Source organism: Anoplophora glabripennis, unplaced genomic scaffold (assembly GCF_000390285.2).
Source record: "Anoplophora glabripennis isolate ALB-LARVAE unplaced genomic scaffold, Agla_2.0 scaffold66, whole genome shotgun sequence".
Classification (NCBI taxonomy): domain Eukaryota; kingdom Metazoa; phylum Arthropoda; class Insecta; order Coleoptera; family Cerambycidae; genus Anoplophora; species Anoplophora glabripennis.
Genome location: NW_019416742.1, coordinates 51404 through 123492, shown reverse-complemented (window position 1 = coordinate 123492; position 72089 = coordinate 51404). Strand labels below are relative to the sequence as shown.

General features: G+C 31.0%; 3 protein-coding genes across 3 annotated transcripts; 1 reads left to right on the top strand and 2 right to left on the bottom strand.

Annotated features, from left to right (window-relative positions):
• Positions 1–54398: 54398 nt before the first annotated feature.
• Positions 54399–56596, bottom strand: LOC108917953. Its single transcript, XM_023455380.1, has 7 exons — positions 56131–56596; positions 55890–56072; positions 55492–55575; positions 55302–55367; positions 55018–55247; positions 54595–54754; positions 54399–54539 (listed from the first exon to the last, which is right to left on the bottom strand). The coding sequence occupies exons 1-7, from the start codon at positions 56330–56332 to the stop codon at positions 54424–54426; spliced, it is 1041 nt and encodes a 346-aa protein (XP_023311148.1). The 5' UTR covers positions 56333–56596; the 3' UTR covers positions 54399–54423.
• Positions 56597–56677: 81 nt separating this feature from the next.
• Positions 56678–59340, bottom strand: LOC108917951. The gene is made up of 2 exons (XM_023455379.1): positions 59226–59340; positions 56678–58882 (listed from the first exon to the last, which is right to left on the bottom strand). The coding sequence occupies exon 2, from the start codon at positions 58723–58725 to the stop codon at positions 56698–56700; it is 2028 nt and encodes a 675-aa protein (XP_023311147.1). The 5' UTR covers positions 58726–58882; positions 59226–59340; the 3' UTR covers positions 56678–56697.
• LOC108917954 (signal peptide peptidase-like 3) lies at positions 58830–69383 on the top strand. The gene is made up of 6 exons (XM_018724778.2): positions 58830–58842; positions 62056–62226; positions 62612–62784; positions 62923–63070; positions 63188–63429; positions 68777–69383. The coding sequence occupies exons 1-6, from the start codon at positions 58830–58832 to the stop codon at positions 68846–68848; spliced, it is 819 nt and encodes a 272-aa protein (XP_018580294.2). The 3' UTR covers positions 68849–69383.
• The last annotated feature ends 2706 nt before the right edge of the window (positions 69384–72089 follow it).

The following is a 72089-nucleotide window of genomic DNA, read 5'->3' as shown; positions in this document are numbered from 1 at the left end:
TGTTTGATAAAAAATGAAAGTTTGCCAATGGTTCCATGTTTTTCTAGCTTCCCGAAAGTCAAATCGGGTTCCATTCATTTTTACGATCACGAAAAATATTCTATATATCCGTTGATATAAACAAATGTGATGTTAATGATAATAAATGTTTTCTTAAGATAATAGCAGGGACTATTTCTTTCCATGATTACATGAATTAAAATAGATCCGGTTAAATTTATGTCATATTTCCACAATTTTAACTTAAATGTATGCTCAGTTACAATAAAATTGTATAAAATATTCATTTTCCTGTTTTAAAGATTCATTTTTATGGAGTCGTTGAAACGATCTATATGGCGATTGTTCAAATATTATTGTAATTTCGATACCATAAATAAAAAAATGATATTTTCCGATTGCCACATAAACTTAAATTTTCGTTCTATATTACTGCGAAGTGCTAATTAAGTAAATTTATTTAACATCCTCATTTATTACACATGTGAATTAGAATCAACTATAACAATTCTCTTACTCAGGAAATGTATATAATCTAATCATTTGTCTGGTGATCAGTAGCTAAAAGCTGTTCTCTGAAGTTATTGACAATCATATATGTATAATAAAACCTTGCAATATATCGGGTATGACTTTAATCAATATAATAATTCTATAAAAGTATGTGGAAATATGTGCAAATATTGGTCTCCTAGCTCCACCTTTTTTGCCAAAATCATTTTATAAGTAAGCCAAATATTTAAATTTATAAGTCACATTTATTGAAATTTGAAACATTCTTACTTTCACAAATTACACAACCACACAAAAAAATCTGTATTAGAAACATGAGTGCATAGATCTTGTGTATTTTTTGACGTTGAATCCGCAAATGCTAAAACTTCTCCAAAATAGCGTGAAATAGTGAGAGAAAACATTCTACAATAATATTTTCAACATTGGAAAGTTGTTACTGCAAAACAATGTGAAAAATCATACCCTTGTATTTTATACTACCAAATATGTAGGTATATAAATGTATGTTGATAGACATCATACCAAAAAAAAAATAATATAATTTATCACTCAAAGGGTTGGAAACCACCTGCAGACCCAGATTCCCACGTAACCCTTTATGTCACACATTTTCCTATTCATTATGCCTGAATTTTGTTTCCGCGGGTTTTTGCGGTCGCTGATTACGATTCTGAAGTCCGAATCCGAAAATTCCTCTTATTCGTGGAATTAATCCCCTCAAAAAACTATTTTAAAACGTCTTCAAAGTATTTACAAATTGTTGCTGTTACCCTATATTCACTATTTCACCCTCACCCTATTCTAGGGGATATTTTATCGTCTTACTAAAAAATAACCTGGTACATCGGTTTTTAGGCTGCGGATTCGAATTCAGTATCAAAAAATACACTCGTGTGTCAATTCAAGGCAAAAATAAAATTCGTGGTTACACTATTCTGATGGGCATTGCAGTTAGAGGATTGTGTCGGAAAAGTACAATAATTAGGTACAAACACGACGATCACTTCCTAATATTCTATCTATTTTTGTAAAAGCTAATATATTCAGTAGATAGTCGAAAACTTTGATATTACATAGAAATAACTGATTCTGAACATCTAACCTATACAATAGGATTATAAGAGAATTTTTTTACATAATCAGAACAATAATTACACAGCCCCACAAAAAAAAAACAAAGATGCAGGTCCGAAAGACAAGACCATGGTATCCATATGGTTTTGGGGTCGCTGAATCCGAATCCGGTGTCCGTTTGACGCGATTAGCTCTGGTTTAAAGTCAGTTCAAGGTCAAATGTAGAAAATCAATTGTCAACAAACTAAACCTACGTATCTATACGTTTTTGAAGTCGCCAAATCCGAATCCGGTGTCCATTTGACTTGATCAAATCTGGTTTAAGTTCAGTTCAACGTCAAATGTAGAGCCATTTATGTTCGTATTTGATCCTATGTAAGACTATCCTCAAATTACGGCACTCTTGTTTCAATGTGCGTTCGATTTATAACATCCATGATTGAAGTGATTCATCCAACAATATCATTGTAGTAACCTAAGGCAAATTCTTCATCGTTAGAAAAATATTTCTTATTTCTGTACTGATAGTAAAAAGTTTTCACTTTTCCGGCTTGCATAGTATTTTTTTAGGCATGATATTAGGACTCTGCTCCATTCTCTGCCAGGCCTAAATCTTGAACATCATTTACTTTTTTTTGTGATATTGTTCCTGTCTTTTTCACAACGTGATGTGTATCACTAGTATCACTAGCAATATCAGTGATAGTTTCATTGCCACCCAAATGTCTTCTTTAATATCTTGGTGAAACCTGCTTAAACTCAATCAAATTTTTCACTTAGGTTTAAAACCAAAATATTTGTATATGCATCTTTCGTATGTTGATTGATCTTTTTCTATTAGAAAGTATTTAATATACCTGATCGCTTCAAACTGACATCAGATTCGAATTCAACAACCACAAAAACGTATAGATATGTAAGTTTACTTTGTTTTCAATTGATTCTCTACATTTGACCTTGAACTGACCTCAATCCAGATCTGATTCAGTCAAACGGACATCAGATTCGGATTCGACGACCCCAAAAACTTATAGATATATACCTAGATTTACTTTGTTGGCAATTGATTCTCTACATTTGACCTAGAACTGAACTTAAACCAGATCTGATCGAGTCAAACGGACACCGGATTCGGATTCGGCGTCTCTAAAAGCGTATAGATACGTAGGTTTAGTTTGTTGACAACTGATTTTCTACATTTGACTTTGAACTGACCTTAAACCAGAGCCAATCGTGTCAGACGGACACCGGATTCAGATTCAGCGACCGCAAAACCATATGGATACCATGGTCTTGTCTTTCGGACCTGCCACTTTTTTTTGTATAAAAAATATATTTTTTTGTTTGCCGTTACTCCAAATAATATTTCTATGTACATCTCCTGCTGAAGTGTTGTTTAATGATCTCCGCTTCCCTTCACTTGCAATCAGTTAATATGGAATTTCGGATTTCAACATTTCGCCATTTGACAGACGTTTAGTTCCTGAGGTCATAATAGTGAACAGTGAAATCGGGGACACCACCTGAATATAATACCATTGATTTTTTAAGCAACGCTATCATAACACAGGTTGTTTACAAACTTGTGGAGGATATTTGAAAATTTCATCGACAGCACCGTCTTTGCTTACAAGTGTTCGACCCTCTTCAATTCAGAATAACTCTATTTATAGCTCAATTTACTATGTTTATTCACAATTATTGAAACACACACTAAAGCACAGATCATAATCCAGAAAAATAAATATCATTTGTTCATTTATGCAGTAATAACTTTGCTTAAAACTTGGACAATAAATTACGCTTGTTTCCGTACTGAATAAAGTAAAACTGATGATAACCTACAATTTAACTAACAATTCTTCCGTTTGATAAAAAAAGCGGAATAGAGAAGCGAGTAGAATTCACCCTTTTTATGTAGATCACAAGTTATTCCAAAGGTTTACAATAAGCTAATTTATTCATAATTTTAAGCGCCGCCCGGTTTGTAGTTTGACTAATTTTGATTATTGGATATTCTTGAATTAAAAAATCCTTTTCAAGTTTGTAAACATCTTGTATAAGAATACACCTAGAGAGCGAAACTACATTTTGTTTTATATACTTTGGCCTCTCGTTAAAATAATAACAATTCTTTGGTCTTCAGCCGTTTGTATGGACTACTACTTAGTTTCGGAAAAAAACTGGTTTCTAAATTTTCAAACAATATATCCGTCACAAATCGCACACAAATTCTAATTGTAGAGGATTCGCAAATATTACATTACATTGTTTCCATACATTTCTGTTTTGAGTTATGAAGTATAATATTAAACTCATGAGTTACAACCATTTTTTTTTCGGTTCAGGCCACTCGCTTTACGAGCTCGATATCTATCTGCATTTTCTCATTCTCTGTCATAATGTGCACGTGTGTATATAACAAGTCACTACATCCAGTGTTCATTCACAGGTTGTAGATATTTAATATCATAATTTCGTTAACAGTATAATTAAAACAAATATTTTCCAGCTCCATTTATTTATATTTTTATTTAATTTGTTTAACCCAAACAATACACTGCGAATGTCAACGGGCTCCTTGTTGTACACTGAAAACTATGTAATTTTTATGGCAGTATAAAAGCCAAGGCGTAAAGGTGACAGTGTTATCAACCAAATAAACAGCAGTAGCTGAAATTTAAAATGTAAGTAATAGTAAAATAATTTAATATATACAATTTTTTATGGATAATAAGGATACCAGAATTAATTAAAAATTTTTTCTTTAAACACACGCAAATTTTTATTGTAATTTGGCAGGTTAAGGCATTTGGCATTACATAGAAAAATTAGAATGCCAGAGTTTTTTTAATTCTAGCTAATTTCCGAGTAATATTGCGAAAATAAATAGAATTTTATCACTAGAAAATAAATGAAGATTAGCAAGGATTCTGAATTTCCATTTCAATTTATCTAGATTTTTCCCTAACTCTGGTACTTACTAAAGTAGGTACTTTGAATTCCTAACGAAAATGGACTACTCTGTATGCTGGGTGAACCACAATTATCTTTCTACTGCAATGTACTTCTTTGCTATTAAGATACTTGAATATGTTGTATGGGCTATATGTAGAAAATCTTACATACCTAATCGAAATATCAACCAAATAATCAAGTTCGTTTTCTTTAATAATACATTTTAAACATATTCTCAATTGTTTTTGTAATTGTATACTCTATTTTATGATTGTGTATGTATACATTTTCAACCACATCCAAATTTGTAAATTATGTTTTAAGGATATCTTGTTATATTAATCGCTAGATTAAACCATATAAAGCAAAATGATAAAAAAAAGGAATATACAGATAGACCCTGACCCTATATAACAATATATTGAAAGGTGCTGAAGTTGACAGAACACGTGGTATTCTCACATGACACATCAAAGTAAATGTTGCCACTTCCTTCATTAACACATAAGCGAACTCATAGAAATAAAAGAACCACAAATATTTACAAAAATGTCCTGATGTTTTCTAATAGTCTGCGACGCACTTTCCATATGTGTAGTATTAGATCGGAGCGTCCTCAGTCTGGCAATTATGCCACAAGGGGACCTTTTTGCCTACACCTATCCACTGATCTAAAGTCTGCCGCGGACCCTCCTCGAACCTACCTGACGCCCCGATGAACGCCAGGATTTTGATCCATCGTAGGTCTTTGGCCTCATCTCCTTGCAACTCTTCGGGACCAAAGACTATACCTTAACCTCCCGAAGGCTGTGCAATGTCCTAGAAAATGGATAGAGGTATATTCCCCTTCTCCAAATTTAAAGGATCCTCCTCTATTCGTATTAAGCTTAAGAGCCTCCTAAGTCTGGAATGGTTTGTCAGGACTCCCAATACTTGGTTTAGGGCTTTTCGACCAAACCTCAGCAGCCATCTCGTCTTAGGTTTGTTAGGCCCATATATAAAACTATGGGCCTGCCAACATCTTCTATTCATCCTCCAGTTATGACCTAAGGCCAATTGGTTAAGGGCCCCATTCATGTTACTTCGTGTGCTTCCGAGGATTAGTTAAGGTCCAGGTCCTATATCCAAGGCAAGCCAGTTGGTCAGTCCTCTCGTTGCCAGGGATACCCCTGTGGCACGGAACCCAAACCAATTCTACCTCTCTTCATCTGGCCAGTAACTCCAGGGCATCTCCACACTCCTAAACAAGAACAGACCTTATCCTCGGGGAGCTAACCGTCCTAGACTATCGGAGCAGATAAAAATCCTCATCTCTACATAGTTCCTTCCCTCCTCTTTACTTGCCACCATCAAAATTGCGANGTTTCTCAGGTCGGGCAAATCAAGTCCGTTTACACCCACTAAAAAAGCATTTCCCTATTCCCTACCAAGTGCAAAAGACAGAGATAAAATATAGATCGACGTTCAGTGTAACTCAGTCTATACACGATTATAGATTCTACCGATGTGCATGGCGAGCGGCACAAAGATAAATAATATTGAACCGTATAGAAATCATTTTGTATTTTATACCCATTATGGTAATAGTGTTTTTATATTATGTATTAGTCACTCTTTATAATTTCGGCCGCCGAGTATAGTGATGGCTAAATGACCGACCACTGGATGATTTTTTTTACTAGTAACCCTAATTTTATGTGTACTTTTTTGAGGGGCATGCAGTTATGCATCACTGCTAAATTTAAAATATTTATACAAATTTTTTTTAATGAATATGTTACGTTTAAAAAAATTACAAGAATAGTAAAAGAATAATCTTTAACTTGCTGTATCTTGGCAACGACTAGAAATAAATATTTGAAATTGGTGGCGATGTACATACCCTTTAAAATAACTCGGAAAAACTAAGACTGCCATTTAAAAAATCTTGGATTACGTTATCTTCTAGTTAGAACACTGTATATATAAACATATTTAAAAAAATTAGTTTTCAGCGTCAATTCGGATAACATAAAAAATTAAAAACTCATATTTGGCAGACTACTATTTTCAGTTGAAGGAATGTTTTCAATAAGCACCAGTTTTTGACTGAACAGTATTACTGTTATACAGCGTGTTAATTAAGTATGTGCACAAACTTTAAAGAATGAAATTGATTTTAAATCAAAAATGTTAATATTGCTATAAATACGGGTCGAGAACGGCTCTGTTTCTCAGATACAGGGTGTTAAATTTTGAAAAAAAATTGAAGATGCTTTTGTACCTATATATTCTGAATAGTAAGAGCTACTTGATTAAAACTTAGTACATCGTAACAGTGCATGTTGCAAGTATTGGATTATTGTTAGTTCAACCATGAGCGTAGATATGAGATTTTTTAAGAAAACAATTGCAAAATTTGATGGTTTGGTCTATTAAAGCAAGTAAAAATACACAAGAAATTTTTTCGACAAAATGCTTCTGAACGAATTTAAGTGAAAGTTCAAGTTGTTCACAAGTTAACAAAAATTATTATGAGATAGGCCTTATGAAAATAAATTAAAAGAATATATGTATTTAAATATGCGTTGGGTAGCTTTTAATTTGCGAGATACAGGGTACTGAAATAACCATAAAATCATTTTTAATAATAAAATCAAATTTCAACAAATAAAAACTATAACATTTCTTAATATTTTGTAATAACAGAAACTGGGTACTAAACAGTAACATGTTCATTTTCGATCTCACCGCAACCATTTATTCGTTTTATTAATAAATTGCGAACTTTCTCGAAAACACCTTATTTTTAATTTCCTAACACATATTCATGTAGTTTTTTAAATTTATTTCGACCTATGTCGCATGTCTTAATAATTTATGTTGTTTTGTGGCCGTGGACAATTTCAGTTTCCATTTAAAATTATAAATAAATAAATTAAAAATATCATAAAAACTGAATTAGGAAATTTTGTTGAAAAATGTTCATAATATCAAATATTAGCAAAAAGCTATTTTTGTCTATTTTTACTTGCATTAACTGCCTAAGATATCAAATATTAAAAGAATCAGTGGTGTGTTATTTTTATATTCAAAAAGGGGGTCGTTAATTATGTAGCTTTTAATGTTCCTAAAATAAATTTGTATTTACATTAAAAAAATTAATACCTATGTATTTAAATTTTAACACCCTATATTGTCATTATTTTTATTTGCTTTCTTTGAAGATACCTAGTTATATGTTAATACGACTTAACTTGTCGTGGTTTTCCACGACACTAAGTTTGACGAGTATACTCACTCATAAATCAGGCTGTCACTTTTCTGCTTTGAGTCTACAACAACCAGCACGAACTTCAAGCCTTACCTTGGCACCTGGTAAATTAATTTATGACCAAGTATGTTCCTCAAACCTTTGTCTTGGAAAGGCTCCTATATTGCTTCATGTTACAAAATGATTTTCTGCTGTATTTTATCATATATCTAGGTTTATATAGCAACTTCAATAATCGTCTAATCATAGAAAACAAAACACAGACTTTTCTTAGCAAGGACCGTGTTCATCTGCCGGTCTCGAAATAGAAAAGGAAGTGCTTCACTTTGACACAAACATGTTAAAACTGTAGTCCGTTGGCGAGATACTTTTTTATACTAATATCCAAACCGTATCAATGTTTTCTGTGATTTAACAATTGTTATGGAAAAAATACCTTCTATATTGAAACTAAAGTTTAAAATAATTAAAAATTTTGTTAGCTGATACCCTACGTAAACATTTTCTTGACTGTTGATGTAAGGCTTTTTAAAAAAATAGCATCTATCACAAAACTATACAATAATAATAATAATAATAGTTAAGCTACATTTAGATGAAACAAGTGTTTCTGGGAACAACTAACGGTCACTCCAATAGATTGAAAGGTTTAGTATTTCATTATAGAGGATGAGTATCAAAGAGTTGTTCATAAAGTAATAGAAAAATTACAAAACTTGCTACACCTTCTTTTTTAACTACTAATAATATGTTAAATATACTGGAAGTACGAAGTAAATTCACATTATATTTACAGTACAATAAGTTGGGGCTAGAGAAGATTTTTAAATAAAGCAACCATTTATTAATTAAACACCCTGTGTTTCATTAATACTCAAAAGGATAATTATTGATCCAATATATGAAGATTTAATTTAAATCACCTATATCTTACTGCTGTACGGAGTCTTTTTGTTTCAACTTTTTTAAATTATTTTTGCGCATTATTTTGGTAGTGTTTAATATTTTCTTATCATACTTCACAGAATGTTTAGGTACTTAGGAAGAGTTAAACTATGGTAAAATATAGTTTTTCACTATTACAAGAAACACACGGCAGGGACAAAGGGGTACTATCTCCCCTGTAAATTCTACGCCTTTGGTGGAATCCTCATTTTAGTATGAGTTTTTAATCTTAAAACATTTTTTATGAAAACGTAGTCTTATTTCATAACGATAATTATTTTTAGAGTCAATTAAAGTTGATGACAAGACTGCACAATATCCTGATTGTAATATTGATCAAATTCGTGTTGATCATTTAGAATCTTTACTTGAAACTATATTCAATCTTACTTTTTTTTTGTAAAACGTTTTCACTAATCCCATTTCAAGTATCCTCTTACTAGCACTACTACTACTACTACTACTACTACTACTACTACTACTACTACTACTACTACTACTATTACTAGGCACTTTACTAATTGTAAGTAATATTTTATTCCCTTAGACTTACCTACCCCTTTATTTAGAGTAGATAAAATTGTAATCCCTAAATTACTACAAGCATGCTGATATTTTTCTAGCAAAATTCTTAGATTAAGTAACTTATATATAAAAAAGTTTTGCTTTATTCACTTTACAAATTATGAGCCCAAGATACATAAATCATAAAAATATAAAGGAAATTGTTTATTTTATTTTTCCTTATTATATGTATAGTGTGAAGACTATGAGTTTTTAATTTATTTCTGACACTATTAATCTTAAAAAGACGATGTCTAAATACCCGCCTACACATTTTTGCCATAAGGTAAAAGATATATAAATGCGCACACTTACCCACTTTACTCCAACAAAATATTTACGAGTTCTGTGATTATGTTTTCCGAAAAAATTGAGTATAATTTAATATAGGCAATAGCTGAAAAAAAAAAATAGTCATCAACACATAAGCTTAATTACCTTACGTTTGTAGACGATTGCGTTTTGTTATATCAACGGCGACAAATAAGTCTCATATAAAGTACTTCAAAACAGTTTATATTTTGAGAGGAATAAAGTTTACAAAAATTAAAAATTAAATAACTTTGTTGTAAACAACTATTCAGGTACTATTTCATCGTGTTTGATAAAAAATGAAAGTTTGCCAATGGTTCCATGTTTTTCTAGCTTCCCGAAAGTCAAATCGGGTTCCATTCATTTTTACGATCACGAAAAATATTCTATATATCCGTTGATATAAACAAATGTGATGTTAATGATAATAAATGTTTTCTTAAGATAATAGCAGGGACTATTTCTTTCCATGATTACATGAATTAAAATAGATCCGGTTAAATTTATGTCATATTTCCACAATTTTAACTTAAATGTATGCTCAGTTACAATAAAATTGTATAAAATATTCATTTTCCTGTTTTAAAGATTCATTTTTATGGAGTCGTTGAAACGATCTATATGGCGATTGTTCAAATATTATTGTAATTTCGATACCATAAATAAAAAAATGATATTTTCCGATTGCCACATAAACTTAAATTTTCGTTCTATATTACTGCGAAGTGCTAATTAAGTAAATTTATTTAACATCCTCATTTATTACACATGTGAATTAGAATCAACTATAACAATTCTCTTACTCAGGAAATGTATATAATCTAATCATTTGTCTGGTGATCAGTAGCTAAAAGCTGTTCTCTGAAGTTATTGACAATCATATATGTATAATAAAACCTTGCAATATATCGGGTATGACTTTAATCAATATAATAATTCTATAAAAGTATGTGGAAATATGTGCAAATATTGGTCTCCTAGCTCCACCTTTTTTGCCAAAATCATTTTATAAGTAAGCCAAATATTTAAATTTATAAGTCACATTTATTGAAATTTGAAACATTCTTACTTTCACAAATTACACAACCACACAAAAAAATCTGTATTAGAAACATGAGTGCATAGATCTTGTGTATTTTTTGACGTTGAATCCGCAAATGCTAAAACTTCTCCAAAATAGCGTGAAATAGTGAGAGAAAACATTCTACAATAATATTTTCAACATTGGAAAGTTGTTACTGCAAAACAATGTGAAAAATCATACCCTTGTATTTTATACTACCAAATATGTAGGTATATAAATGTATGTTGATAGACATCATACCAAAAAAAAAATAATATAATTTATCACTCAAAGGGTTGGAAACCACCTGCAGACCCAGATTCCCACGTAACCCTTTATGTCACACATTTTCCTATTCATTATGCCTGAATTTTGTTTCCGCGGGTTTTTGCGGTCGCTGATTACGATTCTGAAGTCCGAATCCGAAAATTCCTCTTATTCGTGGAATTAATCCCCTCAAAAAACTATTTTAAAACGTCTTCAAAGTATTTACAAATTGTTGCTGTTACCCTATATTCACTATTTCACCCTCACCCTATTCTAGGGGATATTTTATCGTCTTACTAAAAAATAACCTGGTACATCGGTTTTTAGGCTGCGGATTCGAATTCAGTATCAAAAAATACACTCGTGTGTCAATTCAAGGCAAAAATAAAATTCGTGGTTACACTATTCTGATGGGCATTGCAGTTAGAGGATTGTGTCGGAAAAGTACAATAATTAGGTACAAACACGACGATCACTTCCTAATATTCTATCTATTTTTGTAAAAGCTAATATATTCAGTAGATAGTCGAAAACTTTGATATTACATAGAAATAACTGATTCTGAACATCTAACCTATACAATAGGATTATAAGAGAATTTTTTTACATAATCAGAACAATAATTACACAGCCCCACAAAAAAAAAACAAAGATGCAGGTCCGAAAGACAAGACCATGGTATCCATATGGTTTTGGGGTCGCTGAATCCAAATCCGGTGTCCGTTTGACGCGATTAGCTCTGGTTTAAAGTCAGTTCAAGGTCAAATGTAGAAAATCAATTGTCAACAAACTAAACCTACGTATCTATACGTTTTTGGAGTCGCCGAATCCGATTCCGGTGTCCATTTGACTAGATCAAATCTGGTTTAAGTTCAGTTCAAGATCAAATGTAGAGCCATTTATGTTGTTCGTATTTGATCCTATGTAAGACTATCCTCAAATTACGACACTCTTGTTTCAATGTGCGTTAGATTTATAACATCCATGTTTGAAGTGATTCATCCAACAATGTCATTGTAGTAACCTAAGGAAAATTCTTCATCGTTAGAAAAATATTCCTTATTTCTGTACTGATAGTAAAAAGTTTTCACTTTTCCGGCTTGCTTAGTATTTTTTTAGACATGATATTAGGAACTCTGCTCCATTCTCTGCCAGGCCTAAATCTTGAACATCATTTACTTTTTTTTGTGATATTGTTCCTGTCTTTTTCACAACGTGCTATGGAATATATTCGTCATCACTAGTATCACTAGCAATATCAGTGATAGTTTCATTGCCACCCAAATGTCCTCCTTCTTTAATATCTTGGTGAAACCTGCTTAAACCCAATCAAATTTTTCACTTAGGTTTAAAACCAAAATATTTGTATATGCATCTTTCGTATGTTGATTGATCTTTTTCTATTAGAAAGTATTTAATAGACCTGATCGCTTCAAACGTACATCAGATTCGGATTCAACGACCCCAAAAACGTATAGATATGTAAGCTTACTTTGTTTTCTATTGATTCTCTACATTTGACCTTGAACTGACCTCAATTCAGATCTGATTCAGTCAAACGGACATCGGATTCGGATTCGACGACCCCAAAAACTTATAGATACGTAGGTTTAGTTTGTTGACAACTGATTTTCTACATTTGACCTCGAACTGACCTTAAACCAGAGCTAATCGCATCAAACGGAACCGGATTCGGATTCGGCGACTCCAAAAACGTATAGATACATAGGTTTAGTTTGTTGACAATTGATTTTCTACATTTGACCTTGAACTGACCTTAAACCAGAGCTAATCGTGTCAGACGGACACCGGATTCGGATTCAGCGACCCCAAAACCATGGACCTGCCACTTTTTTTTGTGGGGCTGTGTTATCTGTATAAAAAATATATTTTTTTGTTTGCCGTGATGAGATAAGTAACACATAGGACGGCTGACTTAAGTTACTCCAAATCATATTTCTATGTACATCTCCTGCTGAAGTGTTGTTTAATGATCTCCGCTTCCCTTCACTTGCAATCAGTTAATATGGAATTTCGGATTTCAACATTTCGCCATTTGACAGACGTTTAGTTCCTGAGGTCATAATAGTGAACAGTGAAATCGGGGACACCACCTGAATATAATACCATTGATTTTTTAAGCAACGCTATCATAACACAGGTTGTTTACAAACTTGTGGAGGATATTTGAAAATTTCATCGACAGCACCGTCTTTGCTTACAAGTGTTCGACCCTCTTCAATTCAGAATAACTCTATTTATAGCTCAATTTACTATGTTTATTCACAATTATTGAAACACACACTAAAGCACAGATCATAATCCAGAAAAATAAATATCATTTCTTCATTTATGCAGTAATAACTTTGCTTAAAACTTGGACAATAAATTACGCTTGTTTCCGTACTGAATAAAGTAAAACTGATGATAACCTACAATTTAACTAACAATTCTTCCGTTTGATAAAAAAAGCGGAATAGAGAAGCGAGTAGAATTCACCCTTTTTATGTAGATCACAAGTTATTCCAAAGGTTTACAATAAGCTAATTTATTCATAATTTTAAGCGCCGCCCGGTTTGTAGTTTGACTAATTTTGATTATTGGATATTCTTGAATTAAAAAATCCTTTTCAAGTTTGTAAACATCTTGTATAAGAATACACCTAGAGAGCGAAACTACATTTTGTTTTATATACTTTGGCCTCTCGTTAAAATAATAACAATTCTTTGGTCTTCAGCCGTTTGTATGGACTACTACTTAGTTTCGGAAAAAAACTGGTTTCTAAATTTTCAAACAATATATCCGTCACAAATCGCACACAAATTCTAATTGTAGAGGATTCGCAAATATTACATTACATTGTTTCCATACATTTCTGTTTTGAGTTATGAAGTATAATATTAAACTCATGAGTTACAACCATTTTTTTTCGGTTCAGGCCACTCGCTTTACGAGCTCGATATCTATCTGCATTTTCTCATTCTCTGTCATAATGTGCACGTGTGTATATAACAAGTCACTACATCCAGTGTTCATTCACAGGTTGTAGATATTTAATATCATAATTTCGTTAACAGTATAATTAAAACAAATATTTTCCAGCTCCATTTATTTATATTTTTATTTAATTTGTTTAACCCAAACAATACACTGCGAATGTCAACGGGCTCCTTGTTGTACACTGAAAACTATGTAATTTTTATGGCAGTATAAAAGCCAAGGCGTAAAGGTGACAGTGTTATCAACCAAATAAACAGCAGTAGCTGAAATTTAAAATGTAAGTAATAGTAAAATAATTTAATATATACAATTTTTTATGGATAATAAGGATACCAGAATTAATTAAAAATTTTTTCTTTAAACACACGCAAATTTTTATTGTAATTTGGCAGGTTAAGGCATTTGGCATTACATAGAAAAATTAGAATGCCAGAGTTTTTTTAATTCTAGCTAATTTCCGAGTAATATTGCGAAAATAAATAGAATTTTATCACTAGAAAATAAATGAAGATTAGCAAGGATTCTGAATTTCCATTTCAATTTATCTAGATTTTTCCCTAACTCTGGTACTTACTAAAGTAGGTACTTTGAATTCCTAACGAAAATGGACTACTCTGTATGCTGGGTGAACCACAATTATCTTTCTACTGCAATGTACTTCTTTGCTATTAAGATACTTGAATATGTTGTATGGGCTATATGTAGAAAATCTTACATACCTAATCGAAATATCAACCAAATAATCAAGTTCGTTTTCTTTAATAATACATTTTAAACATATTCTCAATTGTTTTTGTAATTGTATACTCTATTTTATGATTGTGTATGTATACATTTTCATCCACATCCAAATTTGTAAATTATGTTTTAAGGATATCTTGTTATATTAATCGCTAGATTAAACCATATAAAGCAAAATGATAAAAAAAAGGAATATACAGATAGACCCTGACCCTATATAACAATATATTGAAAGGTGCTGAAGTTGACAGAACACGTGGTATTCTCACATGACACATCACAGTAAATGTTGCCACTTCCTTCATTAACACATAAGCGAACTCATCGAAATAAAAGAGCCACAAATATTTACAAAAATGTCCTGATGTTTTCTAATAGTCTGCGACGCACTTTCCATATGTGTAGTATTAGATCGGAGCGTCCTCAGTCTGGCAATTATGCCACAAGGGGACCTTTTTGCCTACACCTATCCACTGATCTAAAGTCTGCCGCGGACCCTCCTCGAACCTACCTGACGCCCCGATGAACGCCAGGATTTTGATCCATCGTAGGTCTTTGGCCTCATCTCCTTGCAACTCTTCGGGACCAAAGACTATACCTTAACCTCCCGAAGGCTGTGCAATGTCCTAGAAAATGGATAGAGGTATATTCCCCTTCTCCAAATTTAAAGGATCCTCCTCTATTCGTATTAAGCTTAAGAGCCTCCTAAGTCTGGAATGGTTTGTCAGGACTCCCAATACTTGGTTTAGGGCTTTTCGACCAAACCTCAGCAGCCATCTCGTCTTAGGTTTGTTAGGCCCATATATAAAACTATGGGCCTGCCAACATCTTCTATTCATCCTCCAGTTATGACCTAAGGCCAATTGGTTAAGGGCCCCGTTCATGTTAAACAGCTGTGCTTCCGAGGATTAGTTAAGGTCCAGGTCCTATATCCAAGGCAAGCCAGTTGGTCAGTCCTCTCGTTGCCAGGGATACCCCTGTGGCACGGAACCCAAACCAATTCTACCTCTCTTCATCTGGCCAGTAACTCCAGGGCATCTCCACACTCCTAAACAAGGACGGACCTTATCCTCGGGGAGCTAACCGTCCTAGACTATCGGAGCAGATAAAACTCCTCATCTCTACATAGTTCCTTCCCTCCTCTTTACTTGCCACCATCAAAATTGCGAAAACCTCTGCTTGAAAGACTGTGGTATACATATCCAGTGAAAAAATTTTCCTGACCTTCAGTATTCACGTATGTTGTATCTACGGAACTTACTAAAGCCTTCATAGTCTAATCATAACATGTTATTGTTCAAATTGCATTCTATTGGTTTATGATGATTAAGGCTATCTTTCTCATCAGATTTACATAACAGAAATCGATTGTTATGAAGGCACTGAATCGACAGGTTTTTTTTTGGCAGGATCTAGTGTACCACAAAGCTCAGATTTAGGGTCACTACTTTTTTAGTTTTCATTAATGGCTTGCCAATATCATTAGAATATCTCATGTATGTTGATAATTTAAAACTATTCAAACAAATTAATAATACCGTTTACTATTACAACATGCTCTTGATGACAACTGGTCTGTACTTGTCACAAATAAATATTCATTGTTCACTGTTCACTGTTTTCGTCCTAGGTAAATAATATTTAGTACTAAATTTATAGACCTTGTAATATGTAGATATGAAACTTTTAATAAACAGAGAAGTATAATGTGTACCTATGTCATCTTCAATACTGTATTGGCAAAATTTTAACAAAGAAACACGTAATTATGTTTTTTGTCGCCTGTTTGTTTCTTGTCTAAAATAAAATGCAATTTTTAGGAATTGAATTTTTTTTAACAAGACATTGAAATGAAATTTCCAAATTCTTGAACACTATATTTATATTAATAGCAAAGTTGTAAATCGCACATAACAGAGAATTTTGGATTATCCTGTACCCATGTATGCTCATAATAACAAACTAGTACGTTTATCAATAATAAACAAATGTATTAATGGGCTGAGGTACTGTCCACTCAAAAAATAAATATATTCGATGACCACGTATATACGTTCCCTTTGTTTACATATTAGGAGTAAAAAATAAATTATTTTTTATACCAGGTAATTGTGAATGAATGTTCCAAAAACATTTAACTGTGGTAGATGTTTGACAGAGCTTAATGTAAACAGTACACATTATTATACTCAACCCATGTTTATATGTTATTTTAACTAGAAAGTTTACATTTTCCCTGAAATTATGACACCAGTAACTAATCTTGCGATGTTAATGCGGAGAATCCCAAATTGATTCAACCACTTTTTTCTAATAATGTATTTGTTTAAAAATTCTAATTTTAGACATACATATTTATAAACGGAAATGGGTTATTTATCTAATCTGTTTCCCGATAATATATTTTGAGGGCGTAGTTCTACTGTGTTAATAACTTTATACATATTTGTGCAATTTGGCGTAATAATATGTATACAATTTGGAACTTAAATTAGTAAAATGTTGTTTGTTCGTATATATGGCTCTGCTATTTGATTTATAATGGTATCATATACCGTTGATACTATAAACTGATGATCACCAACATATAGAATTTATACATGATAAGTCTCTTTCTTTTATTGAACACCTTGTATATTATTATTACTTATTTGGGCAGAGAGTAGGTAGATACAGTGGTATGGCTTTATTTTCAACAATAAGCGAGCTGTGACAAAAAAAAAGATGACATAAATGTTTAAATATTTCTTGAATCATTTTTTGTTTTTCACTGTAATAGGTCTTTCAGAAAGTAACCAAACTTTATTTTTTAAATTTTATTATTAATTCTGTACTACACTCCCATATTTACACACTTTTCCCGGCGGTGTTCACATTTCGCGGAGCTGTCCCGGATAGGTTCTTTTGAAATGGCCTTTAAAGTATGTGACGAATGTGCTTTGATTTCATCAATCTGAAAACGGCGTCCTTTAAGCACTGATTTTAATTTTGGAAAAATGAAAACATCGCAAGGAGCCAGGTCTGCCGCGTAAGGAGGTTGAGGGAGGACAGTAATCTGAGTTTTGGCACAAAACTGACGAATTGACAGCTCAGTGTGCGGGCGTGTTATCATGGTGCAAGAACCGTGAGATATCTCTTTTTGCAGATTTTTTCACGTAACCATTGTAACACGCCTTGATGGTATACCCGGTTCACTGTTTCACCTTGAGGCAAGAATTCAAAATGCACAAATCCATTAAAGTAGAAAAAACAGTGAGCTTGACTTTGACATTGGATCGAGACTGACGTGCATTCTTGGGACGTGGAGATCCTTTGCCAATATATTGTGTTTCAGTGTCGTACCCGTTATGATCCTTTGAATGAACGTTTCATTGTCATTGGATTGATCAAGGAGTTGCCGACAAACGTCCACACGTTTTTCTTTCTTTGTTCGGTCATCAAACGAGAAACAAATTTTGCTGCAACTCGGTGCATGTTCAATTTTTCAGAAAAAATTTCATGGCATGATCCAATTCCTCGCAAAATTTTGCGTAATTCAAAAAGTTCGATTATTTTCTGAACAAATGATTTTTAAATAACCCTTATTATGTTGTTGGAATGAGAATTTAAAATCGTGTGTTTAAAATATACTAGGTATTCCATTATACAGAACAAAAATTTATTGGCATTTGTCCAAAAATATAAATTAAGAAAAAACTTAAATGCTGTATTTGGTAAAAACTGAATAGGAACCGTTTAAATATTCGTTTATATTTCTTATAATAATTAAGATAAAGGCCAATAAAAATCATATTGGAAAAACCTTCGTATATCGAGAATAAATTAGTTTATACTGTCAAACCATGCTAAAAAAAGGATGAGACATTAATTATTTTTGTGTCTCACTGTATGTCCTATACTCTGCAATTCCACAAGGAAAACAAAACATTGTGTGAAAATTTGGCATTTACATTGTGTTTATTTTTAAAGTTGTGAAATTGTTAACAAGTTGTAAATTTACTGAAATTTTGGAATAATATTGTATAGATGTCCCCATTTTACGAACAGTTAAGTACAAAATTATTTGGGATCATACCTAATTGAAGTGTCAAACGTACGTACCTGCTAGTTATTTAATTTAACAAACAGTTGTATTTTAGAAATGTTCAGTTTAATTTTAGAAAGCATCATTTCAATTTCATTTTGGTAAACTTAACTTCAAGAGGCATTATTTATATTTGTAGTAGTTGTTTCTTGCAATATCATCAATAATCTTGTCTAAGAGGTTAGATAGATATCTTTCGTATACCTAGAGTTTTGGTATCGAGGAACATTGTTTGACATCGTTTGATAGGATCTTTAGAGAAAATTATTTGCGAGAGCTTAATACGTTTGAAATAAAATAAAAATACTAGCGCTATTAATAAAATATTTTTCAAAAACGACATTATTTAATTTGATTAGTTCAAATTCGAAATATGTTAATTTCATTTTTGAATTTATAAATTCATTTATGGAAAACTTTTGACGAATTTATACTTAATGAAATGTACATTTTCAAAATTAAGGCGGATTATTCTGAAATATGTACTGGTTACACTTTCTGAAATACATCTGAAAAAAGGCAGTAAAATTTTAAAGAAAAATCGAAAAAGATTGCTCAACTTCTATTTCGTTTGAAGTTATTGTAAGTCCGTTCTTACATTGACAACAGTAGCTACGAATGGCTTCTGGACCTGCCTTGTCTAAATCTATAAGAATATACAGAAAATATCATTCCTTGTGGGAGTCGCTCTTCCCTTATAGTGCGCATGCCTTTTCCTCTCTATTACTGAAACCGCTCAATTTACAACAAAACAAAGGNTGATGTATTATAAAATAATAGTGTCTTTACAGGGTGTCCCAGTAATGATAAGACAAAATAAAATGGTGGATCCTTGTTCAACTTTGGAGAAAAAAGTTCCCATGAACTTATGTTGTAAAGGCTTTCAGATGAACAAGGTGTTATCTCCAAATTTATTTAACGTAGATTTATGAAACTTGGGCTGGCGATGTAACCTAGTAAATGTAAAAATTCACTGAATTGGCATGCAATTATTTCAATCAGTTGCGTAAATATCGAGAGATAACATAATACACCAGATTTTGAACACCATTGAGTCTTTTGGAAATTTTCAATAAGATTATTTGTAGTACTTCAAAGAAAAAGTATATCTTTCATTTTATTTCCAAGACAAGTTATTTCGAAGTATTTTTTTTATCTATAATACGAGCCCAATGCGAGCGGCATGACGACAGAGTGATAAAAACGGACAAAAACTTTCGCAAGAAAAGACAAATTTTATATTAGCATTATCAGCAAATTGAACTGCTTTAGCCGTTATTGTTATTATTAATTAATAAAATTAATTTATGGTTTTAAATAATAAAATAATTTGACATACCTCATGTAACAACAACTGTTCAAAATTTTATCCACCGACGTGTAAACACAAATGTTGTCTTGCTTCACCATAACACAAATGCTTCACCATAATAAAAATGTTGTCTTGCTTCATCAAAAATTAAAACGATACCCATTAACTCCGAGTTACTACACACGCAAGCTATTTTTGACACTAACTACTAAAAAACTATTGTAAACACCATCACAGTAAACACTATCGCAACGACGACGCGAAATGTTTGTAAAATCGAATTTCAGTATTCGGAGTCGCTGAGGCCACGTGGCTCTCCACGCGTATTGCAAATGACGCTAGAGACTACAGTTGTCCAGTTATGTAATGGTTGAATGTACTACAACTTCATTAATTTTTTTCTCGGAAACTAAGGATTTTACAAAAATTTCTTTTACAATATTGACTCCATTTCTCACACCGCATCTATTCCCAAATTTTTTAGATGCGTTGTGAATCACCCTGTATACTTATGCAAATCAAATGAACTTATCCAATTTCCAGAATACTCAGGGATGTCGAAATTTTGGGGTTCTTAGTAACGATGTCTTCCGGATTTTCCCGCCACTGGTTAATATATAATTATTGTACACATATTCAGTGATTTTTTTNGAAAAAAGTTCCCATGAACTTATATTGAAAAGGCTTTCAGATAAACAAGGTGTTATCCCCAAATATATTTAACGTAGATTTATGAAACTTGGGCTGGCGATTTAATCTAGTAAATGTAAAAATTCCCTGTATTGGGATGCAATTATTTCAATCAGTGGCGGAAATATCGAGAGATAACATAATACACCAGATTTTGACACCATTGAGTATTTTGGAAATTTTCAATAAGATTATTTGTAGTACTTCAAAGAAAAAATATATATTTCATTTTATTTGCAAGACAAGTTATTTCGAAGTATTTTTTTATCTATAATACGTTTCTCTAACACAGAAACACAAAGTTTTCTGAAGAACAGCAAAGGGCAAATTTCTAAGCTACTTACTTTTTTTCAGTCAATAATAAAACATAATATTTAAAAAAATATATATATATTATTTTTTTTGTAAAACAAATTAGAGTGGTTAATTTAGCTGTGTGGTAATTTTATTTTAGGCTAATGAAATAATAACTCGTTTTTCGAATAAAATGCTTGTTGTCTTTATCTTTTAAATATACAGGGTGATTCAGAACATATCAAAAAAAAATTGGACGTACAGGGGACTCTTACAAATACAATTTTGTAAAGAAAAAATCAAAAAGGGCAATTCGAAAATGATTTAAAAATACACTTCTGCACGGCACTGGAAACTGGTCCACTGTAAAACCTGACCTCGCACAATGCGACCGGCATGGCGACATACTGGTAAAAACGGACAAAAACTTTTGCAAGGAAAGAAATAAATATAATTTTGTATCGCCATTTTCAGCAAATTCAACTGCTTTAGCCGTTATTGTTATTATTAATTAATAAAATTAATTTGTGGTTTTAAATAATAAAATAATTTGACATACTTGATGTTACAACAACAAACTGTTCAAAATTTTATCCACCGACGTGTAAACACAAATGTTGTCTTGCTTCACCATAACACGAATGCTTCACCATAATACAAATGTTGTCTTGCTTCACCATAATTTGAAACGATACCCATTAACTCCGAGTTGCTACACACGCAAGTTATTTTTGACACTAACTACTAAAAAACTATTGTAAACACCATCACAGCAAACACTATCGCAACGACGACGCTTGTAAAATCGAATTTCAGTATTCGGAGTCGCTGAGGCCACGTGGCTCTCCACGCGTATTGTAAATGACGTTAGAGACTGCAGTTGTCCAGCTATGTAATGGTTGAATGTACTACAACTTCATTAATTTTTTCTCGGAAAATATGAAGATATTACAAAAATATCTTTTATAATATTGACTCCATTTCTCACACCGCCTGTATTCCCAAATTTTTTTTGGATACGTTGTGAATCACCTATGCATACCTATGCAAATCAAATGAACTTATCCAATTTCCAAAATACTCAGGGATGTCGAAATTTTGGGGTTCTTAGTAAAGATGTCTTCCGGATTTTTCCGCCACTGATTAATATATAATTATTGTACACATATTCAGTGATTTTTTTTATCTTTACTTCTTTACTACTTTCTTTTACTACTTATCCAATCAAATGTTAGTTATTNCAGCATACCAAAAAACGTAGGACAGTACACTTTTCTAAGATGGACGTATTGGATCCAAAATTTGCACCCTTCTTTTAGTTTTAACCATATTTTTGGTCATGCTTTTGAAGATCTAGATGTTCTTTTAATCAGACTGTGTAGTGGCGGGCACTTCAGTCAAGAGATCGATGTGTTATTGATCTTCTTGTCCTCAGGGTTCATCATCAAGCAGTCAACTACAATAAGATTAGCTGCCGTACAAACTAGCCAGCGTAGATACCAGTAAGGGTCCAGTCAATTATTCAAAATAAACTAATTTTCTCAATTGGAAACCTTGTTGAAAATATTTTTGCGAGTGCACCGTTCAACATTTAGTTCATATATCTAGAATGAAATCCGTTCAGGACATCCTCTGTCTGTAGCGAAGATACTAAGCATTAAAACCAAGCTCCAAGTAGGTAGCACAAAATAGGTACTCCCGGAAGACCTATAGAAGCGCTCAGGAAAAGCAAAACCTATGAAAGTGCTCAGGCCAGGTAAAGTCTAAATGACAGATATAAAAACACAATAATATCTGTGCTCAAAAATAGTTAGTGCAAAACGATTGAGTTGGAAGCGTTCAGTATCATGGTCGAGTAAATTAGAACATGGACCAAACCCCCAGCTATCCTATTAGTCGATGGTTCTACAGAAGAGGCGTCCGGCAATCTCGTTTACATTTCTGGAAAACCGCAAGAGTCAAGGCCATGCCTTCAGGTTACAAGGATAACGGTCTGAAAAAGAAAAATCATGCCAATAGCCTCGTCTGTCCTAACAATGTTCCGTGTTGACTACGGATCTTGTCAGGTACAGTCTGGTATAATTCCCAAGTTCTAGGACTTTTTGGATCTAATAAGGATAAAGATCAAAACGGTTTTCATGTAAAACTCTTTCCGATAATCGCTTTAGACAAGCAGTTTCTAGGGTGTTCAGGGCAGAATTTTCTTCTATTATTTGTAGAATTTCGTTAGTTGCATTATGATATTTACTGTGATACCTCCACGGTCAACAACACAGATTTTTGACAGTTTGTAAAGCCATTAATTGTATGTGTAATTTCTTAATCTGTCACTTGACTACTACCGAAGAATGCTCCACAAACATAACATTGGGAATTAGCACACAAACAATAGAATTAGTCAGCTCGAACTAAAATTTAATGATTCTTTACATGATAGACTCAAAATATTGCCGGAACCTAATAAATCAGCATTGCAGTTTCAAATTTCTTTTTCCTATTAACTGTCAATGAATTTCGTTCGCAACGCGTCCTAAAAATAGTCTCTAATTATACGCGAACACAACAATATACTTGGAGCAGCTTTACCGCCTCCAGTAATTTCCATCTAAAAATCGAGCGCAACATGTTAATTTGGACTCTTAACACTAACATGTAAGTCTAACAGCTATTAGAATTCCACATCTGTTTATGTTTGATATTAGAGGACCTCAAATCAAGGTGTTGGCTGATTTGAACACTCCTTTTATGCAACGTAACAGGTATTCGCATTAAAAAAATAATGAATTCTTAATGCTTTTTGTAAAGCGTGGCATTAGTACTGCAATTTCTGTAATAACTTGTCTCTTGCAATCATTAGTAATTAGCCGGCTCTTTGGTAATTAGCGTTTATGTAATCTTTTAACAGATCATGATACGTTGCGTGTCGTCCACTCTGTAACGGGGAAAATTGTATACATCTGACCTATATTGTTTATTTAATGAGTACTAATTACGTTCATTAGAGTAGGAATAGTTTTATATGTTATATTTTTCACCATAGTAGTACATAGTACATAATACATATTTATTTTTATATAGCGAAATATTTTTCAGTTAACAGAAACACATTTCTTTTATTTATATAATGAAGTTATTAGAAACATATTTCTGGGTTATTTTTGACAGAAGTTGGACCAAACTTAACTTTTTAGTTTCTGTTATGGTCTGACGCTTTTAAAAATTTTTGGATCGGTCCTTTCTGCTCGTTCAAATATCAAAGTTAAAAACGTTCATGTTCCTTAGCATTGTCACAACCAGCAATAAAATACAAAATACAAACAAATAATGCTACAGTTTAGATACAGATATTCACAACTTATCCAAAAAAATTTGGGAATAGATGCGGCATTAGAAATGGAGTCAATATTGTAAAAAAAATATTTGTAAAATCCTTATAGTTTCTGAGAAAAAAATTATTGAAGTTATAGCACATTAAACCACTACATAGCTGGACAACTGTAGTCTCTAGCGTCATTCGCAATACGCGTGGAGAGCCATGTGACTCCTAATACTGAAATCCGTCGTTGCGGTAGTTTTTACCTGTTATCTGTGGTATTTACATCAGTTTTTTAGTAGTTAGTGTCAAAAATGGCTTGCGTGTATAGCAACTCAGAGTTGATGGATATCGTTTTAATTTATGGTGAAGCAAGACAACATTTGTATTATGGTGAAGTATTTGTGTTATGGTGAAGCAAGACATCATTTGTGTTAGTTCGTAGAAAGTGAGTAAGACGGACCCAAATGTGTTTACACGTGAGTGGATAAAATTTTGAACAATTGCTGTTGCAGCATCGGGTATGTCAAATGATTTTATTATTTAAAAACACAAATTAATTTTATTAATAATTAATAAAGGCAAAAGCATTTGAATTTGCCGATATAAAATAGGTGCGATAAAATTCTATTTACATATTTCTTTCCTTGCGAAAGTTTTTGTCCGTTTTTATCACGCCGCCATACCGGTCGCATTGTGCGAGGTCAGGTTTTACAGTGGACCAGTTTCCAGTGCCGTGCAGAAGTGTATTTTTAAATCAATTTCGAACTGACCTTTTTGATTTTTTCTTTACAAAATTGTATTTGTAACATCCAGAATTTTTTTTTGGATAAGTTCTGAATCACCCTGTATATTTGACTACTGTAAAATAGATTTTAAACTTTTATTTTAGTTAAGTTACTATAATAGTAGTCATAGTAGAATTCGAAATTAATATAGTCCGTACGATATTTTTTGAGATAGAATTCCGAGAAGAGCCCTGCGTCACTTCCTTGGAATAAACCTCATTTGACACCCGACGTAGAAAATATCGCGGAAAATTTAAAGGCATGCGGTAAAATGTTACAACATTTCTGATAACAGAACTTTATTGCTTATTCTTTTCTTAGAATTATATCTCAACAAATATTGTGCGGCCGTATATGTGTATTATTTCTGTGCCTAAGCATAGTTGAAAAAAAGTCAACATGTGCGGCCACAGTTAAGAAATCACAGAAAAACAAAAAATAAGTCAAATTTAGAAGATAATGTACTGTAATCTTAATAATTAATGTTTATCGAGGATGTTCTGTTATAAAGAGAACCTTATATAAACAAAAATAAAAACGAAAAAAAATTTTAACTTGGTTAATAATACATTTTATTACTGAAGCAGTATCTATCTACTAGATAATATTATCAATCCAATAACTTTTAATGAGTTTCTAAAGTGAAGCAATGAGAGTAAATTATTATCGCAGTTAAACCTAAATCAGTTCTGCCACTGAGGATGGAAATACATTAATTTAAACTTCACATTGCTTTGGAAATTAAATAACATTGGTAGATTGTCACAAATATTCAAGTGTGTAAAGTAACAAAAAAAATCATGAAGTGGAATTGGAAATTAAAGAAAAATAATTGGTTTTTATTGAAAGGAGCCATATAGCGAAATTAAAAGATTTCAGTTACATTCAGAAAGGTTAAAATTGAAAGCAAAATGTCTATAAATTGTATTGAAAACAAAAAGTTTATATAATTATTATTCCCTAATATCTCGGATATTATATGGATTTGAGTAATTTTGCATTTCTTATCCCCCGCAGCTATACTTATGGAAAACCGGTCCCGGTCGAATGGTACAAAACTTTGCCGAATGATAGTAATCAATGTGTCGGTCAAAAAAGTCCATGGGACCTAGATCTGAAAAACTACTGTTCTGAAGCTACAGCCTTCTGAAGTTATCGAATCCACGTGCTCGATGACCATCAAGTCCAATTATTTACGGGCGAGTAAAAGCAAATATTTCTTTATAAAGTGACCAAGCTGGTTGTTTCTTTATGTATTTTCGTGTGCTGAATGCGAATCCGTGGTCAAAATAGCAGTATCATCCTTCAATCTTCAGAAAATCGGTGAAGCACCTACTGAAGAATAGTGGTAGCAACACGTACTGCTTGAGCGACATCATATGTTTTTACGCATGCTGAACGCTTATCCGTCATCAGCATATCTGCAGCATTCCTCAGTCTTCAGAAAATAGCTGAAGCACCTTCAGAAAACTTGACTGTCATCGAATACGTGGATTCGATAACTTCAGAAGGCTGTAGCTTCAGAACAGTAGTTTTTCAGACCTAGGTTCCATGGACTTTATTGATCGACACATTGAGGACTATCATTTGGCAAAGTTTCGTACCATTCTATCGGGACCGTTTTCCATAAGGATAGTTGCAGGGTCTTTTGAAATATAAACTCAATATAATCTACAATTTGTAGCTAACCTTTTGAGTAAAGGAATCGTTCTATTCTTTTTCTGTAGTAAAATAGCTTCCAAAAAGACTAAGTATATATTTGAATCGTAGGCAAATTTTGTAACCAAATACCCTTTCTTCTATTAATTTCACCTAGTCATTTCCACTCTCTATTAATTCGATTAGCTGATTTGTTCCTCACCAGTTTGTCAACCAATATTCTTTTAATATCATCATAAAAAAAGTTTATCAAAAAACTCCCAGTTGCAATCTCTACAGATCGAGTTATCTAATAATTTTATGTTGCTTCCTTAATCGACTATGTGCTGCAATTTCTCTGAGCTTCATCTTGCTCATACTAAGAACTACCATTTATTGTCAACCTTTCATTTGTATGAGCTTATCGTTGTTCTAGTATTTGCGATGTTCTTCTTTTATCCATTTTCTTGAGGCATATTTAACTACACTGTTTTAAAACTTCCTCTAAATCCCCAGTACTTGCCTTTAATGATGATGCCACATGAAGTATTTTACTTCTGATCTCTATATATTCAACCTGCTGCACAATTCCCACAACTACTAAATGTGGATGATGTAAGATGTAGTATATCCGTCAGAAATGGAACAATTGGAATAAGAAAATGTCGGGCTAAAGATGTGAAAAAATTCTACATATTATTTCAAATATTCTCAGTAAAAATAATAAAAATTTGATTTCAAAAGCTGCTCAAATTTTAATAACGGTTATATGTCAAAGCAATTTTTCCTGCAGCTTATACGCAAATTGAAATGATATTAATGATAGAAGCATTATTGAATTATTATCTATATACAAAATCACAAACAGGAAGTCTAGTAAAACCTATTTGTAATTTTTATAGATGAAAATGCACTTTATTATTACTAAGTTTAATTACACTACTAATTAATACCTGAAGTACAACGCATAATGCAGTGTCATTAAATACTGTTTATCAGTAGCAAATCAAAAGCTTTATATTTCATTGACGTTAAAGGAGAACTGCAATAGCAGGTCAATTATATTCAAATGACATTATACTTAATAAATTCTATAAGGTTATTAATAAAAGGACAGCTCAGCAAACTGCAGTCAAGCATTTAAATTGGTAACAGAGAGCTATTATTATTAGTTTAAACCAAGAAGTGTGCCACTAACATACATTATACGAAAGTTACAAAGTAGGGGTCTTGCTAACAAAGATGTATCTATATTTAAAGAGATAAGATTATAAAGCCTATTTTAAGATGGCGCTAAATTATTATGAAATGTGCTGAATAAATTCGCCATTAAATTATCATTGTCCCCTTCAAAGCGCAACAATGTAATGTGGGTGACTCATGGAAAATTTAAATAGGAAACGAATATGAACAGTACGCAGGTTGTCTTGAATCGATAAAATTTAATTAACACTAAATATTCTGTTTCCCCAAAATCGTTTTTTTTTTAATGCTGTTTTGTTGTGAAGATTTAGATTTTTATTATTTTCTTAATAAATTATTTCAGTTTAATAAAAAATTAAATATTATTATACTGTTCACAAGTTAAGGAAAACAATAAACTTGATTACACTTTTTTTTCCCTAAAACTGTGTTCGAAGATTCATCACGAAACAGTGCAGTTCCTCCACAGCAGCTACTTAAAAGTTAAATTTGAATGTATTCAAAAATAATGTTCTTTAGATATTTGGAAATTTGGTTAGACCGGTCCCACTCAAAACTTTTTAAGTCTCTTGGGTTTCTTCGTAGAATAAACCATTCGTGGTTCAACATCTTAAATATATGACAATAGATAAAAATCAGTAGAATGAATGAAACAAATTCCCTCTTATTTAAATAAAAAATAGCCAGATTCAATTTTTCCATAACTGTTACAAATTAGAGCAAACTAATTTACGTCGTTCCGATGCTAATAAGCTCATCGCGTTTTCAAAATTCAAGAGGCTCAAAAGTTTATTTCAAAAATGATCTATCCAATCAAAAATTATTTTCATCTTTAGACCTCTCCAAATTTCGACGCTCCTGGTTATTTTTTGTTTAAATTTTACACGTAGGTAGATAGCTGTTGTAAAGTAACCGCATTGTACTAAGTCTATGTCAGCAATAGTTCTTGAGTAATTGATGAAATACTGTTTCACGTTCAGTGCTCGATCAGACAAAAAAACAGTTCTGAACTTATCGTAAGTACAGTGTTATATTCTGTTTAAGTATAAATTCAAGAAGTTATGGGGCAAAGGTATACATATTTTCAGAATTTAATAATTATAATTATAAGTTGATTGATTTATCGCTAATAATAAAAAGAATATTACCAGATAAATATAACGGTATAAGAACATGACCATAGGTATCAATTTTAAAAATGCTCCTGATTTTGGATATTCAGTCTTCGTTTGGTTATCGGTATCTCGGTCTTAGTATTGGATTTAGTCACAGGATTTATGAAAATGTTTTGGATTAACCAAATAAAGTTTCTTTGATCATCCAGGCCCATTGTCATCAACCAAAGCTAACTTCATTAATCCATGTAAAATATTGAATATTAGCCGAAGACAACTTTACTGACCATTTATTTATTCATGAGTAATAAGTTTAGATTAGCAAAACTCTCATTGTGCTTCATTTTTAGGAATGCTATTTCCAGTTTTACATTTTATCCATTTGTTCTTATAATGTGTAGAATATTTATTTTGAAACGTTATGTTTAAGATAAATCATTTAACGGTACGTATAAGTTTACAATGTACAGCACCGAATAAAGTTGTCGGATCTCAACAAAGACCGTCGTAATGTCTATAAAAAAATACATTCTAAGGTCAAAAGCTAAACAGAGTATGTTATCGATGCTTTTTATTAAAAGGCACTTTACTAACTCTTGATCTTTTTTTGTATACATTGTGTTCTAGAAATGGTTGAACAAACTTCAGTTTTATGTTTTTTTTTTATATGACTTTTTTTTAAGTAAAACCTTCTCTAAAGTCAGAGCCCCTTTTAGAGACAGATAGAAATCATGCTTTAAAAGTATTTCTCAAAAACTTTACTAAAGAATTGTAATTTTTCTTATCCAGCTCATATATTCAAATAGTAAGACAGTCTTGTTTTTGTTCTTGATGTATTATAAAATAATAGTGTCTTTACAGGGTGTCCCAGTAATGATAAGACAAAATAAAATGGTGGATCCTTGTTCAACTTTGGAGAAAAAAGTTCCCATGAACTTATGTTGTAAAGGCTTTCAGATGAACAAGGTGTTATCTCCAAATTTATTTAACGTAGATTTATGAAACTTGGGCTGGCGATGTAACCTAGTAAATGTAAAAATTCACTGAATTGGCATGCAATTATTTCAATCAGTTGCGTAAATATCGAGAGATAACATAATACACCAGATTTTGAACACCATTGAGTCTTTTGGAAATTTTCAATAAGATTATTTGTAGTACTTCAAAGAAAAAGTATATCTTTCATTTTATTTCCAAGACAAGTTATTTCGAAGTATTTTTTTTATCTATAATACGAGCCCAATGCGAGCGGCATGACGACAGAGTGATAAAAACGGACAAAAACTTTCGCAAGAAAAGACAAATTTTATATTAGCATTATCAGCAAATTGAACTGCTTTAGCCGTTATTGTTATTATTAATTAATAAAATTAATTTATGGTTTTAAATAATAAAATAATTTGACATACCTGATGTTACAACTATTCAAAAATTTTGTCCACCGACGTGTAAACACATTTGAGTCCTTCTTACTCAGTTTCTACNATACTGATAAAAACGGACAAAAACTTTTGCAAGGAAAGAAATAAATATAATTTTGTATCGCCATTTTCAGCAAATTCAACTGCTTTAGCCGTTATTGTTATTATTAATTAACAAAATTAATTTGTGGTTTTAAATAATAAAATAATTTGACATACTTGATGTTACAACAACAAACTGTTCAAAATTTTATCCACCGACGTGTAAACACAAATGTTGTCTTGCTTCACCATAACACGAATGCTTCACCATAATACAAATGTTGTCTTGCTTCACCATAATTTGAAACGATACCCATTAACTCCGAGTTGCTACACACGCAAGTTATTTTTGACACTAACTACTAAAAAACTATTGTAAACACCATCACAGCAAACACTATCGCAACGACGACGCTTGTAAAATCGAATTTCAGTATTCGGAGTCGCTGAGGCCACGTGGCTCTCCACGCGTATTGTAAATGACGTTAGAGACTGCAGTTGTCCAGCTATGTAATGGTTGAATGTACTACAACTTCATTAATTTTTTCTCGGAAAATATGAAGATATTACAAAAATATCTTTTATAATATTGACTCCATTTCTCACACCGCCTGTATTCCCAAATTTTTTTTGGATACGTTGTGAATCACCTATGCATACCTATGCAAATCAAATGAACTTATCCAATTTCCAAAATACTCAGGGATGTCGAAATTTTGGGGTTCTTAGTAAAGATGTCTTCCGGATTTTTCCGCCACTGATTAATATATAATTATTGTACACATATTCAGTGATTTTTTTTATCTTTACTTCTTTACTACTTTCTTTTACTACTTATCCAATCAAATGTTAGTTATTTTTCGTCGAACATATTTTGAAATATTTATGTTTATGTGATTTTTTTCCAAGAATTTAACGGCCTCAAAAACTAGGCCGTTTAAGAGATATACTTGCAGAATAGGCGACCGGTTCACCTCTAAAAAGATGCTTCTAAATGAAGGTAACCGACTAAATTTTTAAAACAAAAACCTACATCATGAAACTTTTTTATTTTATAAAGTGTATTTTTCTGATAATTTACATATCTTTTTTATATTTTTCGGCGTGGTCAGTCAATTGTTATAAACAAATAGTTGTAAAAAAAATTACTCGCCGAATGGATTTGAAAACAGTTTATTGTAAAATTGACCTAAATAAACACCTTTTGACCTTTGAGAATAATTCGAAAAATGCTTCGTTTCCGAGATACACTTTAATGTGAAAAAAGTGACGAAATCGACAAATTTTCGGAATTTTTTTCTCAAAAACTACTGAACAGAGTTAAATTCTAAAAAGGCATAATAATCGGCAGATCTTCTACTTTAAGATATATTTTTTTGTTTTGGGCCAATTATTTTATTGAAGGTCTAAAGCGAGTAAAAAAACAGTCTACAAATAGTGAAATTGTAACTCTTTTTCCATTGACACATGGAAAATCAAAAATGGTTGTTTGGATTTTAATTATTTCGAAGGAGAAACTGCGTTAGAATGCTTCAACAATATTTTTGTTCATGTAGTGGAAAATTGTAACTGTTTGACATCAAACCTGGAATGCTGTGCAGTCTATGCGTGCTCAGATTAATGTCAGAATGTTCCATCCGAAATTGATGATGAAACACTTATTTCAACTCAAGAACTTGTCGAAAATAACGAAAAACTTATTATTTAAAAATTAAATAAAAAAGGAATTAATATACTTTTATTGCTCTTAATATTTTTGTAAAATAAAAATAAAATAATTATCCTATACAATAAATTATCCAATAACTTTTTTATTTTTCGAGACCGCTAGGTCAATTATTATCATTAAGTTAATTTTACGATTTAAAAAGCTTATTTAGTTTAGTTTTGGTATAACTTTCAAGTCAATTTTAGCCATTTATTAAACCAAAAATCGAATATTTAAATTTTACTAATTACTTGCAAAAACCTTACTCTGGCTACAAAACCAAAAAAAATGATCTTTTGAACATTTGTACTGTTAACATATATCGATTTAAAAAAATCATGATAATGTTTATTGTAAATATAATCTAATTCAATATATTGTAAAAAGAAAATTTTAATTGGAAGTGTCATCATAATTTTCATTAAAATACTTATTTTTACTCGCGTTAGACCTTCAATAAAATGATTGACCCATACCAAAAAATATATATCTTAAAGTAGAAAATCTGCCGATTATTATTCTTTTTTTAGAATTAAAATCTGTTCACTAGTTTTTGAGAAAAAAATTCCGAAAGTTTGCCGATTTCGTCACTTTTTTCACATTAAATTATAAATATCTCGGAAACGAAGAATTTTTCGAATTTTTGTCAAAGAACAAAAAGTGTTTATTTTGGTCCAAAACTGTTTTCAAATCGGCGAGTAATTTTTTTTTACAACTTTTTTGTTTACAACAATTGACTGACCACGCCGAAAAATATAAGATATATGTAAATTATGAGAAAAATACACTTTATAAATTAAAAAAGTTTCATGCTGTAGGTTTTTGTTTTAAAAATTTAGTCGGTTCATGTCTTTTATTTAGGGGTGAACCGCTCGCCTAGAAGCTTCCACAATTTGATTACTTCCAACGATTTCAGGGACACGATGTATATTTTTATTGCTACTAACTATGCTATCTAGTTGCAGCATATAATGTTTTTTGTGATACTCTAACAAAATAAAAATTGGAATAGATAAATGGAACCTTGAACTATTCTTATGTTTGTTAACAATTATTAATTAAATATTTTAGTATTTACAACAGCACCTACAATATAAAATGAAATGTAGGTATAACCAGTTGATATTCCTATATTTTTCATTAAAAGTTGACCATCATAGACATAAAAAGTTTTAATGTCCATTCAAATACAGCACAAATTACTTTTCCCTAATGGCTTTTAAATAGAGGTGCGTACGTACCATTTTGTCTAATTTAATAACTCGTAGATGCCTTTCAGCTACACCTTCGGTAAGTGGATGGACAGATATTTATCGTTTCTAACGGCGCGGCGTTTGAATCAATCCGAGTATCCGACTTTATGTTTGTAAAGAAGATCTAGTCGGCAGCTCTCAAAACCGTCGACTTCTTTGACTTCACCGGCTATTTACATTACTCGTATTCCAACAAATAAAATTATACAAAAGAAAACATTACCGACGATCAGTCGGGCTACAGATATAAAATGTTTGTGGAGAACTCTATAGACATTACTAAATTTGTACATTTCTTACTGTATTTTGCGATCTACGGAAACGGTATTGCCATTACAAACCATTTATTCTACATCTAGTGTAGAAACATACAATCCTCTTAACCTGCATAATTTTTTATATGTCACTGTATTAAAAATATATGTATATTTTATTATTAACTCTTGTATTTTTACCTTGTTTTGGAAATATCGAACTAATTAAAGTAAAATCTATTTTTTTCCTAAAAATCCTATGAAATAAAATCAAACAATGTGCTCCGATACCAAATATCTGGGTATGCAAAAGATATTTAACCTGATAAACCAGATTTGATTATATTAAAGGAAACAACTACTCTACAGACTACATGCCCCGACATGAACTGAATACCAGCAATATCTAAATAGATAGTAGTAACTAATATATTAAAGTTAAAAATAATATTATTATTAACTGAAAAACACATACCTGACATATGGAAATCATGCATAATACAACCTGTGAAAGAAATTTATTGTATTTTTGTTGTTCTAACATCACATTTGACAAAGAACACGTAAATATAGCCAGGATAGACCATTTTTGCACTTTATTTTAGGATTGTTTTTTGAAGTGGTCACCTTACAAATGGAATTGATAAACATTAATAGAACAGAATTATACAAGATGTTTCATAATAGTATGTCTTTATACAGGAGGGTGAATCTACGCATGAATTTAAATAAAAAAGTTCATATAAACATATGTTACGTAACATAAATGCTTCGTTACCATGATACAGGGCGTTAAAGTTTCAATAACTATTCTGTTTTTCTTTGTATCTCCTACAGTTTTTGAGATATGTAGCTCAAATTTGAAACGTAGGGTAACTCAAATTACGTGCGTCATTAGCCCTGCCTTATAGTTGTCACGATCTACAGGGTAATACGTTTTCTGGTGTCGGGCCTTCTTTCAGCTCCCCAAATTTTCTTCCGTTACGCCACTGGTCTTCTCTAGAACAAGGGTTTAATTCCCTGTTCAATTTAGAAACCTTTTTGTCTTGCAATTTTTTCGTATCTTGGGCCGTTTTCGAGCAAATAAATAAAAAATGACTTCCTGTAATTCGCTAAATTGTCGGATTTCAAAATCCTCTAGTAGGTTCTGACATAATAATTATTTCGCTTTATTAATTTTAACTTTCGATTTTCAAAAACTACTTCTGCCTACTTCGATAATTATTATTTGAGTTAAATATTAACTACTTTTTAATTACTTATTGATACAGGCTAACAAAAAATAAATAGGGCTAATTAACAAATTTCATAAATCATCGGTTGATGTTTTAGAAAGTAGTTACTATTTCGTTAAGAATAAATAACAAATTAACAACTATAATAAAAAGTTTTTAATTGTGTGTTACGTATGTATATCTTGCGTTATGTATAAAAAAACCGTTAAATAAGTTGCTGAAAATGCCCTCTACCTACAAGAATACATGCTTTTGCCCTTGCATACTTAAACCACATCCTGTTTCTAATTAAAAGTGGCACATCGTCTAGCAATAACGGCAACTCCTCCTTTAGGAATCTGCCATAATTGTGGACATTTAGTCTGTGGGAGAAAAAATTGTCCAATCAAGTAATCGTCAGTAATTCCAATCCACACGTTTAGTAAAAATTGTTCTTGATGGTGAGATTCTTCAATTAAATGGGGATGGATTTTCTTCGGCCCAATAATGATTATTGTGAAAATTTCTAATAGCATTTATTGAAAAACTAGCTTCATCCGTAAACAATATTTCACTATCAAACAGGAGATTGAGTGTAATTTTCTGTAAGAACCATCTGCAGAAATTGAAGGTCTCTGGGAAGTAAAGCTTGAACGCATTGAATTGAATACAGGGTACAATAAAAACTCGTGAAGAAACCTCCAAATTAGAATGTGTGAGATGTTAAACTGGTTTCCAATTTTTCTGGTACTCATTAATACAATTCAAAACTTCTTCAATATCTGCAGTTCTTACAGTCCGAGTAGTACCTTTTATTTTCAATAAAAGTATCAGTTTCCCTCAATCTTCTGTGTCTGAAAATATTCGCCTGTACAGTGTAACTCTGTTTGGGAAGCGCTCCATCAGTAAAACCATACATGAAATGGATATCTGCCAACTCACAATCAGCCTTAGTAAAATTTACCATTTTTGTTTTAAAAGGAGGTAACAGTAATAATATACAGATTGTTAGAAGTTTGACTGCCTTAATTTTAACAGACGATAGAATACATTAAAATAAACAAAAAAACCTTATATGACATGGGTCCTAAACTCAACCATTTCCGAAAAAAAAAAAATCAAAATCCCCAACTTGATATTCAAAAGTTCGATTAATTATGGAATATTGACATAACTGCGTGCATAGAATACCATAAAAATATAATGTTTATCACTTTTTTAAACTTCTTTATGCTTAATTCTAAGAAATAAATTGCATTGTAATAAATTTAAAATTCGATAAAATTCATATCGAGCAATGTGACAACGGTGCGGAGGTTTATTAAGGTGTCCAGCAACCACCAATACGCAATTCAGTTGATATCTGGATTCGACGGTGTCGGAGTGTTTTTTGCGTACCACTATTTCCTTTTCTTGAGGTGTTTTCCAGTGAATGCGCGAAAATTGGATTCGGAGTTGTCGTGCGTGCATCGAAAATGGTGGTGGACATTTTGAGCATATGTTGTAGTTTGTTTTCTACTTGTGCGTTTAAAAATTACTGAATTTTGCTTTTTTGTAAGTACCTAAATTATTTTTAATACGTATGATTATTTGAAGGACGTGAATCTTTGGGTACTTTAATTACATATTTTTCAGATAAATACATAATTTGATTAAAAGTTAAGTTCCTGTTTTAAGAGATTCATAATTACTAAAATTCGATCTAAAATTTTTAAGCTAAGTATCTTCATACTACAAAATCGATACATTTTATTTTATTTATTTAAAAACTGGAAAATAATTGTGTTCAAATTTTTATGTAGGAAGTCTGCCGTGTGCATACGTGGTGTGCATCAGCAGGTTAAGCTCTGTTGTCACGTTGTGATGAAACTCCCCAATATTAATACTCGCTGTATTTTGAAAATTGTTAATCTTACGCCTCTGTGATATACAACTTTTTTGTTCATTTTTGATTACTCTATTTCATGATGAAGTTATGGCAGCCAAACTTCTTACACCCTGTATTATAGATATTTCAACAACCAAACGCAGACACAAGTTCCGGTTTGAAAGACTAACTGGCAAAATTAATAAAACAAAGTAATTATTATCCGTCAGTCAGAACCTACTACAGAAGTAAATGATTTTGAAATCCGGTTTTTAATCTAGACCACAGGTACGAAAAAATTGCAAGAGACAAAATAGTTTTCAAATTGAACAAGGAATTGCAGAAAAGACCAATAGCGTATCGGAAGATAAGTTTGAGGGGCTGAAAGGAGGCCCGACCCCAGAAAAAGTATCACCCTGTATATCGTGACAACTGTTAGGAAGGGCTAATGATGCAAGTAATCTAAGTTAGCCTACGTTCCAAATTTGAGCTACATATCGCAAAAACTGTAGGAGATACAAAAAAAAACAGAAAAATTATTGAACCTTTAACACCCTGTACCATGGTAACGATGCATTTACGGACATATGTTTATCTGAATTTTACTAAAATCATGCGCAGATTCACCCCCCTGTATAAAGACATACTATTATGAAACATCCTGTATACAAATCCTTTAGAATAAATTAAATTTTGAAACGACATCAAAAGTATGGACAATATGACTAGATTAATCTGAGTTGTATTTTTACCTTACCCTTTTGCGCTTTTTATTAAATATTTTAACATTGACGTTGACAGACAAAATTAATTATTTTCTTACTGAAACAGCTATTAACATACGATCGTAGAAGAATTATTGTAACACGCAAAAAAGTGTACTTTACGCGTTGTCAATTGCATAATTAACTACCTAAATACTAGTGCGAGAAAGTAATAATCTGGACAAATAATAATTAGCGAAATAAGGAAACTATTCAACAGATAGCAAATTTAGCTTTGATTCATTATAAATGTTAATTATAGATACTATTTTCCACAGCTCCGTAATAAACGGAAAAATTGATAAGCCATCAGAAATTCATCAAGTCAAGTAACTTGATGCTTTTAGAAATCAATTCTTTATTTGAACTGACTTTTTATCATAGTCTACGATTTGCTTTCACTTGACTTGACTCTCCCGCTACCAATTGACTGTATTTCAACTAATTTGAAAATTATCGAAATATATTGTTTCTAAACTTTACACTCTTAAAGAAAAACAAATGTATTTCCATATATCAATTTATAGTCCACGTGTAAAATGTTTTAACAAAATAGTACAAAACTAGTTGTTTTATTTACTAATGTCGTCATTTACATTAACTTTTTGACTAAATGTAAGAAAAGGAAAAGGCTGAAGGTGTTTTTCTGAACAGAGTTACAAAAATTTGTTGGCAATACTAGCGAAGGATAATAATATTGCATGGATATTTGCTGATCGGTTAATATCTATGTTATTATTAATACAATTTATATTGTTGTTGTTCACAGTTAATACATTGTTTATATTTAGTAAACACATATCTTTTTTTAGATCTGACTGGTATTTCTTTTATAACATTGAAAAAAAAAGAAAAAATCAAGTGATCCTAAAGAAGGGAGTTTTACTTGCTTACTTGCTACTTTAAAGAGAGAGTAAAGCAAATAAAAATAGGAATTATTCACAAATTCCCAACAATTTTTTAATTTGTTTGAATTAGCTTAATACTTTCACGAAATAAAATATACATATACCTATTTAAAAAAAAATAATTCTTAACTGATTATGTTGACGTAAGGGTTTGTTTAATAAACTTTATAATAATTTTTTCGCAAGTGACAAAAATGTAATTTTTTACATTTTCCTGTCACCATTTTGTTATTCTTATGTTATTCTCTTCTAAAACCAAGCGGCAGGAAATTACACGTAGGTTAAATTTGCACATTGAGGGAAGGTCATTGGATATGTCCCATATCAAAAACATTGGGCTTATATTTGACACAGATTTGAGGTTTTTAAAAACGTCTTTTTGTTGATACAGAAATGTTATGCAGCATTAAAATGGTTGTATATGAATAGATATTTACTTAATTATAAATTACGTAAAAAAATGTGTGAATCTATAGTAATTCCTAATATTAATTATTGTTTTATTAGTAGTTTATTTTTCCTGTTCAGACAAATTTACCCAAAATCGATTACAAAAAGTTTTCAATGCCTGCTGCAGATTTGTTTATGGTACGAAAAAATATGATCATGTTACTCAAAGATATAATGAACTCGGTTGGCTTAAGATTAGCAATTTGTATAAATATCATATGGTTAATTTTGTGAAAAAAATGCTCAAAAACAATTTGCCGCCTTATTTACGGAATAAACTTTCTTATCGTAGTGACAGACATAATCTTAATCTAAGTCATGTCCATTTTCTTCAGTTACCAAGATTTCATACAGCTTTGTTTCAGAGATCTTACTGATTCAATGCTATAAGTATATAATGTATAACAACTTAAATGACTCTTAAATATGTCTGTAAATAGATTCCGGAAAAAATTTAAACAGTATTTACTTTCCACACAATAATTTCTTTCTCATTACCCTGTGTTCTGTAGGATTTTATTCTGTTTTATTTTATGATTTAAAATTTTTATTCTATTTTTATTATTTTTTTTTTTGATGATTTTAAATAATATTTGTAACATATTTTATTCAATGTACATTGTTTTTCGCATGCATTTAACTACCTATAAAAAGTAACAGAAAAAAATATTTTTCTTATTAAAATTTGTACATAAACACAACTTCTAGATTCTAATTTAGGAATTTCACAATGAAGACCAAAACAGTACAATACTTATCAACCGTAAACGCATTGTTTTCAAGAAACGATGAAAGCTACGAAGTTTAACTTTTAAAATTTTAGAGGCGCAATGCTAATCAAAAGCACATACATGCAATAATAAATTAGAAAAGGTAAACAAATACCTTGTCTAAAGACGTTTGACTCTAAGAAAGAATGAGAGGAAGGAACTAGCATTCTTATGAAATACAATTGTTTATCAAATTTTGATAAGGGCTGTACACACGTAAAAGTTCAAATACAATAAATCAAAAAGGTTTTTTGACAATCCGTGAGGAAACTCAACAACTGGATGAAGAGTTTGTTTACCAACAGCCAGTTCGTTTAACATGTTAAGACAATGTAAATACATTCAAATTGTTTAACATATCCATATACAGGGTGTGCGAAAACTAAGCAGATAAGTCAATATCGTCTGAGAAAATCCCATACTTTATCTTGACAAAAAATTATATACTCCCATGCTCACAAGAAAATACCAGGAAATCTCAGAAACGGTAAGAGAAAATTTGTTGAATTACAAAAAAGTTACGAAATGATAATGTTGCCTTTAGTTTTCTTGTAACTGTCAAATGAAGTCAAAACCCAAATTGGCCCATTATGAAAATTAATTTACTATTTTTGTTTTGATTCGCAAATTTTTTGTTAAATATTTTGTTAAACGTTTCATGAAATAAAATATTCCAACTTATTCTTGAAATATGAAGAATAAAATATAAAAAGCATTTTCTAGTTCTTGCCCCTAACTAATTTTTTAGGAGATGTATAAATAAAATTTAGTATCTAGACATCAGATCTTCCTTATAAAGTAATATTTTTAATATCCCCCAGTTTTTATGATGCCAAAGCTAACTTTTTTTTGGGCGCTGTATTGGTCTTTCACCCAGGTAGTAATAATTTAAATGAAGAAATAGCTATTTATGATATACGTGTTAAAAGTAAGATTTTATTTTGTGAGTGAAGATGATTAAAAAACGAGCGTAGCGAGTTTTTTAACTTCACGAACAAAATAAAATCACTTTTAACACGTATATCATACACTATTTTTTTCTACAAAACTGTTAAAAGTGGGCTTTTTAACTGTAATTTTTGATGTTAAAAATGTCAATTAAAAAACCCACTTTTAACAGTTTTGTAGAAAAAATTGTTTACGATACTTTTACGAAATTTCATATTACATCTATTTTAGCTCAGCAGATGACCAACTTTTTATTCTATGGACGACTTATTGGTCTTATATACCAGATTATGACTTTTTTTCATAATTATTATTCTAATTATAGTTTTCTCATTTGCAATGGTACTTGTTATTATATGCTTGGAATATTTTTGGATATCTTTTTAATTTAATTCAAAACGTGAATAGGGGCCAAATATTTTTGTATGAAGTGTATCAGACCTGGCATTCATATATTATATATGCTATGATCTGTTTTAAAGCTTCCAAATAGATTTAAATCATAATAAAAATTTTAATTGGATTGGGAGAAACACGCTTGAAACATTTCACAAAACAAAGGAATCTGATCCTGATCCCAGGTCTATACATCGAACGTACAGTTTCCTGCTCTTTCCATTTCTGGATAAAACAAATGGGGTTTCTATTTGAAATTATGAAGTTGACCTCCAAATAACCCCTAAGTTTGACCTCTGGTTCAAAACCAAGGTCATTTTTCAATTGGAGGTAATCCTACAAAGTTATTCGGGGTGATCGATAAAATGTGACACCCTGTATACTATATACACATTATATTTTTCTGTTTTTTATTCCATAAATGTTTCTAATGTTAAAATAAAATCAGAGTGCTCTGTATTTTAGAAAAGATACATTATTGCTATATGTTAATATGAACCTATTTCACACAATAGTTAGAAGAATAGCCCTCTGGAATATTTTAGACTTTTTATTTCCGTACATCCCGTAAACGTATTTGCTGTTTTCCCTATTGACCAATATATACATAATTTAGTTGAGGAATTTCTGGAAAATATCTGTAATTTTGATAGCATTGCTGTAGATGCAACTTAAAATCAATTTTTGTGTATAAAAAAATTCTGAAGTAGATAGGTAGGTATATTTACAAAATCCTGAAAAAGCTTCTGCTCTGAAATTATAACGCTAATGAATTTTCATTGTTTGTGTAAGTTATGTAAAATTAAATCATCGTCATTAACATATTTTTCAGTTTATCAAGTTTTCATAAATTTCAAAATAACTTATGTTCCATTATTAAAATATGTCTGGAAAATAAATATACACTTCCTAAAGTAATCACACATCCAGTAGCATAATCAAACAGCGGATCCTTCTTTATTTTTTTAAATTCATAAAATCCCGATACTTGTTCATAAAAATGTTAAAAGTAAACAGACGGTTTCACTACATATCAATTTTGACTAGATCTAAATTAATTTTAGAAATTATTTACTGTCATGTTATATTCCGTTGGTGTTGATTAAACCGTGTTTTCAGATAGCTGTCAGAAGAAATAAATAATGTTTGACACGACTTCTTATACACACATATCCGTTATGCCTAGTCTAACTACAACTACGTTGAACAGACACGCTGATGCCTGAGAAATGATTTGCTGACGGAGGAGAAATAAGACAGATCATTCGGATGAACTGGTGCCACCTTGAAAAGAGATGAATTTATTATTAATGCATTGTTGTGATCTTACGCCATTTTGATTAGTTGTGTAATTTGTCTTCGTCCTATGAATTTATTTTGATACGTAAATATATATCTCGGGCATCGCGGAAATCTCGGACGGTTAGGTACGTTAAGGAAACTAGAGTGCACATACGAGGGTACTCTGGAATCAATTAACCGTTTGCGAATGAAACGCGCCAAAATCAAAATAACGCAAGCGACAAAGGTAGTCATTTGAACCTTCGTTGGCGAAGTGGTGCGCATCAAGCTTTATAATAATTTTAATAATCATTCTAATCTGAAAGTCTGAGTTTTTTTAACAGTCCAATACTGCAAAAGCAAAAGGGTTCTGCATTCCGTCTATCAGTACCGTAAACCTGAATCAAGTGATCAAAGAATATCGCCGTTTTACTCTTGAAAAATACACTTTCACACAGGCACACGAAATCAAAACAGTGGGCTCATATAATAGTTATTTCTGGCAAATCATCACTTAAAATAACTTTGTTTTCAGCCTCAGAAAGGCAACACTGATCATGCTTTCATAGTACCTGCAATATAAGTCGTTTTCTGCCATTTTTTGGCCTCTTTGTAAGTTAATATTTTTGGCCACTAGATGCAGCTCACAATTATATCTTTTATTTGTACGAGTATCTATATGTATTTTGTCGATAGTTTTACACCAGCATCCAAGGAATTTGAGTAAATCGCTAGTAATAGCGGAAAATCCCGAAAAATCTTGGAAAATCCGAGTAATGGTTCAGAAAATATTCATTTAGACACGATAAAAGCTTATTCTTCAATATTTTAGTACGATGAACACTAGTTAATCTTCCTCGTCTTCCGTTTTTTAATGTAGCTGATTGTGTAATGGGAATACAGGCGTTATTTTCATTGTGTAGCAGTACCTCAGATCTGTAAATGTTAGAGATCAATTCATTAATCAAACCATGATCATCTGTACAATTCACCAAAGAATCGTCACCTTTATTGAAGAACTTTCCAAACTCCTTTTCTCGATCCCTTTAAAAAATTGATTTCATTTTTGGTTCTACCAATCTTCGACTATACATATAATTCCGCAGTCAAAAATTCGACCGCAATTTTTGGAAGCCCTGAAAGAAATTGAAGTCGGATACCAGGGCAGATGGAATGTTAATATGATGGCAGACTTCTGTTGGTTACTACTGAAAGAGAAACAGACAATAATATAAACCGAACATAATAATTTTTCCATTCAAGATTACAGAACTATAAATGATCAAAGTGGAGCTTAAATTACTTCTGATTTTTCTTTCATAATACTTATATAGAAAGGAGTTAAGAGGTTTAACCAGTGTCAGAATCGGTTTGTAGCGCGCCAAAATACATTGGAATAAGACTTGGATTGTACAAATAAACTTCGTTCAGTGTAAATTTCGATATTATTGTTTTTCTAGAGATTTTCGTACTTGGAAGGCCAAGAAGACTTAACAAGTATTCAGTTCCTTAAATTACGTAAAATTAAATCTTTATTCAGTCCAAATAAATTTTTTCATAATATTGTTGACGTCCATTGCTGGGCTTTTCCATGAATATTTGGAATTTTCAGTCACAAATGAGCAGAAATTTATTATTGGATTTATTTGTATTCTTTGAAACCACTACAACTTTTATTTTTTAATGTTATTCATTACAAATGAGACTTATGCCTCATAATAAGCATACAACCACTTGTGGCACCTGTAATTTCCCGAAAATATTTTCCTGTAGAGAATAGGATTAATGTTATAAGAATATTCACTTCATAAATATTCCTAACAATCTTGGGTATGTATATGCTCTATATGTTTCAAATTACATTACATACAATTTATTTACAGCTAGATGTAGGTAAATAGGTAGCGGGACTTTTCTTCGATCTGTCATTTGCCTTTGATTGTCTGAATATCAAATTTATTGAAAGTAAACTGTACAACTTGGGATTTCGGGGGATCTTCCTGGAGTGGGTTGTCGATTAATTATCTTTCATATAGGAAAATGTTCGTTAAATTTAAGCATGTAAGGTCTGAGATATACGATGTAGATAAAGGGGTACCGCAGGGTTCCGTGTTGGGGCTTCTAATTTTTCTGTTATTTGTAAACGACTTACCCCTTCATATAAATGCAAGCGTTTTAACTGTTTTTGCTGACGATACATTGCTGGTGGTTACTGCTGGAACCCGGGAGGGACACCAACTGAAGTAAATGTTATTATACCTTAGATGAATATTATGAATATTATTTAGATAAGGATCTTTTGACGGTGTTACTGTTGCACTCATCAGTAGTTGTCTATTATTGTATAATTTGTAATTACGTTCTTGTAAGTATATTGTATGTTTGCGCACATATATGTTTGACTATACATTGTAAAATTATTTTTGTGGGGATTAAAAAAAATATATGTAAATGTAGAAAAAATATAAATATTTTATTCGTTTATTCGTTTTGACCGTTTACAGTTAATCTATAAACTATAATAATTGCTTGAACACTACACCAATTTGTAGTTTGAAAAGACAAGAAATCTACAGTTAGTAGATCTATTACTTCTTAATTCTGTCAACATACTTTAAGTTTAAACGGTAGAGCTGTAAGAAATAAATTTTCGTATTCATTAGAAAATAGTAATGATTCATTTTTAGTAAATAATAAATATATATAGTCCCAAATGATGTATATTTATAAAAACCAAATGATGTACATTTATAAAAACTATATGAAGAGAAGACAGTGACGTAAATTTAAGACGATGGACTGGACACAGTTGTGCGACATTTACTTTTGAGCTACTGGTGCTTTTTTCTTGGATTATACCTAATCATGAAGATCTGCATTAGTACTTTCCATTTTAAATTAGAAGCAAATTAACGAGTTTCCGAGATTTGCCTGGAAATTAATTTAATAATTTAAAAAACTATACCGAGTTAAATTTTATCGTAAAACCTATTAGTGATGTTTGGTCGATTACACAAACCTTGTATACAATAATATATTAAATATCATATAATTTTAAAACCAATATTATATTTGTATTGGTACTATTGATAAACGCAATGTGCTTAAAATATAGATATTATTTTGTAGGTGTAATGACAGATTCGAGAGAATAAAATATTCAAGCAAATGTGTACTAATAAACCAAATGAGGAACATTAAATTTTCATTATCAATCACGTCATAAGCTTTGTCAGACGACAAAACATGTGGTTGAGTAGCATCTCTGGTATCTAATAACTAGTTCGCACAAATGAATGACCCTGTTTTTAATTGTTAATTGTTAGCTATTTCTTAGACATAAATTATCATTTACCAGATAATTGTTAAATTGTCGATGACTTTAATAGCTGGTTAATTGTATCATTAAAAAAAAAAATTACCTCGTCAGCAGCTGACGATTTTCTATCAGTGTTCCCTTGTTTATTTTGTTATTATCACTAGGTACCTATTAATTTATTAGACTTCTTTTCTGAATTACATTTACATATTCTGGAATACGAATAGAATGCAAAAAAAATTGTATCTAAAAGTTAACATGCAAGACGTTGATATATTCGTACATATACTTCCGTATAATTTGTATAGTTCAAAAGGTATTTCTACGTACTGAAGTCATCTAATAATAAAAAACTCAGTCAATCTGAAAATACAACTGTATTTTGCTGCAGAAGTTAAACAGTAGCTTCATATATTTAACACTTTTTCGTTAATTCAAATATTTTTGGGTTTAAAGGTATTCCGGATATCGTAAATAGAGGACATAGTGACAAACTTGGCAGAATGCAGATAAAGTTAATACGTAAGTAAGCAAGAAAAACGCTTTGATCTGGATTAGGTCACGAAGGATAACAAAAAAAACACTATTACACTTTGTTGACGTTTCGTCATTTTTATATGACATCTTTAGCATTTTGTTTGTTGCATTTTATAAGTAAAAAAATTGCACATAAGGACATTTAGACGTACAAATTGAGAATATTAATCTTATCAGTTTTGAAGGCGAGATTAGAATACTATTCTACGTCCTTAAAATCGAAATGATTAATATTCTCAATTTTTATTTCTAAGTGTCCTTATCTTTGTACAACTATAACAACTGCTTTACTTATAAAACCCAAGACATGGAGTTCTAAAGGGTAATAAAAAAGACGAAACGTTGACAAAGTGTAATAGTTGTTTTTCTATTGTACTCCTTAACCTAATCCAGATCAAACAGAAAAGAACAACTAAATATTTAAAGAAATAAATTATTATGAATAGCATATAGTATGTAGTTTCAAAAACACCTAGCTAAATAGAAGACTGTCTGTTAATGGTTGTCTAAGGTCTCTAAATTTTAATTGAATTTAATTCCAATAGCATACAGTAATTATAGACAATGTTATAAAAGTAGGTTACTCATTTATACATATCACCTGTAAAATTAAGAATAATTTGAATTCATTAATTAATTTTTTTTATATGCTAATCCCCAGTGTTATGTCTGTGAAGTCATTGCCCATATGGAAACCAGCTGATGTTGGTATGGGTCAGGAATCGTGCGTCGGGTTTGTGTCCTTGAAACTATCATTTGTTAGTTTATAACTTACAAAAATCACTTAATAATATTGTAGTGTAATCAAATGCTGTATAATCATCGCTGTAAAGGAGAATGTAAGAACATACTACACGCGCATATTTTTTAATAGAGTATTGAATACAGAACTATCTATCAGTTTATCATATAATTTTAGAAAAATTATATTCATGAGAACTTACCACGTTTCGTATTAGTATCTTTATCTGTACACTTGCAATATCTCTCGTAGGGTTCAGTAACAATTTCATATTCATTTGATGTATTTTTGTCTGTTTTTTCGATTTATCAGTTATGAGATCACATACATTTTATTGAAAGATAATTTTCCCGTTTTTCTGCTATATGGAATAAAGAGATATTAAAAGAAATGGCCGACATAACTACTTTAACTTGAGAACTGCTGTATCGAATTTTTATTAAAATGAATGAACTCTTCCAAGGTTATGGAGGAATGTTTGTTACTATTGGTACGTGGTAAATCCAATATCTTTCTATACGTTGTTATACAGAGTGTAACTTTATGAAGGGATCAGTTTCATAGGGATAATATCGTTGTATTGGGATGGGTGTATTGTTAGAATACTAATTCGAAATCATTTTTTTTTAAATAAATAGTCTTCTTATAATTTTTTCAACTGTACTTCAACAAGTCTACACCATATTTTTATAAAAATTTGAGTGTTTTTTTTTAAATTAATATTTTTTGCACGATTTATTAACGATTGGTTTGTAAATAGGCATATGTAATTAATTTTAAGTAAAAACCAATTTAATTTTTAAAATATTATTTCCTGTTCTATAAAATGCATATAATAAAAAATAAATGAAAAAAAGACTAGTCTGATAAACTTGAAATATTTTGTTGTATTCAGTTTGTTAATGCTGGAACTGCGTCGATCGATATATCGGAAGTACTGCTCGAAAAATTTGAAAATTTGGCAACATGGCGATATCCCTGTTCCGGTTACACCGGAAGTCGACACAAACTTCGTTATTTTAAGTGGGACACCCTATATATTATTGCATTTTCGGATTCTACGTGAAATTTGAGGGTCACTTTATTAAATATTTCCTATACTTAAGAGTTATAGAATTTGAGATATTAATATTTAAAGAAAAAATTTGACAGATGCAAGGGTCCGCGGAAATGCTAGTTAACTCTTTCCAGGAGCGAGATATCAAGTGGAATTTTGGTACCTGTAAAGGGCATAGGTAACACTAAATTATGGTGTACCAACAAATTAAAATATTTAATACTAGGTGTTTCATTTTTGCTGTTACATTTTGATAATTTCAAACAGCTATAACTTTGTTAACTTAAATGGAACGCTCTATCGTATGCAGATTGAAATTTTCTTTCAAGCCATATAAGAATTGTTAGGGTTGTCGTTACTACTTTTAGAGATGTTTGCAATTTTCTACTTTTTGGACAGTTTTTCTCGTATCACACCTGTTGTCAAATTGGCCATGACCAGGAACACTCCAAAAACAATTGAAATAACTTAACGTTTGTCAAGTTAGTTGTCAAATTATTGTTGTATTTAAGTAATTTCTGCTGAAAATTTATTTAAAAATGCCTGGGGATCGTTTAAATTGTACTAATGAGGATTATTTTAATTTGTGTTCGCCCCAGGTAGATTGCCATGTTGCCAAATTTTCAAATTTTTCGGAGCAGTACTTTCCTAGATATCGATCGACGCAGTTCCCGGTGGGACACCCTGTATAGCTTAGGTGATTTGCATAATAACATTCCACCTGATATGATTTGACAACATGCGGGCATTAGACGGGAAAAAAACAAATGGTCGATGTTAATTCTGCGAATCGAAAATGGACGAATATATCACCAATTCATTTTATTACATTTATTTTAGTTTTCAGTTTATCGGTTTGCAAGAAAGCTTATTAGAAACATATGCATTTATTGTAGAACTGCAAGCAAGGTGTGATTTCAAATAATTAATTTGATTTTTTGATCGTAAATGAATATTTTGGACGACACTCATATTTTTCAGTTGGAAAATTGTTAATAAATTGAGTTCTCCACTTTAATATTTAAATGACAAAACATGTATTCGAATTAGGATCAGTATTTGTCACCGAATGTGAATTGCCTAAAGTTCAAATTTCGTTAAATATAGCACTCCATAACTCTTCTCGGTTCTTATTTACTTTTCCGTCTTTCAGCAAATTGTCTCTCATGCTTCAAATTCACTCCGAGAATTGACATGTTTAGCTGATGCATGTTTATTATTAATAGTGTTTGTTTGAAATGTTACACCCTAAAATGAATATAAAATAATTTCCCGGAAAGACTTAAAATAGACACGACGATGAAAGGCATGTATAAAATAATATCCGAAGTTCATTTGATAACTAAACTCCCATGTGTATTTTTATTTTTACGCCAGGGAGATGGGCGCCTATGTAAACCTAACAGACATGAGTAATATCATAATAGTTTGCATAATTTACGAGTATTAGGGAATGCCACTATGCAGAATATTTTTGTTAATAGCTTTATTTTTTCCTTCATTTTAAAAGAAATTTAGTTTTTTAATTTTTTTATATGAAACAAAATTTACAAAACAAATAAATATATTAAGATACAAACGAAATTTATATTTATATTGCATGTTATACATGGTGTTTTTGTAATAATTTTTTTTGTGACAATAGAATATAATAATAATATCTCTCCTCCTCATTCTAACTAGCCCATAAGTCGGAGACTTGTGCGGGAGAGGAGGCGGCATATTATTATTAGGCAGGCCGCATTTGCGCCCAGGAACGACTTATGTTAGTAGGCCCTAACCACCATTCTGTGCAGGAATGAGGGAAAAATGGAAAACCTCATTAATTAGGGGGGTGGTCAAATGTCAACAGGTGCCAATCTCTCACATTGACCCAAGCCAACATTTTTCCACCCTACCATACCTGCACAGAGGGTGCCAATCCTCCGTACAAGCATAGAAGAAGAGATTATGAGACTTTTCTTTTTTTTTTGAGGCAAGATGTAGAAAATGTGTTAATTTTTTAAAGGGAATATTTAAAGGGAAAATGTATTCACACAAGATACTGTCATCTGCTAACGTCGAGCTGTCGAGTGGACAAGTATGGCATAGGTAACCAATATAAATAATTTCTATTTCTGAAAAAAAAAATTCAGGCTTAGAACCATTTAACCAATACAGTGATATTGTAAATTATTAGAATTAATAAGTGACCCAAATTTACATAAATGTTGGACGCCAAATTTTGCTAATGGAATTAGAGCTGATATATTTTAACTGAAGCCCTGGTGTAAGGATATGTGCATAATTTTGAAAAATTCTTTGCTGAATACTGTTTTCCATCTTGAATCAATAAATTAACATAAAAGAACTAAATAATGTATTTAGTTTCGTTTGCGAATAATCAGTTTTTGGCATTATATGTGGACATACTGCTCAAGCGGATATGAGCTTTCACTAATGAATATTCGTAGAAATTCCTCACAAATATCTCCTGGAAATTAATAGACCCGAATAATAAATCTAGTTGTTTTTTCAAGTAATCATTTCTCTAAACATTTTTAGTGATAGGTATGTAACAGCATTTTATGTTACTTTAGTAAATATTCACACACTTTTATTGAAGAATATTCATCTATTAGTGAATTTTACGAATATTCATTAGTAAACGACAATATTTATAGAACGTCTTTACGTATCACGTAAATTCGTTACAGAAATCATTATTTGCTCATGAAGTCAGATCAATGATTCTGATTTGTTAATTCTCATGTAGACAAATATTTGTGAATTCTACGAATATTTGTTAATGAATATGTGCTTAACGAATATGCCCATTTATATCGTATAAAAGCTGATTATTCGCAAACACAGCTAAATAAATTACTTGGATTTTTTGAAGTATTGATTTACTGATTCAAGATGGGAAACATCTGCTTTCACTTAAAAATATAGAATTTTTATTTACAAATGCCTTAAATCTCACAAAAAATTAATATATTTTTTATTTTCTAAAGTGGATTCTTCAGAAAACTAAGAATTCCTACATCAATGCTTTTCTTTGAATTTTTCATAATTGTATTTAAGTAAAAAATGTATTAATAAAAACTCTTATATGAGAATTATTTTTGGCACGAATAGTGTTACTCAGCCCTTAATCAATTAAGTCATTATCTACATCTTAAAAGATGTTTAATAAATGAGATATAACTTCGACACTCTGTATTTCGTAAACGAATCGTTACCGATCGCACGTTTATANAATATAATTATCTATAATCTAAAAGAAAGTGATACAGATCGGGGAATTTTAATATATTGATAAATATCATATTCTAGACAAGAAATTTGTAAAAATATGTCTTTAAAAATTATATTTGTCATTATTTGTCATACAGGGTGTAAATAAATAAGTGGGAAAATATTAAAGAGGTGATTCCTTTTTGAAAATTATGGTGGCGAAGACACGAATTCTTCAAAAATGGGGAAAAAATTAGTTTTTATTTTTTCCTTATAATGGAGAAAGTTACAGTAATAAAATTAGGTATAATTTTCTTAATATCAAAGAAGCACATACTGGATCAGTTCTTGATCTACCCTTTGTTTGTAATGGGTAGAAGTAACCACCCCTAACAGGTAGAATTTCTTGCAGAATTTCCTTTTCCCAATATGGTAATTTAAATATTTGTTTTAGATGGCTTGATCTACTTTTTTTTGTAAGTTTTCGTACAAAAGAAATAAAATAGGCCATAGTGTACAGAAATATCGTTCATTTTAGTAGAAGAGTAGTTTTCCATAAATAAATTAATCAAATTTAAACAAAAACGCACTCAAAGTAGTTTTTAACAATCATATTTACGTTAGAAAAAAGTTACATTAGAAATTACTTGTACTTGCAACCAAAAGTAAATGTCTTCGATAGTCGGAAAAGTGTACTCAGTTATATTTTTGTATCTGACGAAAAAAATAAAAATTAAATTTTTCTCTCTCCATTTAAAAGAATATCAAATGAAATAAATGTAAATGTTCAACTCCAGTAGAATAAATAATTCTAAAAATCCAATGAGTTTAAATCTGGAGAACATGGAGGTTTGATGATAGAACAACTACACTTCTCCCTATTAGGATATTGTTCATTTACCAACTGAAATTGAATACTTAGTGTTCTTTTCATCTGACATTATTATTCTGAAAGATCAAACGTTAAAATGAGTCATAATAGTTTCAAAAAATATTATTTTGCTGACAGTCTACTTCTTAATATACTACTTAGTTTTTTTTTGTTTATTTATATAAAAAAAAGAAAAAACGCCAAAGAGTATGTCACTATCAAGATTAAAAATTAGGATTACTCTAATCCCTAGATAAATGCTACTACAAATTATGCTAAATTTGACATAAGTCGGAATTGCTCTAATCCTCATGTAAAAAATTGAGACCACTCTAATCCCCACACCAAAAATTGGGATTATCCTTAATGTTTTTAATGTAAAGCCTAGATGTTGATGAATACTACAATCAGCTGTCATTGTACAGACAAATCTCTATTGCCAACATTAAAAATACTAAAATACTACAATTAAATTTTGATAATGTAATATAACTAGCACAAATTGACAAATGTCTAACCGCCATATTTGGACAAACAAGAACAACCAATTGCGGCTCTTGGTCAATCTAGGGACTTCAATTTAATGGATAAGAATCAGCATTGAATGCTTTTATTCCACAGCTAACTGAAATCTGTTCAGTAAAATTCCTAATCGATATTTTATGAATGCGGATAAAAATTCTTTATTTGATGGCTGGCAGATTTTTTTTACCCTATTTTATATTCAAATATTGTATTGTTTGATAATGCGAGTTTTGAAAATATGTAAATATTTTAAGAAAATATTTACAAACGCTGATAAATTGCCACAGATTTTGTTCATTTTATCGTAAACTTGTGTAATAATTGATAAGATATTACTACCCAAATAGCACAGTGACGTCCTTAAGATATTCTCAAGACGTCTTCTTCAGACGTTAGTCACGTCTTAAAGACATCCATTTACTCCTTACAGACGTTCAAAAGACGACTTATTTTAGGCTTATGTTACAAATCACGATGTCTTTAAGACGTCTTAATAATATCCTTAATTGGTCTCAAACAGACTTGAAAAATATGTCTTTAGGATATCTTTATAATGTCTATTATAGGTGTAAAACAGATCTGCAAAAGACTAAATATTTAATCTTTAGTTATACAGGGTGTTCCTAAATAAGTGTCGCAACGGAAAACTGTAAATTCCTCTTGAAACGGGAAACATGTTTTTCCTCTTCCATTTTTCTCTCCGGGCGTTCGTTTTCGAGATACACGGTGTCAAAACTTTTTTTCAGATTTTTGCCAATATCTTAGGAACCGTTTGAACTACAGGACTGAGCTTTTGTACACACATTACCATATGTTATTAATAGCTACTTGTTGCAAATATTATTAAATTTCGTTAACATTGTTAATTATTACTACCTATCTTTCGAATTACAAAAGTTTTTCGAAACGTTAGCAAAATGTTTGTTTTTGTTCATAAAGTCAAGTTGACTTTAGAGCAATGAACTAAGAGAACTCTTTTTGTGTAAAATTCATTGGCGCTTCAGAATTTGATGTCAAATGTCAATTTTTCCAGTGGCGTAAAAGTTAGGGGGGGGGAACCCTTACGATACCTTAAAATCTCCACCACTGGCACATTCAATAAATTAGAGAAGAGTGCGAAAAAGTAACTATTAATAGTGGTAATGTGTGTACAAAAGCTCAGTCCTGTAGTTCAAACGGTTCCTGATATAGGCAAAAAATTTAAAAAAAATGAAAGTTTTGACACTGTGTATCTCGAAAACGAAAGCCCGGAGAGAAAAATTGAAGAGGAAAAGAATGTTTCTTTTTTCAAGAGGAATTTACAGTTTTCCGTTGCGACACTTATTTAGGAACACCCTGTATAATTGCTTGTTGTTTTCTTTTATCACAAACAAAAACGGCAAGCAACATAGTAATCATGAATAGTGGAGAGTAGTCAACCATATTTATAGCCATTTGTATCTGTATCATAGAAATTTGTAGAAAATTTAAGTCATTTCACAAAACATTATTTTCCGCAAATATTGTTTAATATTAGTTTAATTACATCAAATTGAGTTGGTCAACAGATAAAATATTTAACTAGCGGATAGATAACAAAATTTAATATTCCTTGAACTAAAAAAAATCGTAAATATAAATGATCTTACACATGAAATAAATTTGCACATACATTTTTGAAAATAATTTTGAGATAATTTTGTTATAGATAAGTGAAAGGGTTAAGGGAAATAAAAACTGTTGCCCATGACTATAATTTATTTAGGTATTAATTATTTTTATTTATGGCACTATTTTTTCTATCGCTGGCTCTCTTGAGCCATGTTTGCATGGCTACTTCAGTCGCAGACCTACTCGGTGATACACCAGCCTTTTCCGCTGCATCTAGAAAATATATCAGTCAGAAAAATGTTGATGTGTTACATAACGAATGACTTACATATTATGACTTTTGACAAGTTAGACTTTGAAAAATTTTGTTTCCCTTTTCTGCCCAACCAACTGTATTTCAATGCCATGTCGTTTGTTAAACAAGTAGAAAGAATTCTTTTTACAAAATTATAGCATGTAGTGCCTCCAACTTTTGCTAATTCAGTAACCTGAAATACAAACACATTGTGTAATGTATATTTGGATTTATATTCAATTATTAAAGAAAAAAAGTTGCAGTTGACTTTCACAAGCTGAATCTTAATTCAACATCAAAAGATTTCAGTTTTTAGACACTTACAAAGTATAAAAATGTGCGTTTTACAGTACAGAAATATATTAAGTCACATTTTATTAAAAAATAAATTACTTTTAAAAGTTCAACTGTATGTACATTTCATTTTGGCCACCGTTTTAAAAGTAACATATTTACCAGTAGTTGAAAATCGTCCTCATTTAAGAGTATGGACTCCAAAATCTCCAATTCTTCATCGGTTGTTAAAGGTAATTTAATATTATTTTTTTTATAAAATGATTCATGGCCATCATTAAGAACCTGGCCCTTCCTAATTTCTTTTTTTATCGCTGCTACCTCTGACAAGATATCTATGGTCATCCCACGAATAATATGTATCTGTTCTATAAGAACTTTGAATTGTTTATCTACAAAAATTAGAGATTATATAAACGAGTTACAACAAATTGAAATCAGTATACCCTTCTCTGCACAGGATTTACAAACATTATTTTGTTTTTTGTTGCCACCATCCACTTCAACATTATCTGAAATGAAACAACCAAACTATTATTTTTTGTTTTCTTTTCTGTCAAGAAATTTTGTAATGAAAAAAAATTGAACTTGTCAGTACTTATATTAATTTTTATGTAAAATATTTAAAGTGTTCACCTAATTCTAGAATATCAGTATATGCCACTATGTTTTCAGATATGTCAGTAGCACTGCCACTTGCTTGAATTTCACTCACGGTACCTGGGAAAAAAAGATTTGGTTATTTACAAAGTAACAAAAAGTTGTGATTGTGAGGAACTAGAAATGTTTTGCTTTCCAGAACTTTGTCTGCAACTTCTAATGTTATTCAATGATAAAGGTTTCCTTTTTTTGAAAAATATTGAGTAAGATTTTGATAATAAAGAGACAATTACTTTTAGGAACATGAATAAATGCATCAGTGTTTTTGAACATTCTTTTGAATAGTAATATTTGTCCATTAGAAAACAGTATACTTTGTGCAACTACCAACTATCAGTAACTTTATCGATAATAATTATTAATTTATAATTTACCTTTTCTTCGAATTTTCTTCAATTTAGGTGGAGAGGGTAAGAAACTAACATCGCCAACATCTGACTCACTGCTAGAAAGAATTTTCTGCACCCTCTTTCTTTTAATTTCTTCTGTATCGTCAGAGTTTAAGTCACTTGTGTCTTCTGCAACTTTTGCTTTTATCCTCGCTTTCCCATAATCATCTGAAAATAAACAACTATTATATATCAAATAAAATTAAATATACTAGTATGACCTTACCAAAAGTAGCATTTCTAAATATTCTTACATTATGGCTTGGCCAACAAGTGTTCAGCGCTTCACATTTCCTTATTGCCTGAAGTAATTTATCTGTAGCAAATGATGGCCAGTGACAAATTTCCCCTTGAATCCAATTTGAGGGAACAGCTTCAACACTTTTGTCATCAATAAATAATACAACTGTCCAAGTTTTTGTCTCCATAGTCAAGGAAAGTCACGTCATAAAATCAATATCCCTTATGTAGTTGACTCACTCAACGCTGATGTTCAATATTTTGCAAAATTAAAGCAAAATTCTAGTTTTGAAAAGTCCATTAAAATAAATTAATAGTGCTGGATAATAGTACTGATTAATACATTGATTTTTGATAGGGCCCAATTATTAATATGCTGTTAAAGTATTTGTTAATTAACCTAGAACTCCGCAAAATTCTAAGCTTCAGTTAATTAACTTTAAGAAAATATTAATACATAAGTAATTGTTTTTATAAATTTAGATTCTTTTTTAACAAAATATAAACACAAAACCAAAACATTATATTCAGTTAAATCCTTATATAATAGTAACTATATAGTAGTGTCATGTGATGTGTGTAGAACTGGCAAAATTACAGATTTTTCAGGATACTCAAATTTTATACATTTGTAATCAACATTATCAACGTCAAAGAGTTCAGAAGCTCCTAAATTATTTGCATTGACCTTGACTGATTCATAAATTCCAAATTCTGATGATTTACATGGAACATCATAAACGGATCGTAAATTCAAATATTTGCTACCAACAATTTTATATCTATTTTGATAGAGAACTATATCTCTAATACTGATTATTTCACCAGTTTTTAAATGGCAACAATTATTTGGTTCTTCAATACATAAAATATAATGTTCAAAAGCAACTGTTTTAAAATGTTTCGAAAATTCATAATTTAATAACAACGTAGGATAATGTTGATCTCTGTAGATTGGAAATGTTTTATTTTGTTTACTGATACTTGAAACATTTATTTTTTCAGAATGTCGTTTTACTATTTGCTCTAAGGGTTTATCACATTTTCGAAGAGACTTTAAGATGCTTTGAAGAAAATTTTCAAAAGGAAATGCACTGAAACTATCCAGTGATCCATGATTTTTGACATCTTGTACTAAATGCAACAAGTTATGTACATTATGAGATATTTGTTCAGATCCATATAAAATTTTAAAAGTATTTACAAAATAATTTAATAACTCAAAAGCGTAATTAATTTGTGCCTTATACTGTGAATTGGATAAAATAGTTACAGCAACGTGTAAAGCTAGAAAATTATGGTACCTATCTTTACTGATATTATTTTTAAGCACCAAAGGCCCTGTATAGAACAAAAACTGGCGAAACTCTGTTGCTTTCCATCGCTTTAATTCATTTAAACTTCTTGGTTTTCTATTAAATTCGCGAGTTATGTATGGAGATAATTTAATTAGTAAAGAAGATATTGTTGAGATTTTTTGAAAAGAAATTTTTGTTGATGGTTTGCCACAACACCAAAGTAATAGAATCTTTTTCATAACTCCTAAACAAATCAAATGCATATAATCGAGAGGAAAGCTATTAATCATATCTATTCCGGGAATATTCTCAATTAGTGATGTACCATTATGATGATTTTCATCTACTTTAGACCTAAATTCTAAATCGGTTCTTAACTGAATATTATTATTACCATTAGGAAAACAAACCCTATTGTTTATATAATCGCCCTCTATTTGACACTTACTGCAAGATGAATATCCTGTGTGGCTCTTTGTATATTTAATGAAAGATTTTGCTGGTGCATCACATATAAAAGCTTTAATTTTTACATTATAAAACTTGCCATTTATAACAGTACCATTATTAATAATACTGGTGATATCCTCTACAAATTCTGCCAAAAATTCATTAGCATTTTTTGGTTTTTCATTGCCATGGTATATACCAACCATGTCCACAAAATTAAAACCAACTATACTACATAGTATCGGGTAAGCTTGGCTACTTGAGCTCTTTGATAGTGGCAAACCATCAATATTTATGTTTATCTCGATTAATTCCATATTTCTCTTAGACTCACTCAAATTGCTGACAATATTTTCCAGACAATATTTTAAACCAAAATGATAGTATTTACCAGGTTCTACTTGTTTCGAGTTTATTTCTCTTGTTGTTCCCAATAAGGTTCTAGAATCTAAAGGCAAATCATTCGATGTTGTTTTTAATAAACGTAACAACTCATTAAGGGCTACATGAGTGATATTGTAACGTAATGCCCAATTTCTCAATTTAGTTTTAAAATCATCATTAACATGGATATTATGGAGGATTGTTTCCTCAACATCAGCATCAATAAAGTCAGATTGATGAGTACTCGAAACAGGTAGACAATTGGTTTCAAAAACAGGAAAACAATCTGGTAATTCCTCTTCAACATTTTGTTCAATTTGAACAGTTTTCTCAACTATTTCATTTTCATTACTTTCAAAATATATATTCGAACTTGATATATTAGAACTACCACGACAAACTCTTTTTGCACGCATATAATATTTTTGAATACTTTTTGATTTATTCATTTTTAATAAACAAATATTATTATCAATGTAATTGTTATGATCCAAGCATCTCCCAAAAAATTTTAGTCACACAGTAGTTAAAAATGAAACAGTTAACTGTCACTATGTCAGTTACTGGTATGTTTTTTTAAGGTTTGAGATTTACATTAACGTAGACCTAAAACAAATTGTTAGTCGTTATGATATATCATCATCGCCCTATTGTGGTTTTTACAATAAAATATCAAAATATAATTATTTGTCAAGCTACTACGTCATAGACCTTATAAACTAGTTTACAAGTCTATGAACTTATGTCACAGCCAATATAATGCATACCATAGCCAATATAAGCTGTGCTTATGGTATGGTAAATGTCTAACCATTGTCTGCTAAATCGCGTCGCCAGCACGGGTGCTACGAGTTAGCAGACAATGGTCTAACAAGTAAACCGACAACTTTGTATAATCTAAGAATGTGCGTTATTTAACAGCAGAACATATTATTTTAAATAACCTTACCTTTTATAGAACGGAAATAAATTTAGTCTATCGCCACATTCACCAAAACCCAATCCAAGCTGTACATCATACGAATAAATTAGATTATTCCTCTAATAGCTGAACCGCCAAACCAAACAAGCCATAGAGATGTCAAATGTCAAAAAACGCCATTTGCATCTTGCATCTGAAAACTCAGTCACTTTTTTGCGAACACCGTTTTACAATTATCGAATACAATTTTTCGTGATGGACGCGTCGACACCGTTGGTATCAACACATAAAACTTGAAAAAAATATCGTATTGGTGCTCTTAAAATCAAATTGCGAGCAGAAATAAAACAAAAACCAGAAATATAGAAGATGTCGAAAATAACCGTGATTATTTTTGCCATACGATTTACAACCAATAAGAACCCTTAACTTGTATAATTTTGATATTTATACATAGAGTAGTTGTATCAATCAGAACATACGTTCATTTGAATAATATAACAGATTATCATTTTATAATTTTACCTCATTAATAGCACACACATATAAGTACTATTATAAAATGCCATACCAGAGTTACACTTTATATATCTCTCGTAAAAAAATAAACAACCAATAAAGGACAAAGTTACGTTGATCTGGGTTACAACGTCTTAAAGACGCATTTTGTACGTGATAATGAGTCGTCTTATATAAGTGTAACACAAGACGTTTTTAAAACATCTTTTTCAGGGACAAAGACGTTCAGACAAGAATAAGCCATAATCTGGACGTCTTAAAGACAACTTGTGCTATCTGGGTAGCAAATTCCAAATATTGAATTTATTTATAAACTCACGCTTACGAGTACATAAGTATGTGGTGTACATGATAAGAGAAATATTATACAGGATAGCACAATAGTACTACTTAAGTTAAAAATGAGTACTGGAATGCCTTTGTTCTGTACAGCTGCTATTAAAAAAATTTTAAAAATGTTTCACTCCAAGGACAAAGTTTGTTGGAAATGCATTTTATTCATAACGTAATTAAAAGTTAAAATTTGTTTTTATGCAGTTTTTTTTATACGGAAGACAGTTTGCTAAATTTCCAAACTTCGCCTCTCAGCAACACTTTAAAAAAAAGTTACGTAGACAACAGTTTTTGCGAATCAAAAATTAAAAAGGAATGTTGTTTTCCTCATATAACCTGGTTGATAAAGAAACACATTATCCACTATTTATATTAACTTATCATATCAAAATGTCAGATATTTGCGATAAAAAATTTGGAGGTGATGGATTGCTTTCATAAAATACTAAGCGTAAATTTAGTTTTGTCTTAAATGACAATGAACAGATCTAGCTTTACAAATGATGGAAAACCTTTTCTCGTATAACTGACAACATGCCTTCGAAATAATTTATTGTTGAAGTATCAAATGCAATCCCGTTGGAAGATAATTTTTCACATCTGATAGCATTGAAAGTAGAAAAACACAGTAGCAGTGAATCGAAATTATTATTATCCTCGTTATCTAAGCCCTCAAATAAATATGTAGCCATTATGTTGTGCTAAATATACTTTTTTTAATAGCATACAATAATTCTTGTATTGTCTATTTACTGTCAAATTTGACATCCAATAGCATTAAAATACGAACTGCAAAAAGACGCAGACCTGTATTATACATACACATACCACAAACAATATGAGAGAATAAATATAAATTATATTGGACCTGACTACACACTGAGACAACAAATTCACATAACAAACCAGATATCATAATGCTACAGATTTACTTGATTATATTTTTAGCAAATGATTCTTAGATGCAGATACTAGCCATTATTGATCTTAATATTGACTTGAACTACTTCAGAAGGAATAAAAGAACAAAAAGTTGTGTATTGTCCTCATACTTAGGATAGTTACAATGAGTCAAAGATTTAATAACATTTAAAGTATGGTATGAATGGAGTATAGTAGCGGCCTTAATATATTTCCTTGTGGTACACCAGATAATGCGTTAAGGGATCGTGAAAATTTATTAAGGAATAATTGTCTTCTTTGTCATTTAAATAAAAAGAATGCCATCAATCATTGTAAAGACTACTACAAATATACCCATTCTTTTTACGGTGTTAGTTTTATTGATGACCGATTGTCAATTGTTTTCTCAAACGGAAAGTATGTTTGTATTGCTTAAATGTCATTTTTTTTTTGTAAATTCAATTGTTTTCCATGGCATTTTTGGTAATTTTTGATATCTGACAACGGGCAACTTAAATAATTTTTAAATGTTTAAAAATTATCTGTAACCTTATATAGTCGTCAAGTAGTGAAGATATTAGAAATCTCTTATAGGCTGTTCATTAATAATAATTAATTACTAAAGTTTGATACGCAAAATAAAAGTGTTCGCCGCGCTAAATCGTGGCGTCATTTAGTGCGACGGAGAATCGCGAAGATGAACGCAGGGCAGGACAAACCGACAACATGAGCTCTAAAAGCAGCTAAATTCACTTTGTTTCGAAGCTCCCTGCATGTGTGCTTGTTTAGAATTCCAGATTAGACAGCAGATGGAAAAGAAATAGGCTGTGTTCTCGATTGCACTAAATGACATCACATGTATTCTTGATCACGTGACAAAATTTGTTTTTTTTTAAACATAATTTTACGTGTATATACTTGGTGTCGGTTATGGACTACAGAAAAAATTCAAATTTTCATGTATGTAAATAGTCTATTAGCAGTGTTTTTTGGGATATACTTACTCAAAGTAACTCGTAACTGTATTTTTGAACTATAGCTTTTGTGGGTTGCAGCTGACTGCCCTAATGGTCCTAAGGTATCATGTGACTTTAATTTTCAGTTATCGCGACGGTAGCATTGGCCTTCCTCCTCCTCCCCATGTGTCAATATATAATCAGACCATGCTCTGACGGCAACAAGATCTCCTTCGGTATGTGCGGCCGTTTCACAGCGGCGGAACTGCTCTCCTTCTCGCTCTCTGTGTTCATCGTGTGCATATGGGTCCTGACGGGTAAGCTCAAAAAAAAAATAACTATACAGGGTGTTTGTGAGTAACATACCATAAAAAAGAAGACATACAATTTGCCTATTAACAGTTGGCAAGAGGTGAGGTACTTCAGCATGTGGCGCCACCGATTTGAATTGGCAGATCAACGAACTAAATTGCTGCGGCGGGAATTTCAAATGTTCTATTTGTGCATATTTTAATTTTGTAACAAATATTTTAAGGTCATACACGATTTAAATTCTGTTTGATTTTAAATATTGTTTACTGGAATTGAGGAATATATCAAAACTACAAGAATTTGTGTTGAAAATGTTAAACTAATTTAAAAAAATGTACTTATATGTATAAATTACATCAATTCATTTACCATATACCTAAACTTTTTTAGGCCATTGGCTGCTGATGGACGCCATGGGCATGGGGCTGTGCGTCGCTTTCATAGCTTTCGTCAGACTGCCCAGTCTAAAAGTGTCGACTCTCCTACTGACTGGTCTGTTGATCTACGACGTGTTCTGGGTCTTCTTCTCATCCTATATATTCAGCGCTAACGTCATGGTTAAGGTACGTACACAAGAAATGGTACACGGTTGTTCGTAATTCTTATTTGCTAATCTGCCTTTTGTTCTAATTTAGGATTTGTTTGAAAAATCTGCGACAAACATTTTTTTTTTGGCCGATTAAGTACCTTTTTCTTTGTAGGTGGCAACTAGACCGGCGGAGAATCCGGTAGGTTTGGTAGCTCGGAAGTTACACATAGGGGGCGTCGCTAAGGAGGCGCCCAAGCTGAGCTTGCCGGGGAAACTGGTTTTTCCCAGTATACACAACTCTGGTCATTTCAGTATGTTAGGTAAGTTGTTCGCTTCATTTGGACGCTTCACTGAATCAGTTTGAAAACATAACCTCACAATTCAACTTCAAGGAGACAATCGAAGAAACGAAAACAATCGTAACGTTTGTCTTTCAGGATTAGGGGACATAGTGATGCCGGGCCTCTTGCTGTGTTTCGTGCTGCGCTACGACGCCTATAAGAAATCCCAGGGCCTGACGGGCTCCCGACTGACCTACTTCCACTGCTCCCTGCTGGGATACTTCCTGGGCCTGCTGACGGCGACCGTGAGCTCGGAGGTGTTCAAGGCCGCCCAGCCCGCCTTACTCTATCTCGTTCCGTTCACTCTGCTGCCGCTGCTGACCATGGCTTACCTCAAGGTAAGTAATCGGGCGCCGATCTAGACGGTTAAGCGTCTGGACGGGATATTTTCGATTGATTCGGAAAGTTGGGGCGTATGTTGCGGGAAAAGTAAGGGAAAGGGATATATGCCAGTCAAATTGTCGAAAATGACTCATTTTTTGCCAATAATTTAGTTCTGTAAACAAAGACGCGTAAAAGTTAGGAAAAATTCCATAGAATTGAATGAACTACTTTACCTCAGCTGAATGTGAGGGCTTCATTTTCAAAATGGCGTCCAAAGTTCGCAAAAAACAGTTTTATTCATTTAAAAAAAAAATAAACATTTTAGAAAAAAGTGTTTTAGACAAAAGTTGCAGAACTTTTTATAACAAAAATTTGAGCCCAGCCCTTTGTCAAGTGATAAACAAATGTATTAATTATTGCCAAAAAAAAGGGATAAAAATTACATTTTTTAAAACTTCTATATCTTTAAAATAAAAAAATATTTTTTTACTACACTTTCAGAGTATGTAGTCCTTGGCAAGTAGAATAAGTACATTTTTGTAAAATTGCAAAATATTAGTTTTTGCAAATATTGAGTTTTTCGAAAAAAATATCTTGGCCTTAAAATTTTTCTAAGAGTTGTACTTTTCTGTGCAAATTGTGCGCATATTGCAAAATAATTGGAAATGTGTGGAAAATCTACTGAAACTGACTTCTTTTTTTGAGTCGAAAATATTAATCTTTTTTCATTAAAAAAAAAACATTTTAGAAAAAAATTTTTTAGACAAAAGTTTGACAACTTTATATACCAAAAATTTTGAGCCCAGTCCAATTGATAAACAAATGTATTAGTTATTGCAAAACATCAATTTTTTTTTAAACTTCTATATCTAAAAAAAAAAGATTTTTTTTTGAAACTTTCAAAATATGTAGCCCTCGACAAGTAGAATAAATTAATTTTTGTAAAATTGCGAAATATTTGACAGTTTCTGCAACAATTAAGTTTTTTGAAAAAAGTACATTTTTTTTAAATTTAAATAAATCATACAGTAATGCACTTACGTGTCCCATGTTGGACTTAAAATTGTCTCTAGGACTTGTACTTTCCTGTGCAAATTGTGCGCATATTGCAAATTAATTGGAAATATGCAAAAAATCTACCGAAATTTTGACTTATTTTTTCGGATCGAAAAATGTAGATCTTCCTATCGTTGAAATTTAATCGAAATGGCATTATTGCCATTTGGAAGCTGATATTTTTTCACGAATTAAAAAAAAAATGTTCTATGACCAACAGCTGAGAAAAATTTTTTTCTGAAATTTACACATATCGTAGTTGAATACTGTTATATCAAAATAAAAAATAGTCTGCAATGATTGACCCAATTTTTTACAGTAAACTTAATTTTGTTGGGCCCTGTTAACATATGGCGATTTTTTGAAAAAAAAAATAAAAATTTCTCGGTTCCTGTTGGTCGTAGGACAAAATTTTTTTAAATTAAATTTTCACGAATTTAAAAAAAATTTCCTACAACCAAGAGGAGACGAGAAAAAAAATTTTTTTTTTTCAAAACGCCATGACCTCATTTTACGGGGCTCGGACTATTTTTTATTTTGAACTAACAGTATTTAAATACAATTTGTATAAATTTCAGACCTTAATATTAATAAATGAGCTCGCAACAATTTCTGGCAAATAAAAATTTCAGCTGTTGGACGTAGAACATTTTTTTTTTAAATTCATGATAAAATATAATTTCAAAAAAAATTTATCCTACGACCAACAGGAGCCAAGAAAAAAATTTTTTTTTCAGAAAATCGCAACGTGTAAATTTCAGACCTTAATATTAATAAATGAGGTTGTAGCAATTTAAAAAAAAAAATTTCTGGGTTCCTGTTGGTTGTTGGACATTTTTTTTAAATTCATAGAAAAATGTCAGCTTTCAATTGGCAATAATGCCATTCTGATTAAATTTCAACGATGACAAAAAGATTTACATTTTTCAACTCAAAATAAGAAGTCAATGTTTCGGTAGATTTTTCGCATATTTCCAATTACATATTTTGCAATATACGCACAATTTGCGAAGGAAGTACAACTCTTAGAGGAAATTTTTTTTTCCGAAAAACTCAATTTTGGCAAAAATTATAAAATATTTTGCAATTTTACAAAAATGCACTTATTCCACTTGGCCAAAGACTGCATATTCTGAAAGTTTTGTGAAAAAATCTTTTTTCGTTTTAAAGATGTAAGTTTTGAAAAAATGTGTTTTTTAGTCGTTTTTTGCAATAACTAATATATTGTTTATAAGTTGACATCAAGTTAGACTCAAAAATTTTTGTTATAAAAATTCTACAATTTTGTCTAAAACATTTTTTTCTAAAATGTTTTCGATAACTGTTTTGCAAACTTTGGACGCCATTTTGAAAATGAACTTTTTTATTCTTTTTTTTAGTAGAAGTAGGCAAAGAAAATTGCTGTACAAAAAAACAAGATGAGATTCCCTTCAAAGTGTTGCGTTTTCAAAGACAAAAAAAGCAAAAAATTCGATTTTTTTATTTTTTTTTACTTATTTGACTCTTTTTTTTAGTGAAGTAGGTAAAGAAAATTGCTGTACAAAAAAACAAGAAGAGATTCCCTTCAAAGTGATGCGTATTCAAAAGAAAAAAAANTTGCGAAATATTTGACAGTTTCTGCAAAAATTAAGTTTTTTGAAAAAAGTACATTTTTTTAAAATTTAAATAAATCATACAGTAATGCACTTACGTGTCCCATGTTGGACTTAAAATTGTCTCTAGGACTTGTACTTTCCTGTGCAAATTGTGCGCATATTGCAAATTAATTGGAAATATGCAAAAAATCTACCGAAATTTTGACTTATTTTTTCGGATCGAAAAATGTAGATCTTCCTATCGTTGAAATTTAATCGGAATGGCATTATTGCCATTTGGAAGCTGATATTTTTTCACGAATTAAAAAAAAAATGTTCTATGACCAACAGCTGAGAAAAATTTTTTTTTCTGAAATTTACACATATTGTAGTTGAATACTGTTACATCAAAATAAAAAATAGTCTGCAATGATTGACCCAATTTTTTACAGTAAACTTAATTTTGTTGGGCCCTGTTAACATATGTCGATTTTTTGAAAAAAAAATAAAAATTTCTTGGTTCCTGTTGGTCGTAGGACAAAATTTTTTTAAATTAAATTTTCACGAATTTAAAAAAAAATGTCGTACAACCAAGAGGAGACGAGAAAAAAATATTTTTTTTTTTTTCATAACGCCAGGACCTCATTTTACGGGGCTCGGACTATTTTTTATTTTGAACTAACAGTATTTAAATACAATTTGTATAAATTTCAGACCTTAATATTCATAAATGAGCTCGCAACAATTTCTGGCAAAAAAAAATTTCAGCTGTTGGTCGTAGAACATTTTTTTTTTAAATTCGTGATAAAATATAATTTCAAAAAAAAATTTATCCTACGACCAACAGGAGCCGAGAAAAATTTTTTATTTTTTTTTCAGAAAATCGCAACGTGTAAATTTCAGACTGCATATTCTGAAAGTTTTGTGAAAAAATCTTTTTTCGTTTTAAAGATGTTTTTTTTTTAAAATGTGTTTTTTAGTCGTTTTTTGCAATAACTTATATATTGTTTATAAGTTGACATCAAGTTGGACTCAAAATTTTTGTTATAAAAATTCTACAATTTTGTCTAAAACATTTTTTTCTAAAATGTTTTCGATAACTGTTTTTTGCAAACTTTGGACGCCATTTTGAAAATGAACTTTTTTTATTCTTTTTTTTAGTAGAAGTGGGCAAATAAAATTGCTGTACAAAAAAACAAGATGAGATTCCCTTCAAAGTGATGCGTTTTCAAAAGACAGAAAAAGCAAAAAATTCGATATTTTGATTTTTTTTACTTTTTTGACTCTTTTTTTTTAGTAGAAGTAGGCAAAGAAAATTTCTGTACAAAAAACAAGATGAGATTCCCTTCAAAGTGATGTGTTTTCAAAAGAAAAAAAAAAGCAAAAAATTTATTTTTTTTAAATTTTTTGCCTCTAGTTTTTAAGTAGATAAAATTTCCTTCAAAATAAGAGGTTATAAAGTATTTTTGGATGAAAATTGACTGATATATGTGGCCGCTCAAACTTGGCCAATTTTTCGATTTTCGTTTTAATTCCCATTTTTTCCAAAAAAAATAATTTGTTGAAGGATTTTTATCACATGACTTGTTCGAAGGGTCATTAAAAATGAAAAAACCACGGGGTGCTAATAAATTAAATGGTTGAAATTGAACATAGGGGTGAAAATGCATTTTTGTAGTTTTTTAAATATAGCACGAAAATGAAGCAAAATTTCGTTAATAAACAATTTTCAAAAAAGCAAAAAATAAAATTTTTTAATTTTTTTTACTTTTTTAACTCTAATTCTTTTTTTAGTAGAAGTGGGCAAAGAAAATTGTGATACAAAAAAACAAGATGAGATTCCCTTCATAATGATGCACTTTCAAAAGTTTTTCGACAAATATTGACTGAGTTATAACCGGTCAAATTTCAATATTTTTTAGATTTTCGTTGTTTTTAATATAAAAATGATTATAATTCTTATTATTTTAAAAAAGTAATGGTAAATGTTAAATACAACGAAAATCTAAAAAATATTTAAGTTTGACCGGTTATAACTGTCAATATTAGTCCAAAAATTTTTGAAAACGCATCATTTTGAAGGGAATCTCATCTTGTTTTTTTGCACATCAATTTTCTTTGCCTACTTCTAATAAAAATCAAAAAATAAGTCAAAAAAGTAAAAAAAAATCAAAAAATATTTTTTGCATAAAATTTTTCTTTTAAGTTTTTTAAATAAGCCATTTCACTGGAAAATTAAATTCTCTAAATAATTTTTCTTTTGTACTCTAGTGAAATTTTGCTTTGTTTTCGAGCTACAATTAAAAAACTGAAAGGGGTGCATTTTCATCCCTATCTCCAAATTCCACCCTCTAATTTAATAGCACTCCGCGGTTTTTTCATCTAAAATGACCATTTGAACGATTCATGCAATAAAGTTGCTTGAACGTCATAGTTTCTTTTAACCCTGTTTTTTTCTATATAATCAATAGCCTATAAAGTAGTTCATTCAATTCTACTGAATTTTTACGTGTTTCACTGAACTAAATTTTGTCGCGTAAAAATCTAACTTGATTGGACAAGTAAATCTGGGTTTATTCGGGTGAAACGCACTTTACCAGGTTGCCGTGGATTAAATAAGGAACAAAATGGAATACGACGAACACATTGTTTTTATTTATGGAAATCTGTTAACAAAAATTTGTTCCGCGATGTGTATTTTTTCCTGCCTCCTAAATGATTCTCTTTTCAGGGCGATCTAAGGCGAATGTGGTCCGAACCGTTCAAATCGTTGTCCGTATCGAAGCACCTCCAGGACGTGTGATAGACTGTTGTTCACTGTTGACTTAAAATTTAGGGAATAAAAAGTGTTGAGACATTAGTGAGTGGAAAACTGCGTGCATTTCATGAACATGTTTACGAATTCTCATTTATTATATATAATATAGAATCTATTGTCAATTTTAAAGAAGATACTACTTATTTATAACATAAACGATGGTCGTGGGACCGCCAGACCTGGCGCCGTAACGGAACACGTCTTCGATTTTTATATTATTTTCTTGGGAAGATCGATTCATCGTTCCGATTCGGCTGGGTCTCGCGGTTGTCTCGCGCGACGAGGAATTTCCGAGACGTTACGTGAAAACTACTACTTTTTTGACCAAAAGTTGAGTCATTTTGAAAAAAAACACAAATTATTGTTTAATGACCTCAAATGTCGAAAAATTTTAACAAAAAAAGAAAATGTTGTTGACGGTAATCCGGTTTTTAGGTTATGTTTACTCTGTTCAGAGCGACATTGGAACGCTTTGAGAGGGCTCTATAGCAAATAGCCAACCAGCAATACATTTTTATAGATTTTATTACACAGTTAGTCCAAATATGAACTAATGCACAAATAACAGACTTTCCTCCATTCTAACACGGATTTTCCATAAAAAGAGTTAGTTTGAAACTCAAATTACTTTTTCGTGTAAAGAAATTTGTAATTTACGATGCCGCTTGTTCAAAAGCGGCAAATTATGGAGGAAAGTGTTATTTGTGTATTGATTCATATTTAGACAAACCGTGTAATAAAATCAATAAAATATGTATTGCTGGTTGCCTATTTGCTATAGAGCCGTCTTAATTTTTAATGAGACTATTATTAATCCGGTCTCGGAAATTTCTCCAACAGTTGTTTAATAAGGGGAGGGCGGTCCGTTCGGAGATGGCGTTTAGTGTTGCCGTCAAGGAATCCGGCGCCCTTCTCGAGTTTGATACGAAAGAGAAAAATTTAGAGAAGTTTAAAAACTTACTAACTGTTACATTACGCGATGTCACCTTTCGGTTGGTTTTCGGGCAATCAGTATTGAACGACCTGCACTTGAATTTTATTTCCCTTTCTGTGATAATTTAACCTCCAAAAATCTCCTAGTGTTGTTTTCGATTCGGATTCGGTTTTGATGGATTGATTTTGAGGAAAATTTTAAGTGATTATGAAATTGTTTATTTTATCGCAAGGAATTTACAGGATGATTTGGCTTTTCGTTGAGACCGGACCGTATTTCCTCTTTGTACGTTCTCGGATGAGATCGGAAAGTTTTAGGTTATGCGCAATTTTCGCAAAAACTCATGACATATTCTCAAAGACTACACCAAGAGACTTCCTTTTTAATATAAAGAGTATATTCCTGAAAACGGGCAGAAATTTTTGTATTTCAGATTTGGCGCCCGATGTGGGGCAAAATGATGAGTATAAATATTTCAATATAAATTTACACCAGTGCCAAATAAAATGACAAGGACCAATTGTCGGTTTATCTAAACAACCATGACATTTATATTGCAACTTTCATTACAAAAAAAAGGACCAAAATATTAATTGTGACAATTTTTATATCTTCAATGGTTGAAAAAAACAGATATTTCATAGTTCTGGAAAAAATCTCTAAGGAAACATATTTAATTAATTTGTTCATTAAAATTTTTTTTTGAGTTTATTCGATGGAGAAATGCGAATCTTAACAAGTTTTAGTTCTGGATGATGTCCAGATTTGATCCGGATTTTATTAAACGTACAGGGTGTCTTTTTTTTGGGTCAATTCTTCGTAAAATCTTATCTCAAGTGTAATTTAGTAATTTTTTTTATGAAGCCTAATATTTTTGAAAAGTGTAAATTTTTATTTCTGTTCAAACATTTAAAATACTTGAAAATTTTAAAGTAACACCTATTTTAAATGTCATGGCAACCAAATGCAAACAAAAAAAAATTATTAAAGAAAACCCATTTCTTTTATTTTCTATGGTATATTTTTAATTTTTATTTTAGGATTTTATATAAATCCTAAAAATTACGTAGAACTATCAATTAATGAAAATACAAATATGGGGATTAATTGCATTGGACACCCTGTATATATAGAAAAAAATAATGCTCTAAAGATTTGAAGGGTGTTTTAGATCAAACCGGAACACTGTATATTCAAATAGAAATAATAAATCAAATTGTCCGCGATAAGTTTTACATATTTATGTTTAGACAACATAACCTCACTTTACTATATGTTTTTTTACCGTTTCAGGATTATGAACATATCCAACCTCAAACTATATCGTGTTTCTCTTATATTGCACAAAAGACTGTTATTATTTTCAACACGACACTTTTCGCAGTGTAGCCATTTTGGTTATTTAATTCTGAATCATCCTGTATATTTCCAGTGCCCTCTATTTTTAACTTGTTTTTTTTTTGACTACAAAGCGGCAAGTGGTAAATGTATCTATTTTTTTTTACAGCTTAGTACGTATTTTAATTAATATCGGATTTATTTCATTATGACGGACCAACACCATCGTAGCTACTATAAAACCAGTGAAGGAAACTTTATAAAATCGCAATAAAAGCTCCTATAAACTGCAACAGGAAATATTTACCTCCTCTGCTTTGTAGTAAATTCATTTATGAAATCGTGTGGAAGACCCTACACAATATTACCCTTACCCTGTGTCTTATTTGTATGAACGTACATGATTTTGAAATGTTTTTTTTTTTAACCAAACTAATACAATTAACTCAGTTCTACGAGATGCAATTTTTTTCATACTAAACATTATAAACGTACAGTGACAAAAAAAGTTTGCAGTACACCAAAAAGTAAAATTTAAACGCGCAAAGTGGTTTTTGTTTAGTATCGAACAAAACAGCGTTATCAACAATTGTTAAAACTTTGTTTGCAAACTTTTCACTCACCAGTACAATTTAATTCCCTGATTCTTATCCTAAATTTTAAATTTTAGTTTGAAGAAACTTGGTAGTAATTCGATTAGCCCAACAAGAACATGTAAAAATCAAAAAATTAAGGCGTTTTGCTTTTATTAAGATATAAACATAATAGAAGGAAAAGAATCAGGGAAAAAGTGCTCCAAGTTCTTGAAAACGAAACATCTTTTGATATTTTTAGCGTAACGTCTGACATTTTTTCACCGAATCGGTGAATATTACGTCACATTTGAATTTGGGGCGTACATTGAGACTCTCTCACTCTACTCTAAAATTAACGATACGTTTTAAGTAAAAAAAA

Coding starts and splice junctions, on each gene's coding strand:
- LOC108917953 (XM_023455380.1), bottom strand. CDS start 56,332: ATGGAGACAAAAACTTGGACAGTTGTATTATTTATTGATGACAAAAGT. Junction 56,073..56,130: donor ATTTAGAAATGCTACTTTTG/GTAAGGTCATAC, acceptor GTTTATTTTCAG/ATGATTATGGGAAAGCGAGG. Junction 54,540..54,594: donor CTTGTCAAAAGTCATAATAT/GTAAGTCATTCG, acceptor TATATTTTCTAG/ATGCAGCGGAAAAGGCTGGT.
- LOC108917951 (XM_023455379.1), bottom strand. CDS start 58,725: ATGAATAAATCAAAAAGTATTCAAAAATATTATATGCGTGCAAAAAGA.
- LOC108917954 (XM_018724778.2), top strand. Junction 62,785..62,922: donor GCGCTAACGTCATGGTTAAG/GTACGTACACAA, acceptor TTTTCTTTGTAG/GTGGCAACTAGACCGGCGGA. Junction 63,430..68,776: donor TGACCATGGCTTACCTCAAG/GTAAGTAATCGG, acceptor TTCTCTTTTCAG/GGCGATCTAAGGCGAATGTG.